The sequence below is a fragment of the Dryobates pubescens genome, chromosome Z (assembly GCF_014839835.1).
Source record: "Dryobates pubescens isolate bDryPub1 chromosome Z, bDryPub1.pri, whole genome shotgun sequence".
Classification (NCBI taxonomy): Eukaryota; Metazoa; Chordata; class Aves; order Piciformes; family Picidae; genus Dryobates; species Dryobates pubescens.
In genome coordinates, this window is record NC_071657.1 from 18,323,734 (window position 1) to 18,395,822 (window position 72,089).

At 44.3% G+C, this 72,089-nt stretch overlaps 1 protein-coding gene across 1 annotated transcript; it reads left to right on the plus strand.

Moving 5' to 3' along the window:
* Window positions 1-4,773: 4,773 nt before the first annotated feature.
* On the plus strand, window positions 4,774-23,881 carry TRIM36 (tripartite motif containing 36). The gene is made up of 9 exons (XM_009899790.2): window positions 4,774-4,987; window positions 12,382-12,707; window positions 16,184-16,330; window positions 17,484-17,579; window positions 18,464-18,717; window positions 19,320-19,444; window positions 19,963-20,256; window positions 20,597-20,894; window positions 22,678-23,881. Exons 1-9 carry the CDS (start codon window positions 4,957-4,959, stop codon window positions 23,030-23,032), a joined length of 1,926 nt encoding a protein of 641 aa, XP_009898092.2. The 5' UTR covers window positions 4,774-4,956; the 3' UTR covers window positions 23,033-23,881.
* The last annotated feature ends 48,208 nt before the right edge of the window (window positions 23,882-72,089 follow it).

Here is a 72,089-nt window from a genome sequence, read left to right on the forward strand (position 1 = left end):
TATAGGTTATTGGTTGGACTTGATGATGTCTGAAGTATTTTCCAACTTGGTTGATTCTGTGATTCTGTGTGACTGCATTTTGATTTGAGGGTCATGTATTTTGAGAAAGCTTTTCCATTATATTTCTTTCATTTACTTGGCAAGCCTTTACAATGTATGAAAGGAAACAGCAGAGTCCTCTGTATGGACTGTTGTCTACAGCGGCTCTTTGGATTCCCTTGAGACTTCTACTTTGCAGGTATCTTGGGCATGAAGCACAGTACCATACACATGCCAGTAAGTGAAAAAGTGAAGATGTACTGAGCTAACTTAGCACACTTTGATATGTGCTAGCTACAAATCCTATCCAAAGACGATTGCAATCCCAGTTTGATGAGTGTAGTCTTTATTGGCTCAGTACCTGGGTGCTTGGTGCCATGGGTTAGTTGTTTAGGTGGGTTGGATTGGTTGATGGGTTGGACGCGGTGATCTTGAAGGTCTCTTCCAGCCTGGTTTATTCTATTCTCTATTCTCTATTCACAGCAGTGGCTTGTGTGACCTTCTAAACTTGTTCAGTTCTGATGATCAGGTTATGGGACCTGCTAGGAAACTCACCCAGCCATGAGGGTTACAGGTCTGTAACACATCTCTGCAGAGCAGATAAACAGAATCAAAGGATTAGGGACTGATACTTCCACTTTTATGACAAGAGATCCTCAAGTCATCATTATTTTTGTTTTGAAACACCCAAGGTCTATATGCCTTTGCTGGTTGTTCAGGGTGATATAACTGAAGGGTAACCATCAAGAAGACAAAGATGAGCCTGTTTTCCTGAGCAAAAATAGACGTATTTATCTCAGGCAGCATAAATTTCTTCCTCATTGCTGAGTGAACAATATATCTTTCAGCTCACAATACTGAGAAAATCCTGAAGAAAATCTTCAAGGTTTAATTTCTCAGAAGCAAGTAGAGAAGCAAATTGCATCACTGACAGAGGATGGGAGGAAGGCTAAAAGCTTATTGCATCTACCCATCCTGGCAGAAAATACATATGTTACATAAGGAAAAAAGTGTCTCACTTGTAGCTCAGTTCCCAAGACAGTCACGTTAGCTTAGGAATGAATTTCACTCTTCATCCTGCATATCTCCACTGTGGATGCATTGCAAGCCTAGTGCAAGACAGGCAGAAGCAATTCAGTCAGAGGAGTGCAGACCAGCTGGAAACCGGCTAAGGTGTGAGCCATGGTTTCAAAAGGAGCACAAAACAGTAATGCAAGTGAGTGCTTGGGAGACTGCTGCACAGCAATGATTAAAAAAGCATATTGAACCTGAGGCTGGAGGGAAAATGGGATGACAATTCCCACCCACTCTCTCTTGTGCTGCTGTTCTGGGGATGCAAGGCAGGCCAGCGACACCTGGTCAGGCACTGCCTTCTGAAGGGGCAGAAGCAAATTCTGAAGGATTTGTTAAACTATCTTGTCTCTTTCCAAGTAATACTTCATGTAAAAGGAGTCCTTCCTTAGCAGAACAAGTGTCAAATTAATGCATTCATGGCTGGAAGCAAAGCAGAAGGGTGGGTCTGACTTCTGCAGCTACGCTCTTCTGATTAATCCCTTCTGTGGAGGCTAAAGACAGGAGTCTCTTCTGACAGTGGTCTGTGCTCTTACCTTTTTAACATACCAGTGATTCCTGACTGGTTTTTTAACCTCCCAGTACTTTAAAGCAAATGTGAATTTTAACATTGCAAATGCAAATTTTAACATTGCAAATGCAATGGTCTTGGCTGTGGAAGGATCAAAAGGATAGTGAAAATGTGTGAATACAGAAAAGGGGCCTTTGGCCCTTTGGAAGCATTGGAGGACTTTTTCATCCATGCAACATCTAAATGTATGTACGTTGAGGGGCAGGGATAATTAAAATCCTGCTTTAAAGTACCCTAAGCAAACCCACATACAAGCTAATATCTTAGTGAAAAAAGAGTCACTCATAAGTCTTGGAGGTAACAGTAGTTGTCACTGTAGTCCATCTGAAAGCTTTGGGAGGACAGGAGGAAAGTCTCTGCTCCAGGTTTGTCTACTCCAGCAAAAACTACTCCTGCTGGCACCTACACTTCTGGCATAAAGTATAGAATGATTTGCTTTACTGTACCATCAAAGACAATATTTCTTCATACTGTTTCAAAGTTGGCAGCAGAGCCAAAAGGTCTTTGCTCTTGTCTGCAGCTGATAGCTCATTTGGCCCCAGATCCAGCACATCTAGTGTCAACCACATCTAGTCTCAACAGTGGGTTGTGTAGACAGCTAACGTGGACAACATCCATTAAAGCCTGGAAATCTAGAGATAGTAGAAGTAGTTAAGGGTACCTGCAAATAATTACCCCAAATGGTTGAAAGGCTGACAACTCATGTCCTTACCAACTGTTCACACTTCTTCCATTAGTTAAGTGATACATTTAAGTTAGAATATACATTAATGTGCATTACTGGCATTATCAGAATAATTTCAAGCATGATACTCTGTATTTTTATGAGAGTGTTTTCCAAAGTAAATGTGAAATAACATCTTTGTAGTATTGGACAGGAAAAAAAAATCACCTCTGTCTTATTTTTTGAGTGTAGTTTTCCACTTGAATTTCATGTCCTGGCCACTGAAGTTCAGGTGTAAGTAATAACCAAACACAAACAAGATATTTCAAGCATGTTTATTTTATTGACTCATACAAAAGGAAGTTCTGAGGGGAAAAAGGAACTTCTTAGCCTGATGTTAGTCTTCTGAATAGGCAAGTAGGTCAAATTTAGGGTTTCTCAAAGCAACAGCACTTCAGCAGTCCAGGCTCCATTTGTTTCAATGAAGGAAACCTCTTTCTGTTGTGTGACACTTAGACATGCTATGCTCTCACTCTGAGTTTCCTAACTAGTGATTTTCTGCTGTGTTAACTACAGACAGCCTTGTGTCTGCAACGGTTGCACTTGCAGCCTTGCCAAAATCTGAAGAAGCTGGAGATTTAAAAGTATTTCTGTTTACTCTAGCTGGTGGTGAAAAGCGTACTTGAAGCACCTCTCCCGAAAGAAATACGCTGTTAGGGGAGGGTAGGAGGCGCAGACATGCACAACCACTTCTGCATGCCTGCTACGCCCCCAAACCGCTCCGCTCAGCGTGTCGCGATGTTGCGGTCCCCGGGGACCAGCATATACCTGTGCGGTTTCCGCTACCGCCAAGGCCAGGGCGCTGAGCGGGGCACACTGAGGGTTCTCAATTACTGGCCAGGGCGACGTTCCCAGTGCCGCATGGCAAAAGAGAATGCAACAGTAAGGGAACAAGGGAATGCAATAAGGCAACAAGGGAATGCAACAAGGGAAAGCGCCGCCGCACCTCCGCGATCTGCGCGGGGCGGTGGCTGGACAGCTCCGGCGGGACCGGCGCCGCGCTGCCCCCTGCCGGACCCGCCGCCCGCTCCACTGCGGGCGTGGCCACCCCCGTTCCGCGTCGCCGGTGCCCGGTGCCGCGCCCGCTCGCCATTTTGCGCTGGGCGCCGCGGCTGGCCCCGCCCGTAGGGCAGCACAACCCCCTCCCTTGTCCTCCCCTCCGTGCCCTGCCTGACGGCGCCCCGCCGGTCTGGAAGCCGCTGCCGCGGGGATGGATGCCGTTCGGCTGGAGAGCCCGGTGAGCCGGCGGGGAGTCGGAGGGGCACGGCCGCTGGGTCGGGGTTTCTCGTCCCCTCCGCTGTTGCGCCTTGTGCTGCTGGGGGGAAGCGGTGGGTAGTGTGTGTGTGGGGGTGTGTCCGCCCGCAGCCCTATCCCGGCAGGGGCAGGGAGCGGCACCGGCGGCATCTCCGCGGTGCTGTGGCGATGGGCAGAGCTCGTACGGGGCTCTGCAGAAGAGGTTCTGCAAACGGGTCTCGGTGCGCGCAGAGGGAAACGCTCCCGGAGGCACATAAATGAACTTGTTCCAATTTCGTGGCGTGCAGAGCGATGGAAACCCCAGAGGGAGTGAGCGGACGCTGGCCAGCCGGTGTCTGAGTGCCATGGGTACCCGGTGTCTGCGCCCTCAACTTGATGCCCGGCTGGGGTTTCACTCGCCGTGGGCTTCCACAGCAGTCACGCCGGCTCGGAGCGCAGTGCCAGATGGCTGCGGGTCACTAAGTGACTGAGGAGAACCGCGCATTCACCCTCTGTTCTTTGTGCAGCAGATAGATAAATAAATAAACACCGTTGCAGACTCGAACTGTTAGCCTCAGGAAGTCAAAGCAGTTTCAACCCGTAACTGTGAATTACAGGGCAGGAAAGTCTGTTGTTTAACTACTATGACTTTTTTAAAAATTTCTTTCTTTTTCCTTTTTTTTTTTTTTTCCCCTTCCTCCTCTCCCTCCCTCCCTCCCCCCCATTTCTTGAAAAGCGAGCGAGCATGCAGAGTCAAATGTATGGATCCCTATTGTTCAGAAGTATGGTTGCTTTCGTTTCCCTGAGCCCTTGAATGGAATTAAGACTACTCCCCTCCATCCCTCCCCTGCAATGCAGACATGACCTGAAGATGAGCTGAGTTTGCCTAGTGGCAGTCTTCACTTCAGTTGAAAGAAGTGTATTAGTGCTTTCATAAAGGTTAACTGAGATCTGTTTGCCAGTGTTAACCAGAGGAGTGCTGTGAAACAGCTAAAACTGCAACAATTATACTACAGTTCTGGGGTTTGGTGACAGACATGCAGCTGTGTGGTTAAGTCCTGGAGGCTTGCATTTTCTGTGCTCATACTTGTTTCTCCCTCTTTCTGTTATGAAGGTTACCATTAAAGGTATTGAAAGAGAGCTCATCTGCCCAGCATGCAAGGAATTATTTACTCATCCACTGATCCTTCCTTGCCAGCACAATGTCTGTCACAAATGCGTGAAAGAAATACTCTTTGCATTTGAAGACTCCTTTGCTGATGGAGGCTCTGAATCTTCTAATCAGAGTAGTCCTCGAATTAGAATCTCTGCTTCTAGCATGGACAGAATTGACAGAATTAGCAGATCAGGTATGTGTCAGAATTTCTGCATTTTCCTGAATTTTTATGTTGAACACACTTGAGCTGGATGGAATCTGTGTTGGTAAAAATGTCTTCCCTGTACTCCTGATGTGGTTGAAGAGATGACTTAGGGATAGTGCAAGTCTTCTACATTCTCTGTCAAGGCAATATTTTTAAGGGCAATGCATTTTTTTCCCTGAAAATCTTTGCAACTATTGAACCACTGTTTGTTTATTCCTGCATTTCAGTTACATTGAGTTTCAATAACATCCTGTTCAACAGTGTCAACATGTAGATTTCAGCAATTTTATTGCTTGTAGTACTATTAAGGCAGTTATCATGTGTTTTGGCCAGCCAATTAAGTAGTTCCAACTTCCTTCTGAGTCTCTTCAGAACTTGAAAATATTAGTTTTCCCCTACCTGTTTCAATATGTTTCCAATAAATAGTTTTTGATAGATGATAGTTGTTGCATGGTTGCAAAATTGAAGGACATATGACTTTAAGAAGACTGTGTCAACTGTTTCTTTCAGTGTGATCTACTCAAAGCTTTAAGGAATGCTTCACTGTAGGACTCCTTATGCTCTTTGTAAATTCACACTAGAAAGATTCTTACAGTTGTCTGTGTAATCCATGGATGAGCTGATATGCTTTTACACAGATTCATTGAAAGTACTTGGTGCATGCTATACATATTGAAAGAAATCCCATCCACCCTGTGCTCAGAGGAATCAGAGCTCCCTCAGAAACCTGACATTTAATTACTGCTAGATTTAAAGAGTTCAGATAGCAGTGGTACCATCACTGCTGACTACTTTTCTCACAACTTCTAGTGCTACTTCTTCATGATGGCCTTAAAGACAGGGATAGAATGACCTCTTTTTGGTACTCCTGCCTATCCTGAGATACATGCATCAAGTTGTTGAAGGAATTGTAATCTTTAAATCCACAGTAAGCCTCCACCCTCCCAGAAAACTGATGGGAAGTTAGGCATGTTATCTCCTCGTTTGACCTGCTAGTGCTATAAGGCTATAAGTGCTTTCCTAAAAACTTCATACCTATTTGATGAGTAAGAGAGGGTTGAGACCTGGAAATAATGGTCTGCCTCTTCTTTCCCCAAAGAGCACTGGGCAGATGCACACCTCAGGAGAATCATCATCTCAGGGAGTTCAATTTGCAAAATGAAAGGACTATGAAATGAGAGCTTTAAAGAATACATTTGGGCATTCAAGTTATGCAGTTTTCTCTTCTGATGTTACAGGCATTACAGTTTCGTGCAATGTGGGGTATGAGATTTGCTCTCAGACATCTGGTACCACTATTTATTTATAGCTTGCAACTCACATTTGTACAGTATTGGCTTTGCATCCAAAACACCTGTGCTGTGCATTACCTTGGTTAATTGTTTTGTGATCCCTAGGGGAATATGTAATAAAACAGTTTCATAAGAGAGAAAACTTGCAAGAAACCATCTTGAAGTGGGGTCTCACATGAGTAACAAACAAACAAAAGAATGCAGTAGAGTTTCTGTTTAAGTTTGTGCAAGGTATGAAAATTGAAAATGACACCTTCCACTGTGTGCTTTTTCTTTTTTTCCCCTTAAGGAATCCTGATAGCTCCATAAGAATTATCATCTATTTTAAATTATTTTGGCATTTTTTATTTTGGCATTTAGATTCTTGAGAGGCCAGAAGGAACTGATACACATTTAGTTTTTGTTGTGCACAGAGAGCTTGCATTTACAAATACAATTTATCTTACCGTAAAAGAGGCTGAAATTGGTAGAACTCTGTTTTTCAGTTGAAATGGAGTGCATGTTCTTAAAATCTAATGCACTAGTTTAAAATCCACACTGTTTATGTTCTGCATAAAGCAACTTTTTAATAAACTGTGTTGCATGTAAAATACAAGTAAAGGGTATTTCTTGTTGCTAATCTGATTTCTCTAATGTTAATGTAATTAAAATAATAAGAGTAAAGCGTGTAATGTGATTATATTGATGCTTGTGCAACACTGAGGGATGATGCAGAAATTGAATCTTTCAGCTGTCTCTCCCTGAGTCCCCTACCAAATCTCTTCTTTCTCCTTTTCTCTGTTCTGCTTAAATACTACAGTTGTTTAATATACTAAGAAAGTAAACATTTTTGCCTTTCAGCCCTGCAGTAGTTTAATAGCCACAGGAGGGAAGATAGTTGATGCTTTTCATGTGAACCATTGAAAATCAATGGTATATCTAATTTATTTTGGTTTCTAAACAGCTTTCTGTTCATTGTTCACAGCCTCACAGAGGAGGTCTTTTGGGTGGAGAGGTAGAGATACTTCACTTCTTGTATTGGCTAGAGGTAGTCTAGCATTTAGATCTTGAGTTAAATATTGTTGATTAGCTTTTTGTCAGTGGTCAAGTCCACAAAATGATTTTTTGCAGTGAGCAAAGATGCAGCAAAGGACTTCTATAAAGCAAGTTTTTCATTCTGTTTAATGCTGACTTAAAGGTCAACTGGACTGGCATTCAGTTAAGGGCTGGATTATATTTATTTTTCTTATGCATATGTATGACTGAACATACGTTGATGGGTTCATTCTGTCATCCCTTTAAAATAAAAACCAAACAATCAACCCCTCCACCCCCAACTTTGTAGTTTCTATGAGTTTACATGCTCAAGTTGTCTTACTGGTACTGAAGTGTAATTATTGGATTGATCTGTATTACAATTTGAGATCATGGTTGGCCATCACTTTTAAATGGAAAGTAATACCCATTTTTCATTGCATCTGAGCCTGCTTAATTGGATAAAGAAGCAACTGACATTTACGCCATGCTAATCTGAGTAGGCAGTTCTGGATCTGGCAGCTTTACACATGACTGTATGAAGAAAACTATTTTAAATGGATATTCTTGTAATGTTTGGCATGCTTAATGACACAGTGAGGTTGAAGTGTCTCTTTAAGTACATATTATTTCCAAAACTGAGCTAATCAGAGCATCTCAGACACTATATGGGCTTGTTAATGTAGAGCTTTTTTGTTGTTTGGTTTTTTGTTTTTTTTTTTCAAATGTGATACACTTGTCAATAATGGGGGAAAAAATTCCAGAGATCTGTGTTGCCATAATATTGACAGGCATATAAGCAATTCATAGAAATATTGTGTCAAGACAGACACAAACTGAACACAAATCTGAATTTCACACTTAGTGAAGGACAAAACCACTAATTGGAAGGAGAATTTTAAATTGCTTCAGTTGAAGACTGAAAATGTCATAAAACAAAGATACCATAGGACACCATCAGAGCTCCTGGAAAACTCTTTTTGCACACAAAAACCCCCATTTATTTGGGGAAAATTAAAGTATTGGAATATGGCATTTTGGCAACTACTGACTGCAGTGCTGTTTCCCTGTTTTCCTCTTTTACCATTCTTTCTAAAAATCGATCCAAAAGCATTATCTGAGAGTGGGGGGAAGTGACAATATACATTTTTATATATATATATATATAAAAATTTAATGAGAATCCAGTTGACTTTTAAAATCCTTATTTTTTAAAACTCTCACACATTTAAATTCCATATCTTCCATATCCACAGAATTCTGGTGATACTGTTTACTTGGAAAACATGATTTTATCTTTCAGATGTCTTATCCCTTTGCAAACCACCAGCTGAAGATTGGGGCTTTGCACAATTTTAAGTATTGTGCCTCTCCAACAGAAGGGGATATTTGAATGTCTTTAAAAGACACACTTAAGATTGCTCTGACTTGAGTCTTTGCAATCTGTATCCTGATATTTGTGACTTTGGAGTCTGAGTGTGAGCATATGTTTTGCTGGTATTTTAGTTACTGTTTAAGCTATTCACTGCAAGTAGAGCAGTCTGTTTACAGATTACAGTGGGAAGTTTCTTGTGATAACTTCTAATATTTCACAAAAGCCATACTTCTTTGTTCTAAGCCAGATTGGCAAAGTGTAGAAGAGAATATGAGGAGGACCTAAGGTTCTCTGAGCTGTGCATATAATAAGACTCCAAAATCCATGTGTTTTGCTGATGCCTCTGCATGATTTTTTTTTTTTGGGGGGTGTGTGTGTATAAGTAAAATTAATTTTTAGCAAACTGGACACAGGATCAATAGGAAATAAAATATGAGTGGAGAAATCCTGTAAGTAGAAAGCAGGCTAATTCTTACTGCTTGTTAATATTTTAGCATTTGCTATGCAAAAAGAGACTTTCCATAGCTTAGCTATTGAAGTGGCAGAGTATGGCAAGCAATCTTCCAGTGTTTAAAATGGGGAAACCCCCACAACCTTAGGCTCTTAGAGTGCTGTCAGTTGAAAGGGATGAGACATCTGAAGGTTCACAGAACTTCTTTGATACTGAATTGCTTTCTGTAAGCAATGTGTCACCAGTCTTCACAGAGCAGCCTCATGATGACAGCTGCATTTCAGTCCACCACTGGCAGAATGAAAGGCCTCCATTGGGATGCAGATCAGCTCACCTTTGAGTTAAACACTCTTTCCATACATGAGCTCCTTGGGCCAGAGTTCAGAAGCATGCTACTGGATATGAATTTCAAATCATAATTTTAAACTTGACCACTGCACCATGTTTGTTTGTTTGTTTTTTAGTTTTTCTGTCTTATTATCTTGCTCTTTTATTGCTTGCTCTCTGCTGTAGCGCATAGCTAATAAGCAGTCCATGTGTGTACAACACTATATTGTTTTCATAGTTTTAGCAAACACAAGTACACCGGGCCTTTCTGTAGCTGTTGACTGCATGGCACTGCATGTGAAATCACCTTTTTACTTTGGCTATTGTAGAAGTCTGTGTAGATGATCTCCCTTTATTCCTGTGTGCAGTGCTAGCTTGGAGCATACATTGGAGAAAAACAGTTCATGTTTCACTGCTGTTGTGCATTGCATGTGTGTGTTGCTGTGTATGCCAAGTTACAGGTACTGCAGGACATGCAGTTTGGGTAATGAATTCATGTCAAGTAAGTACTGAACAACAATAAAATCTGTGGTTCCCTTAGCCATAGTTGTGTACCAGTGCCTTGTGTCACCTGTACTGTTGTGTAAATGCAGTCCTGCAGACTAGTTGTTCTGCTCAGAACATCAAGAAAGACATTGAGACTGTCAGCTTATACACATTTGTTCATTCTCTGTTTCTTGCTTCTTAACTGCTAGTCATACATGACCACTGCAGGGCACAATTCAACATTTTTTAAATGAGCATGATCGTTATGGCAGTGTTGGTATGCTGTTATTAAGAGACTGGAATGGGCATAGTAGGAAAGGGGGTTTTGTGTTGTTGGAAGAGGCAGCCACAAGGCAGCAACACAAAGCAAATGTCTTTTAGATACTATCAAGGGACACTTCAAAAAGAAACATGCCCACACACAATTAACCAGGTTGGAAAAGATCTCAGAGATCATCAAGCCCAACTTATCACCCAACACCCTCTGATCAACTAAACCATGGCACCAAGAGCCTCATCCAGCCTCTTCTTAAACACTTCCAGGGATGGTGATCCTACCTCCCTGGGCAGCACATTCCAGTGGCAAATCTCTCTTGCTGGGAAGAATTTCTTCCTAACATCCAGCCTGAACCTCCCCTGGCACAGCTTGAGACTGTGTCCTCTTGTCTGGTGCTGGGTGCCTGGGAGAAGAGACCAACCCCCACCTGGCTACAACCTCCCTTCAGGTAGTTGTAGAGAGCAAGAAGGTCTCCCCTGACCCTCCTCTTCTCCAGGCTAAGCAACCCCAGCTCCCTCAGCCTCTCCTCACAGGGTTGTGCTCCAAATTCCTTCCCAGCTTTGTTGCCCTTCTCTGGACACCTTCCAGCATCTCAATATCTTTCTTAAACTGAGGAACCCAGAACTGGACACAGGACTCAAGGTGTGGCCTAACCAGTTTACATCCTTGACCAAACAGTGTTCAGAGATGCAACTGGGTTAACAACATAGTATGTAAAGCTCTGCAAAATAGAATAGGATAGGATAGGATAGGATAGGATAGGATAGGATTGGCTAGGATAGGATTAACCAGGTTGGAAGAGACCTTTGAGATCATCAAGTCCAACCCATCACCCAACACCATCTAATCAACTAAACCATGGCACTGAGTGCCTCCTTCAGTCTCTTCCTAAACACCTCCAGTGATAGTGACTCCGCCACCTCTCTGGGCAGCACGTTTATGATAAGAAGATCCTGACTAAATACAAATGAGAACAAAATTTCCCTTTCTGAAGAAGAACCAATTTCAACATTAAGAATTCAGTTTTAAGTCATGTCTCCATTTACAGATTTGTTTCTTATACCATTGTGTGTCCTCTCAAAGACATCATGAAACCATGCTTCAGCTAAGAGAATATTTTTTTGTTTCTTTGTAAGGGGAAGCAGAGAAGATAATGTATAAAGAGTAAACACTGCCTTAGCCTGCTTCAGAGACAGATAAAGAACTTTTTGATAGTTGTGCCCAGTGGGTGAGTGAGTAAGGTATGGGGATGCCTTCTGTGTTTGATAGCCTTGAGAGTGTTACCCTGTAAATAGCTTTTGGGTTTGTGTAAGCTATCCCCTTGAACAGGTTCCAAAGGCCCCTTCGGTTTGTGGCTTTACCTAAGCCTTTGATCACTTTATTTTGGAGAGGAGGGAAAATTTATACGTAGCTGTTTTCTACAAGTACAACTTCTCTTCTGCCCCCTCTTGAAATGAAAGGAGTCAGATGCATCCTGTATGACCACGCAGGTCTGTGGTTCCCCAATTCAGAACAGACATAACAACCATCTGGGCATCCCCTTTGGTCTGTGGTGCTTAGGAGCCCTCCTTTATCAAGGCCATTTAGCAAGGACCAAGTCAGCCTCCACTCATTTTGTCTAAATGATTTGGCTGAGATTTTGTATTGGTAACACCTAGTTGTCTTGTTTTCCTGTTTTGGTTTTTTTTGTTTGTTTTGTTTTGTTGTTGGTTTTTTTTTTGGTGTCCCCACGATGGAATGAATCAGATATGGCTGATTCAGCCAAAGCAAATTTCAGGGAGCTGGAAGCTGGCTGTATTTTTCTAGGAATATCTAGTCTCATTCTGGGAATAAGTATCTTTCAATTCAATATATTATAAAGCTGTCGCTCTGTGGTCAGTTAGGTAGCCTAAAACTCTGGTTTCCAGAAGATTTTCTGTTAATGTTGAATATCTGCAGCTTGAATGCATACAAAAATACATGAAGAAGATGGGATTGGAACAGATAAACACATCTTAGCATGGAATTAAGTTTTAAAGTAGTAGTTTTTAATGTCCCCTGGATTCAGACATTATACTACCTTGTCATAGTAAATGTATTCTCTTTGGCTTGTTTGACTTTATATGAATTGATATTGTAATGTTTATGCTCCTCCTAAATCAGGATTTGGTGTCTACACAGGCAGAAAACGCAATTCACTGACTCCTAGATCAACTCTGTTTCCTTGCCCGGGTTGCCAAAGGGATATTGATCTTGGAGAACGTGGCATCAATGGCTTATTTCGTAACTTCACTTTGGAAACCATTGTGGAAAGATACAGACAAGCAGCCAGGGCAGCCATTGCTATTATGTGTGATTTCTGCAAACCTCCACCTCAGGAGTCCACAAAGAGCTGCATGGACTGCAGTGCAAGCTTTTGCAATGAGTGTTTCAAAGTACACCATCCTTGGGGAACTGTGAAAGCCCAGCATGAATATGTAGGACCAACCAGCAACTTCAGACCCAAGGTAAGCACACTGTGTCTTACAGGAATTTGGGCTTGAGCATTCACATGCAGCTTCAGACAGATCTGTGTAACAGTAGTTGCTTTTAGGACCATTGTTGCTGTACTGACTGGTAGTGTTCCTTACTGAGTGAAGCATATGGGTTTTTTTCTGTTGCTGCTGAAGTGGCTGTTGTTGAAGAGAACCCTAAAACTTTGGGGAACAACTTTGTGTTGTTTGTGATTTAAGTGTTATCTTTTTGGAAGACTTAATAATCTTGAATATCTAGAATGGTAGTGCTTTTCTCTAATAGTTGGGTTGAGGAAGATGCCTGCGTGCAGTGAAAATCCTAGCTCCAACCCAGATAAGCTGCCACGCCTTCCCCCTGACTTAAGGAAGGTTCCCTTTGGATGTTTTGTGCCTGAACTCCTTTTTCACATGTAGCAATAGCAAAAGGTGAAGTTCAAGTCTCCTTTGTTATTACACATTGTTATTTATGTAGTTATAGAAGACAAGAAAAATGTAATTGCAAGTTTTCTACTTCAGACCTGGGAGTCCTAGTCGATAACAAGTTATCCATGGGACAGCAATATGCCCCTAGGGGCCAAGAAGGCCAATGGGATCCTGGGGTGTATTAAGAAAAGTGTGTCCAGCAGATCAAGGGAGGTTCTCCTCCCGCCTCTACTCTGCCTTGGTGAGACCTCATCTTGAGTACTGTGTTCAGTTTTGTGCTCCCCAGTTCAGGAGGGACAGGGATCTGCTGGAGAGGGTCCAGTGTGGGGCTAGAAGGATGATTAGAGGACTGGAGCATGTGCCTTATGAGGAGAAGCTGAGGGACCTGAGGCTTTTTAGGCTGGAAAAGAGAAGACTGAGAGGGGATTCAATAAATGTTTATAATTATCTGAGGTCTGGGTGTCAGGAGGGAGGGGACAGACTCTGCTCACTTGCTCCCTGTGATAGGACAAGGAGCAATGGATGTAAGCTGCAGCACAGGAGGTTCCACCTCAACACAAGGAGAAACTTCTTCACTGTAAGGGTCACAGAGCACTGGAACAAGCTCCACAGAGAGGTTGTGGAGTCTCCTTCTCTGGAGACTTTCAAGACCTATCTGGACGTGTTCTGTGTGACCTGAGCTAGATCGCATGGTCCAACTCTGGCAGGGGGTTGGACTCAATGATCTCTTTGGGTTCCTTCCAACCCCTGACATCCTGTGATTCTGTGAAGTAGATTTGATAAATCTGTAATGTATAAGAAGCACTTGACCACTGGTGTACCTTTTTTCTGAGATTATTAAAATTCAAGCCTCAGAAGTTAGTGAGCTAGCAGATACTAAATATCCAGATGCCCCCTTAGTTCCATTTTCTCTGTGTCTTAACACATTCATTCCAGTTAAGAGCAAGCATCCACTTGGTGTGCTTTAAATTGCACTGGGACACAGTGCCTTTGTGAAATGTCCCTTTATGGGATAAGCAAGTAAGATAAAAGTTTGCATGCTGTGTTCCATTGCTTGATCTAAATTGCTGTACAGCTCCCTGAAACTCTCACTGCTGCAACACTGCTACTTAAAAGTAGTAAAAGCATCTTGTGATCCTTGTATTCTCTTAGGAGTACCATATATTGTTATAGTACATACACCCTGAATTTGTTGAAGCAGAAGAAAAAAGGGAAAAGTGGTTTGCATCATCCTCACCTTGACATGTGGGGGATTTAACATTTTAAAATTACATGCATGAAGACTGTTCAAAAAAGAAAGCAAAACCAAGCAAAACAAAACAAGCCAAAACCAAAAGAAAAAGCAAAGAGAAGACCAGAGTTTAGTTAAGTCAGCTATAGATACATCTGCTTTGTAGAAATACTTTCCAACAACAATAAACTGCTCTTTATAGTGCCTCAAAAGAGGACTCTTTGGGCTTAGTATGAAGGAAGAAAAGAGCATTTTTCATTCCACTGTAGTGAACTGAATGCGTGAAGTGCTTGCTGGTCCCCTAAGAAGTATTGCCAGTCACCAGTTTACAACCAGACTGCAGAACACTTTGTAATGTGTGTGATGGGCATGAGAGAAGCCCATACTGCTCTGATTGCTCTCAAATTGTGAGAGCTAGACAAGGCAATCTGCTGACCTCTTCTGTCTCTAGTTTGCAGGATGTAATTCTTGCTTATACAAGGAGATGAATAAAAATATGTGGTTTCTGTTAGGTGTGACAATACACTGCTATGGAAAAATTACTTCCACAGACTACCTGCATGAAGACATTTTTTTTGAGCTATCTTCCTGCACAGGTGGATTTCCAGAAAAATTATTCTGTGGCATCCTTTTTGTTGTTGTTGTTGTTGTTAAATAAAAATTATAGGTGTCAGGGAGAGTTAGATAGCTCATTGTATATTCTGCTTAATGACAGCCTTATTTACCAACGTGCTGGTACAACTGGTATCTGTGCTTTTCACCACAGTCTAAGATAATATTTAAGGATTGAGAGCTGGTTTCAGTTTCAGTTTAGTGTGTCTATGCTACTCACAATTTTCTATTTTTGTGCCTTTTCCTGATGCTTGTTTTGTACATTGTGTATTAAAAGATGATATTTTTAAAGCCCAGCTGTTGGTGCTTCTGTCTTGTTTTCTCCTTGATGTGAAACTGAGATGCTTTCTTGAGCTCTTTGGTAACATGGAGTAGACAGACCCAAATGTTGTCTGGAATGCTGTGGAAAAGGCAAAACTTTAACACCTCGTCCTCCATTTAGATGACTTTATTTTTTTGCTTGAGTTTTGAGCTGAGCATGACTTTTTTTGTCCTCTTTGAGTAGTTATTTCAGCATGTTCAGTTTTTGAAAGATGTTTTGAAAATGCCAACTTTTTTGCACTGCTAAGACAATACCAGAATTAGTGCTTAGTGGGAGCAATTTGCAATTGGAGTCAGACAGAAAAATGGAAACACTGGAGCCTTTTGTCTTTAAAATGACTGTGACTAGTGATGGTGGCTACATTTCATTTGTTGCTCTGAAAGCAGTGGTTATGCAGCTCATGAAAGTCTGCCTTAGACTTAATCATTATAGTATTATGTCAAATATTGCTTTAAGAAGTTGTTGATAGCTGTTTCGCAGCTGGTGGGGACACAGTTAAATTTGACAAGGTGTGTCTCTTGTATAGTATGTTTACAGCTCTGAGCAGGAGTGTAGGCATCTTGCGTCATGCAAACAACTTCAGGAATTAGCAAAATGGTTGATTGCAGTATGGAGGCTATGAGATGACTACACAGACATTGATGCGTGTTTACTCACTATAAACCTTGTGAAAGAGTGTGTGTTCTTCTGCTGGCTTTCATTGGCATGGACAAATATAAAAGATGGAAGACAAATTGAATATAAAAAGTCCATTGATTAAACCAGACACTGTTGTGGGATGAGCAAGTGTTATAATGGTTTGTTGAGCTGTTCAGTTTTTGGAAATACACCTGCATTTGTTCTGCTGTCCCTTGTTTTTTTTGTCTTTTTTCCCCACCCCAGATTTTGATGTGTCCAGAACATGAAATGGAGAGGGTAAACATGTACTGTGAAATCTGCAGAAGGCCAGTTTGTCATCTTTGTAAGCTGGGTGGATGTCATGCAAACCACAGAGTAACAACGATGAGCACTGCCTATAAAACCCTTAAGGTACTAAGCAAATACTGTTGGGCATGTCCTTAAGAAGGGGAAGAGTGCTGAGCTACTGGTATAAGGGTAAACTCCCTCTGGCAGGAAGCCAGGACATGTGTTTAGAGGACACTGTAATTAGTCATGAGGCATGCTGTTGTGCAACATCTGTTAATATATATATATTAGTGTGACGTGGTGCATGTCTGAGCAACTGAACTATATATTCTGTGAGGCTTGGAACATAACCCCTGAAAAGTGCTTCCACTTTATTTTAGCCTGCTGTACAGCAGTATTGAACAGTAGAGAAGGATTAAGCAGTTAATACTTTACAATCTAGCTTTTTAGAGACAGCTGTCTGTGTGTCTTTGGCTAGCTGATACTTCACAAGGTATCCTGAAAAACTTGGATCTCAGATGTCCTAGAGAGTTTGTGGAGACTGTCTCTGGAGACATTAAAAACCTGCCTGAATGTATTCCTATGAGATTTATTCCAGGTGATCCTGCTCTAGCAGAGGGTTGGTACTTGAGGATCTTCAGAGGTCTATTCCAAACCTCTACCATTCTGTGCTTCTGCGCTCTGTTGGGACCTTGTGTGTTTCTGAAATTGCATTGCTGTTAATTCTCTAAGCACAGTACCACGGGGAAGACTTGAAAGCACTATGGTGTTATTAAAAAATGATTGCTGCTACCTCTTCTTCCTTTTCTTCTTCTCTTGCTCACAGAAAAGAAAAAGGAATTTAAAAAAAAAACAACCAGCCTGCCTTGTGCTATTTGGCCCTTTGGCCTCCTTGCCTGTTTGCAAGGCTTTTGTGCAGACACTAGTAAATTCATAGTTTGAACCACTCATTTTTAATTTTTTTTTTTTTTAAATCAAATTATACTACAAATGAGTTAATAACTAACAAGGTTTTCCTTTCAGTTTTACTACCACCCTGAATCATTGTGTATCTATCCTAAGAGAAGGTGATTTCTTGAGTGGGGAAGAATAAGCCAGGTGAAGCTGTCAGCTCTGGTCCTTAGAGGCTGTGCCTGTAGTCATGCTTACAGCAGTGGCCCGATGCCCCTGTGCAGTTGTTGCAGGTCACTGGCTATTTTCCACAGGGCTGCTGCTCATAACTGTTGTCCTTTTAACTAGATGAACTGAATGCCAACTTAATGTTTTGTTTTAACAGGAGAAACTTTCAAAAGATATTGAGTACCTCATCAGTAAGGAGAGCCAGGTGAAAGCTCACATCACACAGCTGAATCTGCTGCTGAAAGAAACAGAGGTGAGAGGCCTGTGGGTTGTCTGGGGATGGAGGAACACAGAATGGACTTGAACTGTTTTCAGTTAAGTGTTGGTTTTGGTGGTTTGTTTTTTGTTTGTTTTTTTTAGTTAACCAGTAAAACAGTTTCTGAACAGTTTGTCTTAGTCTTAAACCACACATAGTTAAGTCCTAATGCAGACAGTGTAGAAAATTTGGGCAACATACAGAGGGAAGTAATTTTGTGTGCTGCTGTAAATTTAATTGAAGTAAGACTTATTGGATACTTTAACCAAAGATAGGTGGGCTAGATTTGCAGCTCTTGTGTATTAGTAGTGCAGCACAATTCAGTGAATTCACTGTCTGCTTAATGTAAGGATGTTGCAGTGAAGTCAGTATTAAGGGCAAAATCTTCTTGCGGAAGAGTCAGCTGTAAGTTCATATACAAGATGAAAAATATAATACCAGAAATTTGCAGCAGCTGCCAGCCTTGCCTGTACCTTGACATGGACTATCTCTGTGCTTTGTAGTTCCTTTTATCCCATGGCACTATAGTTCTGAAGGCTTATATGAGAAGCTGGGCTGAACCCCCAGTTCAGGGTGATTGGGGAAGGTGGAAGAGCACCTTGGGTATGAAGACTTCAGAGACTGAACAGCTTTTACAGTACTTTTCCGAGAGCTGTTCAGACAGATGCTGTGCATAACTTCAGACTTAATCAGAGAACTACTTTCCTGGTCAGTTGGGTGCAGTACTGATCAGATTTTCAGTGCTGAAGAGCACAATGAAGCTCAGATCTTTCAAATGGATGACTGGAATGCTGTGATATCTTGAGCAACCTTTAGTATGTTTCTGTACTCAAGTCACAGTGTTGTGGAAGCTGTCCAAAATGTCTTTTGTTCCCTCCTAGTGCAACAGTGAAAGAGCTAAAGAAGAAGCATCTCAGAGTTTTGAGAAATTATTTCATGTCCTGGAAGAGAAGAAATCTGCATCTCTTAGAGCAATTGAAGCTTCTAAGAATTTAAGAATGGAAAAATTGCAGTCACAAGCAGAAGAATATCAAGGGCTCCTGGAAAATAATGGCCTTGTGGGATATGCTCAAGAAGTGCTTAAAGAGACAGATCCATCTTGCTTTGTTCAAACAGCAAAGCAACTTCACGTCAGGTACCTTAATTATCTTCTGTTTAACATATAGATAGTGTGCCAAGATGTCCAGCCAGTCACATTCTTTTTACATTTATTAGCAAAGTGCTGAAGATGCTACTTTGTATTGCAGAGTCTTGGGAGGTGGTGCTGGACGGTTCAGTAGAAATTACTATGTTGCAGAGAGGAGGGGCTCTGTCCTGTGACAATGCTTAGCCTTGGCTGCTGTGGAAGGGTAGCCTGTCCGATGCACTGAGCATCTCTTTATTCAGAGATTGTATTGGGTGTTTGCGAGTTAATCTTACAGCGCTCTCTCTCTCTCTCTGTCTTGAAACTCTTTGATGTTAATAGTTGCTCTCCGTTAGCACTTCACACCTTTTTTTGCTCTTTGAACATAATTCCCCAAATTGTTAATCTGTCAACTGAAAGATTGCCTGTTTGTTATCTTTACATGGCCTTTAAACTTTGAAATCTGTCTAGAAAGACAGACATTTCTGGGAGACATCAGTAACTACATAAAAAGCAACTTTTTAAAAAGCAGAACTAATGTTTTTATTTAAGGAATACACATGTGTGAATTCCCTTTTCTCTCTTCTGCCATCTCTCTACCTCTGTGCTTTCAGAGTCCAAAAAGCTACAGAATCTTTAAAGAGCTTCAGGCCAGCAGCTGAAACTACTTTTGAAGACTTTGTGGTGGACATAACCAAACAAGAAGAGATCCTTAGTGACTTGTCCTTCCATTCCAATGGTAAATTACAAGAGCACCAGGTCTTTCTTGGCTTATGGTTGTAAGTGCTTCTTGGGAAAGAAGCAAAGTTTATGCAGGACTGCAAATGCAGAACTCAGTCTTGTGACTTGCATTGTCCTTTCTGTCTCCATGATCTGCAAGACATTTCCTTGCAGCAATGATAAAGAAGCTAAGATGCCATTGCATTCAGTACACTGGCTTACAAAATATTGTAGTTAAGCAATACTAGGTCTTCCTGGAAGCTTTTAGTGCATGACAGAAAAAATAGGTTTTTATATTAATTATTTTTTTTTCAGCTGCAAGCAAAAATAAAAGCAGAAAATAATGGATTTAAGTGTACAAACAAACCCATTCTCATCTGCACTCTTTAACTCAGTCTGATTTTACATGCACTCACACTCTCTCACACACATATGCACAGTGCCATAGCCACTCATCAAAAGGTTTGCATGGTTAATTCCAAAACAACATTCATCTAAATTTGAACTTTTTTCTTTCCTAAACTTCTGGCATTCTAGGTGTAGAAATACCAGAAATCAATGAAGAGCAGAGCAGAATGTACAACAAAGCTCTGATCAGTTGGGAATGCCCTGGGAAGAGAGACTCAGCTGATATCTATATTCTTGAGTATCATAAGCTTAATAGAGAGGAAGAAAATGTGACATGGCAGGAGATTGAAGTTTGCAGCAAAAGTAAAGTAATACCTGATCTCGATGATGACAGCACCTATGCCTTTAGAGTTCGAGCATATAAAGGGTCTACCTGTAGCCCTTGGAGCCGAGAAGTTATTTTGCGTACACCCCCAGCTCCAGGTATTGGCTTTTCTTATGTCTATAAAGGGCTGAAATTGTGTCTGTTAACAGTAAAAGCTGGGGGCAGTTTCCAGTAGCTCCCAGACTTCTACTGTGCTGTTACTGGTTGCATAAATGTTCAGAAGCACTGTTAACAAACAGGTTAAGTAGGCAGCATACTGAGACTGTGTTAGCTTGTGTGATATTTCTGGTAGCCTTTAAATGTGAGAAATTCTAATGTCAGTATGACTTGAAATGTAGTTTATAAGCACATAAAGCCAAATACTCAACTAAGAAGATTTTGTTTTGGTTTTGATTTTTTGTGGTTTTTGTTTTTTTTTTTTTTTTTTTTTTTTTGCAGTTTTCAGTTTTCTTTTTGATGACAAATGTGGATACAACAGTGAACATCTCTTGCTGAATCCAAGAAGAACCTCTGTGGAAAGTAGGGCTGGATTTCCTCTGCTGCTGGGATCGGATCGTATGCAGGTTGGATGCTACACAACCCTGGATTACATCATTGGTGATGCTGGGATTGCCAAAGGGAAGCACTTCTGGGCTTTTCATGTGGAAGCTTATTCATACCTGGTGAAAGTGGGAGTAGTGTCTAGCAACAAGATACAGAAATTGTTCCATAATACCCATGATGTGGCCAGCCCAAGGTAAATTGCAGACTCTTGTTCAAAACATGTTTTATGCAAGGAGATGACTTAAAAAAAAATAAATTAAGAACAAGTCTGTTAGTGCACAAGGTGAACCTAACCTGCAGACAGTAGCTTGAAAGATCAAGTGTAAGCAGGTTGTCCTGTTCATCCTGTAGTAGAAAGATGTTCTAAGTTTTCAGAATCCTGTTTTCTTTCTTTTTGGGAAAGAAATCACGTTTCTATAGATTCTAAGATATGTCAATTAAAGCAAGAAAGAAAGGAGAGAAAAAACCCCACCACATTAGCTGCAGTATTGAAGCAATCTTTGATTGTCAGTAGTGAGCATATCTTAATTCCCTTGGCATACTAGGTTTGGCAGCTGTTCAGAAGTGCAATGTTCAGTGTACTTACCAGTGTATCTTTGCTGAGGCTTGTGTCACAGTGAATTTCAAGTCGCTGGCTTATTACAGGCTGTATGCTCCTATATAGTAGTAGAGTGCTACTAAACACAAGCCAAAGTACAGGGGACATGACAGCAAAAAGCTTTCCAGCTCTGAATTACAGTTGTATACAAGTAAGGGTGAATGGTTGAGGAAATGCAGGCTGAGAGGCTATCTCTTGGTGACGAGTGTCAAGAGGGAGGGGACAGGCTCTTCTCCATTGCACCCTGTGATAGGACAAGGGGCAATGGATATAAACTACAGCACAGGAGGTTCCACCTCAACATGAGGAGGAACTTCTTCACTGTGGGGGTCACAGAGCACTGTAACAGACTGTCCAGAGAGGTTGTGGAGTCTCCTTCTCTGGAGACTTTCAAGACCCAACTAGATGTGTTCCTGTGTGACCTGTGTAAATTCTATGGTACTGCTCTGGCAGGGGAGCTGGACTTGATGATATTTGAAGGTCCCTTTCAACCCCTAACATTCTGTGATCCTGTGACAGCTTTGTCAGGAATCTAACACATGTTTTGGCTTTTTCCTGTATAACATATTGAAAAGTATAAAAATGCCAGAGCTGCATAAAGGCAGATGGAGCCTTTCTATAAAGTGAGAAATTAGATGCCCATTTCCTTATTTCTTCTTCCTACCACATGAATAACTTGAAGACTTTAGCTGACATGTATCCAAACTCACTTTGAACACCCCAAAACCACAAACCTAGCTAGGAATTGTCTGCACAGAATAACCTGTGTTTCTCCAGTCTGTTATCATCTGGCGACAGAAGTAGGGGGAAAAGCATGTAGACTGAACAAATCTGGCTACAGACTTTCCTCAGTAACCAGCTGTGAAACAAGGGTTCAGGGAAGCCTCCAGGCAGAGTGCTTTTGAACAAAACAAAATAAAACCAACCTCCAAAAACTTAAATCACTGCTTTTTTATGTTGTGAATTTTAAACACAAAATAATACAGCAGAGACATGGAAAAGTCATAGGACAGCAGTAAAGTTAAATGTATTTAATGGTGTTTAATATGTAAATAAAGTTAAATGCATCTTGTCTGTAATGATTAGTCATATTCACTTCTGAATACTTCTGAAGTTACCTAATATAATAATATACCTGCATGTTCATTAATGACTGTCTAGCATGAGTATTTCTGTGGTCTCATCCTCATTAGTGTTCAGTGTTTATTAATTGTTTGAAATGGCCCAAGTGAGTGTTCTCCACCTACTAAATGCATCTTCCCTCCTGGTTTAGTTGTATTTTTACCCCACCAGGTTTTGCATCTTACAAAAATGCAGTACACATCACTGATCCCACTTCAGAATTTGACAAAAGCAAATGGTTGTTTTTCTGTTCTAGATATGAGCAAGACAGTGGTCATGACAGTGGAAGTGAAGATGCCTTTTTTGACTCATCACAGCCTCTCACTCTGGTCACTTTAGGCATGAAGAAGTTCTTTATGCCCACAACACCTGCTGCCCCCAAGGACCCCGCGAGCAGAATCCTTCCCCTTCCATCATGTGTGGGCATCTGCCTTGACTGTGACAAAGGCAGGGTGGGGTTTTATGATGCAGGCTGTATGAAATGCCTTTATGAGTGTGAGGTGGACTGCTCTGGTATAATGTACCCAGCATTTGCCTTAATGGGTGGTGCAGCAGTTCATCTTGAGGAGGCTGTCACAGCTAAGTATGAAGAGTACCATGATGATATCTAGTGCAGTAATCTCTTCCTGTTGCTGTTTTGAGATGTAAAATGAGAGCAGAAGAATTCTACTTTAGTTTTAAGTTCTGATTAATCACATTCTACCTTCATGTTGTTCACAAACTACTGGCCCATGCTTTTTGTAAACAAATGGTCCAGATAACTCCTACACCAGTGAGAAATGTTCTTCCAGAAACTCTCCTGCCTTTCTTGTCATGCTGTTCTCCACAGACTTTTTTCCCAGGGTGAAGAAGGGAAGAAGTTTGACTAGCAACCAAAATTACTCTTCAGGGGTAGACATCTGCCTTTTATTGTAACTTAAATGCTTACATTGTTAGTTTTGCATTTAGTGAAGTCAAATATGACAGCATGTGATTGCCATTCTCATCGAGTCATAGAACAGCTTAGGTTGGAGAGATGTCAGACATCATCTACTCCAACACCCCTGCCATGGACAGGGACAACTTTCAACTAGACTTGGACACCTCTCAATTTTCCTTTCAAGAAATCTACCTGAATGTCTTTGAGCACCACGGGTTGGGCTTTTCAGCACAAAGTAACATTTACAAATGCAAAATATAAATCAGAGGGAAGTCAGAACTGCAGCTGAATATTTAAGTTGTATTTGGAAAGAAGGTAAATTAGAACCTGATTGCATGTCATGTACCTTTAATGTGACCATAAGCTAAATCATTAATTCTGACACCTGGTGCCATGTAATTGGTGGCTTAACAGTATATTTCTTTACTTCCAGGTGTTTACTATAGGCTATATAAAATAAACGAAGTGCAATTCTACCTTAAGCATCAGACTTTAGAGTCCAAAATCAGAAGTGTTTGCATGTCTGAGTAATAGTAGCTGGTATTGTAGGCAAAAGCAAAGAAATTATTGACATGAATAATACGTGAGGTTTAAAATAACAGAAATTTCAGGTATTTCTTTTAATACTTGTTTCTTAAGTTAATTTTTAAATCTTCTAGTAGCTTGGTGTTTTAGTGAGAATGTTAAAAATGCACTGATTATGTTTGAGACCCAATTTCTGCCTTAAAGGATGTCTCTCCTCTCATGGTAAAAACTATGTATCACATAGCAGCTTTTAATATAATCATAGAACCACAGAATGATTTGTATAGGAAGGGACCTTTAAAGATCACCTAGCCCAACAACCCTGCCGTGAACAGGGACATCTTCTCATAGACCAGGTTGCTTGACGTTCTGGCCAACCTGTCCTTGAACACTTGCAGGAATGGGACATCTACAGTTTGTCTTGGCAACCTGTTCCAGGGCCTCACCATCCTCATTATTAGAAATTTCTTCATTGTATCTAGTCTAAATCTACCCTCTTTCAGTTTAAAACTGTTGCCCTTCTTCCTGTTACCACAGGTGCTGGTAAAAAGTGTCTCTCCATCTTTATTTAAGCTCTCTATATACTGGAACATGACAATAAAGTCTCCCTGGAGCTTTCTCTTTTTCAGGCTGAACAACCTCCACTCTCAGACTTTGTTCACTGGAAAGGTGTTCCAGCCATTTTTGTTGGTTTTTGTGGCCCTCTTCTGGATCTGCCCCGTGCTGGGACCCCCAGAGCTGGACACTGGGGGCTTGGGAGAGCAGAGTGGAAAAATCAACTGCCTTGCCACGCTGGCCATCCATCAGCCCAGGATAAAATTGGCTTTCTGGACTTCAAGTACACACTGCTCATTCATGTCCAATTTTCCATCCATCACAATCCCCAGGTCCTTCTCCCTGGGAGTGCCCTCCATCTCCCACCCTTTATTGATTTTGCAGATTACCCAGACCCAGGTGCAGGACCTTGTGCTTGGTCTTGGCAAACTTCATGAAGTTCATGTGAGCCCAGTCCTCAAGCCCATTGAGGTCCCTCTGCACCAACATCCTGTCACTCAAGCAAATGAATTGCTCAACTTGGTTTCGTGTGCAGATTTGCTGAGGATGTATTCAGTCTTACTATCTATGTTGTTAATGAAGATGTTAAATAATATTAATGCCAGTACAGACTCTTGAGGGACCCTGCTTGTTACTGGTTTCCACATGGACATGTTGCTGTTGACTATGACACTTTGGACATGGCCATCCAGCCAAATGCTTACCCATTGAACATTCCATCTGTCAAACCTGTATCTCTCAAATGTAGAGGTAAGAGTATTGTGGGGAAGTGTATCAAAGGCCTTACGTAAGTCCAGGTATATGACACCTATAGTTCTTCCCTTGTCCACTGATGAAATCACTCCATCAGAGAAGACCACTAGATGAATCAGGTATAATTTACCCTTGGTGAATCCATGATGGCTGTCTCAAATCACCTCTTTGCCTTCCATATCTTTCAACATACCTTCCAGGAGGATGTTACACGATGTTACTGAGCATGGAGGTGGACTGCATCTCTTTATAGAAATCTATGTAAAAGAAACATTTGGTACTTGCACTGCTAACTTGTGTTGTGGAAAAATAAGAGTCTAAAGTGAAGGATTGTTCTAATACATACTTGGTGCTTTCTAATTTGGGGATATGCTTTCTAATTTGGGGATAGTGTTGCATCTTGATGAATGTGTGTGAAATATTCTTATTAAGTACGTGTATGCAGCTGTAGAGCTATGAAATGGGACCTGAAAGTCACAATACACTTAAATGAATGTAGGTTGTAATGCAAAACCTTTGTAGGCTTTGCTGTCTGAACTGTCACTCTGATTAGATGTAGAGTCCACCTCTCCCAGTATCCTGTTTCCTAAGCCTTTTGTCAGGTGGCCACTGCTAGAAGAAATCTGCAGAAATGGTAATTGTGAGAAATGTCATCTTCACCAGGGGGAGCATGACAGCCCTTTCAGGGCTAGAAATACCCAGCAAGGTCAGCTTATTGTTTGGGTCTCGCCTGCCATTGTTTCTGCCTTAGTAAGTTTGTGTGGAAATATATTCCACAGTTCATTGTGTACTTGTGTGAGGAACATTTTGATGTACCAGGCAGCAGGTATGATAGAAGCTGAAAACTTCAGGAAATTTGTCTTGCAGAGGGAATGGCAAATTGTCCCTCACTAGTTACCCTTTAGGTAATTTCTTTTTGTAATAGCCTTTCTTATTATGGCCTCCTCTTCAGGATTTCTATCACTGGATGGAAACCATTCTGTACTGGTAAGCATCCCACAGCTTCTCTTTTCTCTTCTGAGGCTGACTGAAGGAGTCCTCCATACAAATGCTCTGTTGCAATGAAGGAGGACAAAATTTGGGATTTCTTCTCCTGAAACCATATTTGCCTTTTTTTGGTCAGTACTGATTATTAAGATGATGTTTTAAAAGTTCTTCTGCAGTCTTTTTCACACAACAAGCTTATGAACAAGCTGTGCACATACAGGTTTTCTCCACCTTGTGTGTATTTTGCATTTCTTGATGTTGAGTTTCATCATATCGTTTACCTGGTCACGTAGTCCTGATGGCCTCCTGCAGCTTTTGAGCTACTTCTGGCCTTGAGTTTCTCTGAATAGCTTCATAGGTAACACAAAACCAGTAATTTTTTTCTTTGCAGATTTTTCTGGATCTTGGAGCAATTCAAGTTGTAGTGTGACACAGCAAATCTTTTTCTGCTGTTAAAATGTATTAATATTTCTGCCTCTTTTTTTTTTTTTTTTTTTTCCCCTTTCTTTTTTGTTAATCATTTGTTAAATCATGGTTTCAAGCACTGGAAACTTTTGCATGTTAGTACACTTTGTTGTTTAGGTGAAACATATTCTCGTGTGTGTGCATCCAGTGGTCACAAAGACCCAGCAGACAGGATTTTCTTCCGTAGCTGTGACTTCTTCCATTACATAATCACTATTCATCTATCCATTAATCTATCAAACCTTATAGTTTCTATAAGCTTCTATCTTAAAACTATAGACTATAGGATTGAACTTTCTGATTTGTTGCCCCCAGACCATATCTTCTTCCACAAACAAATGTATCATTTTTCATTCCTCTGTTTTGGAAAGTGGTCTTAATTAGAGGCATTATGTTATGGCTAGCTCTCCACAATTCCATACTAGGATTCTTTAGAAGCATCTGAACCAATATCACCAAGAACTGGCCTTACTTTATGGAAATGTTCATAAACTGAGCACTCAGATATGAAGACAGTCTCTTGGATTAATTTATTTTTTAAAAAAATATTACTGTTTACTGATTTGAGAATATAGAACTAAGAAATAAAAAAAACCCAACTTTTTTTCTTCTACTATAGCTTTATCTTACATTCATTTAAAATGTGCTCTGCTATGCAATTACTTATTCTACTGGACAGATATTGACACCACTTTAAACATTAATTTACCTTATCTGTTTGTATTTATCTCATCCCGAGTTTGAAAACTGATTTGGCTTTTGGTGTTACTTGAATATTTAAGATGATTCATTACAGTACTCTATGGTGCTTATACCAACTTATTAAATAACCCACACTGCTAATAACCCACACTGTCTGAGGCACTGACAAAACACTGTCAGATTTTTTCCACTACAAAGGAAGTGTCACCTTTAAAAAAATACAGTTCAGCAGTACTTGCCTATCCAGATACTTATTTTTTCCAGAACAAGTTTCTTCCTATGAAACAGCACTTTACAGCATAGATTAAGCTAAAAATGGTATGGTATTGTTTGGATCTTTGTGCAATATAGTTGTTTGGTGACTACTGTGTGATTTGCAAAGCTCCATGCAGGTGTGAATCATGTAGACACTTTTTAGATATCTAAAGCTTTAACAAAAAAGGCCTTGTTTAAAATTATTCTGAAATGTAAATGTGATGTCTTCTTCTTTCCCCTTTTTTTTTTTCTTAATAAAATCTGAAAATACAGTTGCATTGGCTATACACATCATTCCCAGCTCTGAACTACCCTGGCTGGAATAATATTTCTCAAAATAGATGACAACAGGTGACTTATGGGGAGAAAGTACGATTGGTTCTCAAGTCTGCAAATATGCCAACGTCTCTAATTTTAGGAGGACTAAACAGTTGAGTTTGGACTAACTGTCACATCATGTTTTTATTTAAGAAGTTGACGTTTGGAACTTGGCTGCCCAAGGCTCGACAGGATCGGATGTAGGAACCTGCAAACTCCAGGCCAGTCAGCCTGACCTCAGTGCCAGGGAAAGTGATGGAACAGATTATCCTGGCGGCAATAACTGCGCACCCGAAGGAGGGCCAAGGGCTCAGGTCCAGCCAAGATGGATTTAGGAAGGGCAGGTCCTGCCTCTCCAACCTGATCTCCTTCTGTGATCAGGTGACCCATCTGGTGGATGTGGGAAGGCCTGTGGATGTGGTGTACCTGGACTTCAGCAAGGCCTTTGACACCGTCCCCCACAGTAAACTGCTGGCTACGCTGTCAGCTCGTGGTTTGGACAGCAACACTCTGTGCTGGGTTAGGAACTGGCTGGAGGGCCGAGCCCAGAGAGTGGTGGTGAATGGTGCCACATCCAGCTGGCAGCCAGTCACCAGTGGTGTGCCCCAGGGATCAGTGCTGGGCCCCATCCTCTTTAACGTCTTCATTGATGATCTGGATGAGGGGGTTGAGTCAGTCATCAGCAAGTTTACAGATGACACCAAGTTAGGAGCAGATGTTGGTCAGTTGGAGGGTAGGAAGGCTCTGCAGAGGGACCTCAACGGACTGGACAGATGGGCAGAGTCCAATGGGATGGCATTTAACAAGTCCAAGTGCCAGGTGCTGCACTTTGGCCACAGCAACCCCATGCAGAGCTACAGGCTGGGGTCAGAGTGGCTGGAGAGCTGCCAAACAGAGCGGGACCTGGGGGTACTGATTGACAGCCGCCTAAACATGAGCCAGCAGTGTGCCCAGGTGGCAAAGAGGGCCAATGGCATCCTGGCCTATATTTGGAATAGTGTGGCCAGCAGGAGCAGGGAGGTCATTGTGCCCCTGTATTCAGCATTGGTTAGGCCACACCTTGAGTCCTGTGTCCGGTTCTGGGTCCCTCAGTTTAAGAAGGACATTGAGACACTTGAATGTGTCCAGAGAAGGGCAACAAGGCTGGTGAGAGGCCTTGAGCACAAGCCCTATGAGGAGAGGCTGAGGGAGCTGGGATTGTTTAGCCTGGAGAAGAGGAGGCTCAGGGGTGACCTCATTGCCCTCTACAACTACCTGAAAGGTGGTTGTAGCCAGGAAGGGGTTGGTCTCTTCTCCCAGGCAACCAGCACCAGAACAAGGGGACACAGTCTCAAGCTGCGCCAGGAGAGGTTTAGACTCGAGGTGAGGAGAAAGTTCTTCACTGAGCGAGTCATTCATCATTGGAATGGGCTGCCCAGGGAGGTGGTGGACTCACCGTCCCTGGAGGTGTTCGAGATGGGATTGGACATGGCACTTGGTGCCATGGTCTAGTCGTGAGGTCTGTTGGGACAGGTTGGACTTGATGATCCTTGGGGTCTCTACCAACCTTAGTGATACTGTGATACTGTGACACTGTGATACTGTGATACTGTGAAATGAAAAGCAGGCTCCCTCTCCAGTCAGGGGAGGAAAATATGTGTCCAGAAGGATCTGTTTGGCACGTTGTCAAAGAAACCTTCCCACTCCCTAACAGAGGAAGCAGATTGTGCTTAGCTCTCCAACCTGAGCGCCCAGCTAAGAGGCCTAAGTTAGGCTGCATGGACCTGCCTTGCTTTACAATTCTGAAAACTGGTGCCTTTGCTTAAGTGTGCATCTGTCTTTACATTTGTCAACACTGCTGCTTTCAGGAAGCTTTAAACTCCAGTTTCAGATGGTTGCTATTTTCAGGCCTGTTGTCTGTGTACGCCTGCAGAGACTGAGGCTGTATTCAAAGCAGAAGTCCTATGAGCTGTGCTAGTGTGGTTAAACCAGTCCCACATGTCCCACGTGTGGTTAAACCAGTCAATACATGTATGTGTGTATACTTGAAGAGAGAAGGGCTGACACTCCTGTGAAAGCAAGGCATGCTTAAATCCAAGAGCAGTGTTTTACTGAACTTTCTCTACTTTCTGATTTGATTGCCATACTCAAGTATTTTGCTCAAATATGTGAATGACACACATCACTTTATCACTCCCACCTGGGAGTGGAGGAGAAAGGCACTGAAGGTTGTTTGCAAAATATTGGCTTAATCTAGAAGCAGTTGGGTGTGGAGAAAATTGCACTAACTTCCCAGCACCAATAAAACATTCAGCCAAGGTCTGGACTTTCAGGGTGCTTGAGGAAGCTTTTTCCAGAGGGTGAAATCAGCAACCTTCTGAAATGTGGTTTTTGGAGAGGAGGGGAAAGAAAATAAACCCAAACACTCCTTACTCCATAAAAGCCCCAAACTGAAAGCTTTTATCTTTTTTTTTTCTTTTTTTCTTTTTTTTTTTTTACCAAAGACGAGGAAAAGGCTGAGGTCCTGAACACCTTCTTTGCCTTGATGTTTAACAGCAAGGTAGGAGTCCAGCATGAGTGGCCTCCTGAGCTGGGTAATAGGGTCGGGGAGCACTGTAATGCCCTGGAAATCCATGAGGAATTAGTTCGGGACCTGCTGAGCCACTTGGACACTCACAAGTCCATGGGACCGGATGGGATCCATCCTAGGGTGCTGAGAGAGCTGGCAGATGAGCTGGCCAAGCCACTCTCCATCATTTTCCTCCAGTCCTGGCTCACCAGAGAGGTCCCAGATGACTGGAAACTGGCCAATGTGGTCCCCATCCACAAGAAGGGCCAGATGGAGGAACCCGGAAACTCCAGGCCAGTCAGCCTGACCTCAGTGCCAGGGAAAGTGATGGAGCAGATTATCCTGGCAGCAATAACTGCGCACCTGAAGGAGGGCCAAGGGCTCAGGTCCAGCCAACATGGATTTAGGAAGGGCAGGTCCTGCCTCTCCAACCTGATTTCCTTCTATGATCAGGTGACCTGTCTGGTGGACGTGGGGAGGACTGAGGATGTGATCTACCTGGACTTCAGCAAGGCCTTTGACACCGTCCCCCACAGCAAACTGCTGTCTAAGCTGTCAGCTCATGGCTTGGACAGCAACACTCTGTGCTGGGTTAGGAACTGGCTGGAGGGCCGAGCCCAGAGAGTAGTGGTGAATGGTGCCAATTCCAGCTGGCAGCCAGTCACCAGTGGCATCCCCCAGGGATCAGTGCTGGGCCCCATCCTCTTTAACATCTTCACTGATGATCTGGATGAGGGGGTTGAGTCAGTCATCAGCAAGTTTGCAGATGACACCAAGTTAGGAACAGATGTTGATCAGTTAGAGGGTAGAAAGGCTCTGCAGAGGGACCTCGACTGACTGGACAGATGGGCAGAGTCCAATGGGATGGCATTTAACAAGTCCGAGTGCCGGGTGCTGCACTTTGGCCACGGCAACCCCATGCAGAGCTACAGGCTGGGGTCAGAGTGGCTGGAGAGCTGCCAAACAGAGTGGGACCTGGGGGTGCTGATTGACACCCGCCTAAACATGAGCCAGCAGTGTGCCCAGGTGGCCAAGAGGGCCAATGGCATCCTGGCCTGTATTAGGAATAGTGTGGCCAGCAGGAGCAGGGAGGTCATTGTGCCCCTGTACTCTGCATTGGTTAGGCTGCACCTTGAGTCCTGTGTCCAGTTCTGGGCCCCTCAGTTTAAGAAGGACATTGAGACACTTGAACGTGTCCAGAGAAGGGCAACAAGGCTGGTGAGAGGCCTTGAGCACAAGCCCTATGAGGAGAGGCTGAGGGAGCTGGGATTGTTTAGCCTGGAGAAGAGAAGGCTCAGGGGTGACCTCATTGCCCTCTACAACTACCTGAAAGGTGGCTGTAGACAGGAGGGGGTTGGTCTCTTCTCCCAGGCAACCAGCACAAGGGGACACAGTCTCAAGCTGCGCCAGGGGAGGTTTAGACTCGAGGTGAGGAGAAAGTTCTTCACTGAGTGAGTCATTCGTCATTGGAATGGGCTGCCCAGGGAGGTGGTGGCGTCACCGTCCCTGGAGGTGTGCAAGAGGAGACTGGACGTGGCTCTTGGTGCCATGGTCTAGTCGTGAGGTCTGTGGAAACAGGTTGGACTTGATGATCCTTGAGGTCTCTTCCAACCTTAGTTATACAGTGATACTGTGATACTTCAAGTTGAGTAAAAGTAACACTGTCGTTTTACTGTGGCTGAGGAAGCTCTTGAAAAAGGTTTTGACTGAAAAAATATTCTTGGTACCATGTCAGCAAATGAATGCAGAGCAGACTGTCACTTCCCGAGGTGCTTGCCATCGGGGAAAGACTGAGATGGTGCCTAGTCTTTGGCTGAGCTCCTGTTCAGTAACAACCTTCTGAAAGCTTATTTTGAGGTTCAGAAAAACAAATTATATACCTGTAAGAGACAACTTCAGCTTGCACTGGAGTCTCAGATTAGAAAGAAGCAGCTTTGACTTGGCCTGAAGGATATTTCCAGCTCCTTGAAAAAATAATAAGGCTTTTTGTGTATTTATTGCCAAACTATAAACATAGCGCTGGGCAAATCCAGCTTAGCATGAAAGAATCCATTTGTTTTAGCTAGTCTGCCTGGTTTGACAGATGTAGTCCCTGCTCTTAACCCTTTTATTCATTCTGCTTCCTATCCCAAATAAACACTATAAAAATGTTTCTCTCAAAAATGTACCTTTTCTTGCCTGTTTTATTAAATTCTGCCTCTCTTTTGCTCCATTGCACTCATATCAGCTGAGCTTTGGTGCAGTTATTTGATTTCCTGCTTTTTTCTCAGCAGTGTATAGCAGCAGTATCCTGTGCTTCTGCATGCAATGTAACTGATACAACAAGGAGTTTAAAAACCCATGGACCTTAAATCTGTAAGAAGGAGATGGAGAGAAATTGTCCTAGGTAACTAGAAAACTGACTGTGGAAAACCGTAGTTTCAGTGGAGAGGAAAAATAACCTCAAGTCCCATTAGTGCTACTAAACATGAACAAGCCCCAACACAACTTGGCATGATGCCTAGAAATGGCACATTCTGGGGTTGGTAACCCACTGTGAACTGGTGGGTGAAAATGTTGAAGTTCACTGCACTCCCAGTTTCATCCTATATGGCAGTAATGTGCGCATTACTTTATTTCTGCTTGAGCTTAAGTAAAAAGGTTATATTTGGCCTTGATCTGTGTCGATTCAAAAGCTGTCTATCTCCAGCAAAAATCTTCTCTGAATATCTGTTCATTCTTTTGTAAAAACAGAACTGCTGTATGGCTTCTAAGAGTAGAATTTATATTAGTGAAGTTTAAATGAATGATTCATTCTTAGTTGTATTGCATGCTATAAAAACACAGTAACTTATCAAGAGCACTGAAAAAAAATTCATTTAAGAAATAATTTCATAAATACTTCTTCAAAACCTAGTTAAGCTATGAATGAAGATTAAAAATTAAGAATGCACTTGAAAAATCATTCTGTAGTAGAATAGCAGAGATCTGAACTAACTACTTGGCTATAGCCAAGCTGTTGAAACAGTGCTTCAATTTCATTGATCATTAATCTACATAGACACGTGGGTATATGCATTTATTTAGAGGACACAGTCTCAAGCTGTGCTGGGGGAAGTTTAGGCTTGAGGTGAGGAGAAAGTTCTTCACAGAGAGAGTTGTTAGCTGTTGGAATGGGCTGCCCAGGGAGGTGGTGGATTCACCATCCCTGGAGGTGTTCAAGAGGGAACTGGACATGGCACTTGGTGCCATGGTTTAGTAGTCATGAGGTCTGTGGAGACAGGTTGGACTTGATGATCTTTGAGGTCTTTTCCAACCTTATTGATTCTATGCTATTTGTGCTTAGGTACATGTCTCTTTTTTCTAGAAAGTTGCCAGACTAGTGTGGCAGTTTGGGCTTGGTGACTCCTGCTGCTGCCACACAGGGTGCACCTCTGGTGCCCTGGATGTCCAGCCCAGTGGGTGGACACAGGAAATAGTGTATTTCATACCCATAATGTTCTGCTCCCCAGATACCTCCCAGCACTCATCTTCTCCCTACCTCAGGGTACATCCAAAACCCCCAGGGCTCTTTCTTCCCCCGCTTCCACTTTTAGGCTAATCTCAGCTGGCCAGATCTGAGATTGCCATTTCCCCTTCTCCTACTGGCATCCTCCAGATCATCAATAAAGATTTTAAAGAGCACAGGGCCCAGCACTGATCCCTGGGGCACACCACTAGTGACTGGCCACCAGCTGGATGTGGCAACATTCACCACCACTCTCTGGGCTCAGCCTTCCAGCCAGTTCCTAACCCAATGCAGTGTGCTCCCATCCAAGCCATGGGCTGACAGCTTGGCCAGGAGTTTGCTGTGGGGGACAGTGTCAAAGGCCTTGCTGAGGTCCAGATAGACTATATCCACAGGCCTCCCCACATCCACCAGTCGGGTTACCCAATCATAGAAGGAGATCAGGTTGGTGAGGCAGGACCTGCCCTTCCTAAATCCATGCTGGCTGGGCCTGATCCCTTGGCCATCCTGGAAGTGCTGTGTGGTTGCACTCAAGATGACCTGTTCCATAATCTTGCCTGGCACTGAGGTCAGGCTGAGAGGCCTATAATTCCCACGCCCAAAACATATCATCAAATTAGAAATCTTCAGATGACATGTCTGGCAAAGTCCAAATCTTCATCTGGGTGTCCTTCAAACAGTCTCTCATTCAGGCTCAAGTAACAGTCCATTCCAGTTCTTCTCCCTCACCTGATGGAGCCTCCCAGTGATGCAGGAATCACAGAATCAGAATCACCAAGGTTGGAAGAGACCTCAAATATCATCAAGTCCAATCTGTCACCACAGACCCCATGACTAAACCATGGCACCAAGTGCCACGTCCAATCTCCTCTTGAATACCTCCAGGGATGGTGACTCCACCACCTCCCTGGGCAGCACATTCCAATGACGAATGACTCGCTCAGTGAAAAACTTTCTCCTCACCTCGAGTCTAAACCTCCCCTGGCACAGCTTGAGACTGTGTCCCCTTGTTCTGGTGCTGGTTGCCTGGGAGAAGAGACGAACCCCCTCCTGGCTACAGCCACCCTTCAGATAGTTGTAGAGAGCAATAAGGTGTCCTCTGAGCCTTCTGTTCTCTAGGCTAAACAATCCCAGCTCCCTCAGCCTCTCCTTGTAGGGCTTGTGCTCAAGGCCTCTCACCAGCCATGTTGCCCTTCTTTGGACACATTCAAGTGTCTCGATGTCCTTCTTAAACTGAGGGGCCCAGAACTGGACACAGGACTCTAGGTGTGGCCTAACCAGTGCTGAATACAGGGGCACAATGACTTCCCTGCTCCTGCTGGCCACATTATTCTTGATGCAGGCCAGGATGCCGTTGTACTGCTTGGCCACCTGGGCACACTGCTGGCTCATGTTCAGCAGGCTGTCAATCAGCACCCCCAGGTCCCTTTCTGTCTGGCAGCTCTCCGGCCACTTCGACCCCAGCCTGTAGCTCTGCATGGGGTTGTTGTGGCCAAAGTGCAGCACCTGGCACTTGGACTTGTTGAATGCCATCCCATTGGACTCTGCCCATCTGTCCAGTCGGTCGAGGTCCCTCTGCAGAACCCTTCTACCCTCAACATCTGCTCCCAACTTGGTGTCATCTGCAAATTTGCTGATGACTGACTCAATTCCCTCATCCAGATCATCAATGAAGATATTGAACAGGATGGGGCCCAGCACTGATCCCTGGGGCACACCACTAGTGACTGGCCTTCAGCTAGATGTGCTACCATTCACCACCACTCTCTGGGCTCGGCCTTCCAGCCAGTTCCTAACCCAGCACAGAATGTTGCTTTCCAAGCCAGGAGCTGACAGCTTAGCCAGCAGTTTACTGTGGGGGATGGTGTCAAAGGCCTTGCTGAGGTCCAGGTAGACTACATCCACAGCCTTCCCCACATCCACCAGGCGGGTCACCTGATCATAGAAGGAGATCAGGTTGGAGAGGCAGGACCTGCCCTTCCTAAATCCATGTTGGCTGGACCTGATCACAGCCATTCTTCAGGTGCGCAGTTATTGCCACCAAGATGATCTGCTCCATAATTTTCTCTGGCACTGAGGTCAGGCTCACTGGCCTGGAGTTTGCAGGTTCCTCCATCCGGCCCTTCCTGTGGATGGGGATCGCATTGGCCAGTTTTCAGTTCTCTGGGACCTCTCTGGTGAGCCAGGACTGGTGGAAAATGATGGAGAGTGGCTTGGCCAGCTCATCTGCCAGCTCTCTCAGCACCCTAGGATGGATCCCATCCGGTCCCATGGACTTGTGAGTGTCCAAGTGGCTCAGCAGGTCCCAAAATAATTCCTCATGGATTTCTAGGGCAACACACTGCTCCCTGACCCCATCACCCAGCTCAGGAGGCCACTTGTCCTGAACTCCTGCTGCCTTACTGTTGAAAATTGAGGCAAAGAAGGTATTTAGAACCTCAGCCTTTTCCTCATCTTTAGTTACAGTGTTGCCAATAAGGTCCAATAAGGAGTGGAGGTTCTTCTTAGCCCTCTTTTTAGCATTAATATATTTATAAAAATGCTTTTCATTATCTTTCACAGAGGTGGCCAGCTTAAGTTCTAACTGGGCTTTTGCCTCTCTAATTTTTCTCCTGCATAATCTAACAACATCCTTAAATGTGTCATGAGAAGCCTCCCCCTCCTTCCAAAGGCGATACATCCTCTTTTTCCCCCTTAATTCTTTCAGAAGCCTCTTTCTCATCCAGGCTGGTCACCTTCCCTGGCAGCTCATCTTTTGGCACATGGGAACTGCTATTTCCTGTGCCTTCAAGAGCTCCTGTTTGAAGTAGGTCCAACCATCCTGGACCCCTTGGTTCTTAAGGGCTGCAGCCAGGGTACTTTTCTTATAAGTTTCTTAAACAGGCTGAAGTTTGCCCTCCGGAAGTCCAAAGTGAGGGTTCTGTTAGTGCTCCTCCCTATCTCCCTGAATCATGGGATAAGGGACTCTGTGTGCTTTGGGATCTCTTTTTGTCACTGTGCTTATAGCTTTTGTAAAACACTCACTGCTTTTGCACTTAAACTTTCCATCACTACCGCAATCCGTTTGTGTGAGTCTCAACATTTTCCTGCTCCCGGTGGGAGGCAAGGGAGGATCTGCCTCAACCTGGGATAACTCGTCATGAAATTGGTAAGAAGGTCAGAAAACACCAAGATTCATATTTATTCAAATAATACTGATAATTGTTTCTATTTGGTATTTTGCATATTGCTGAGCCAAGTGTGCTCACTGCATCCAGGTATTTAGACTATGCAAAGTGAGAGAGTATGGTCTTTTTTCTGTGCACCTGGAGGTGTGTGGGGTGAAGGGACTGTAAGGCAGAAGGACCCAGGCCAGTACTACTGGTACATGTCCTGTACATGTGAATGCTAAACCACTAGAAGCTGCCAGACCCCAGTGGAGCTAATGGGACAATTTTACTTCAGCTTTCCTTCACAAATCTGGAGACACTGCAGACACTTGTTACCACCTTCCCTGCTGTTGCTTGAGACTAAGAATGGAGTTGAGAATGATTCGAGGTGGAGGGGCACTTTTATAACCTGATTCTTCCATCTCTGATCTGGCAAAAATACTTTGTTGTCACATACACTGCACACCCACAAGAAGTATGGACACTCACACTATCTGTCTTTAGGGAAGAAGCCTATGATGACCACCCAGGAGGTAATTGGAAAACTAAGACAGTTTTGCATAGTCATTCCAGACTTCAGCTGAATTTGTTACTTCCCTTATTTAAATGCAGCTAAGCATCAGGCACCCCTCAATTCTTGAGGGTATTTATGCAGGTGTGAATTAATTAATGTGGGTTTTATTAAAACTTTTCCCGCTTCACGTGGGAAGAGGCAAATCTTTACACAAAGTAAATCCAGCTCAATATGCTAATTGACTGATTTAATAGGGTCCATTTTACAGAACTATTGAGACAAAAGAATAAGGATGAAGAAGGACAAGACTAGGTCTCACTATGAGAAAAATAGTTCATACTATTTTAGTTTTATTTCAGAGCACTTTGTATTTTCCACACATAAAAATTATCAAAAAAGCCTTTTCAAGTCTCTAGAGAGGAAAGCATGTACTGGCAGCATTTCTCTTAGCAAATCCTATGTCTTCTTGAAATATCTTAATTAATTTACTAATTCACAGATCTATTTATTTTTAAAAACCTTATACAGCTTTTATTTTGTCAGGCTCCACAAGGCAGGCTGGCATCACAGTTCCATCCAGTTCCCCATGCACCAGCCAGCAGATGGCAGTCACAGCACATAGACTGGTATATTACTGCTGCTGTCAAAGGCCAGTAACACAGGTCGTGCACATTTGCAGTGTAAATACATTCAAAAATATTAAACATGAGCTTATTTTCCATCACAACTTTTTTACTTGCCATGAGAGTAGCCAGTACAAAAGAACATAGAGGCCTGGGGGTCCTTTCCTCAGGGCCCTGCAATTGTTTTATATTGGGTGCTGATTTTGGTGCTGGGGAAGCAGACCCAAGAATAGGGGGCCTAACTTTAATTGACTTTCTAATGTTTCCCCCTTTATTTAGATTATCCTTCTCCTCAGGTCCTCCTATCTATCTGCCTATCAGATTTCTAGAGCTAATGCAGGCAGAAATTTTTTTTTTAAGGGCAAAGAACATGCCCTTGGAGACTACATAATATCTTTTAAAGTTATTATTATATACAGTAAGAAGAAAATACTAATATTCACATGTTTACAGTATTTGCATACAGCTTCTTTGGTGTTTCATTATTTACAAAGATTTTTAAAAAAGACTTAAATGTGCATGAGCTTGCTGATGCTTTACTTTTTTGTTTGTTTGTTTGTTTGTTTGTTTAAGGAAGACCTATCACTGATTTCTTAATTGTGATTCTGTGGTTCTGGTCCAACCATTAACTATCCTCATTTTCAAAGAGGGGGCAAGAGCAACCAGCATTAGTACCATCTCTCAGCTCAAACTCCTCCTGCAGTGTTGCGCCTCCCAAGTCACCTCTAGGGAGATCCTTCCTCACAGAAACTCTAACTCTGTGTTCATCCCAATAAGGCCAATTGCATGTGTTGGTGAGAATGCAGCACATAGCAGAGTGAAAAGGAGGAAATGCTGAAATATTTTAGAGAATGCATAATCAAAGCATATTGCCTGATAAGTAGAAAGCAAAATAGTTAGGAGACATGATCTGTGTGGTTCCGCAGCAGCCACTGGCAGTATTTTCTGGCACACAGGCTGAGCCTGCTTTGTTCAGCTCATGTATATTCAATGTCTGCTTTGCTGTATGCAACCTGAAGTCTCACAAATACCCATTTACTTTTCAAGGGAGAGATGCTAGATTTGATATTCTGTGAAGTGCTTTTTGACCAGCCCAGGCTTTAATGTATTTTCCACTGCAGCTGGTAGTACTGAGATGTTCTCCACAGAACATTTAAGAAATTAAAAGGTATATGGGCTGGCTTCATTGAAGTAAGTCTGTGCAATACTGCTTCTAATTTGAAATGCAAACCTGATGGAGAAGCCACTGGACCAGTGAATGACTTTTACTTTGATATGGCACATAAATGCAAATGAATGTTAGACAGTGATGATCAAAATGCTTTGAAAAGCAAAGGACCCAAGAAAACATACTATTTTCCACATCTGTTAAGCTAAGCAATACTTAGCCTGTTGAAATAGAATTCAACAAGTAGGTTTTGAAAGACCAACTTGTTGGAAATGTTAATTAAAAATTTGCACCTCCCCTGTGTGATTTATACTGTGTTTCACTGTTGAGATCAATATTGCTCACATTCACGATGTGTTTGTAATGAGAAATTCAAGTTTGGCTTTGCCAACTTCACACATACTATTGAGAAATCTGCTGAAAGTTTTTAAGACGTCATTGGGTTGTTGTCATTCTGATTTAAGAATGTTCTTTATCAGTATGAGAAAGATTTCTTATTCACTAATTGACATTTGTACCCGTTGTGGATTTAGCAAAATGGGAATTTCCTACACTTAGGGAGTTATTTTTAAAATAAATCTAAGGATCTAATATTTGTAAAAGAAGTCTAAAGAGTGACAAAAATATTCAATGAGTTGTATCTTCCTGAACTGAGGTATAACTAAAAAAAATAGATGTCTGGTGCAGGCATAATTACGTGTTATTTTTAGTGCAGACAGGTGTCATAGTAGGGCCAAACAAGCCCCAGCACAAAGCCAGACAAACCCTGATGTGTCTAGAGATGTTCCCCCTCTCCCTCTCTCCTTCCTGCAGAAGTCAGGGTAGCAAAGGAAGAGGAACAAAAGAGAGGCCCCAACGTGACTGGGTAAACAAGCCTACTTATGGGGTAAGAGCATATGTACTGACCACGGCTCCCTGACCAGGCCTACGTTTTTGCCTTTTATGGCCACAGCCTGGCAGAACCCCTTTTCATTGGGTAACTATGTACTGGCTTCAATTGCCCTATTGGCACAATTAAATCTTGGGAAAGGTATATATACAGGCTGATTTCTAGTTGCCTTGCCTTGCTTGAATCTGCTTTGCCTTGGACCTTGCCTTGCTTGAAGCTGGCTTGAGTTGTCTCTCCTCAAGTTGCCCAGTCCAGAGCCTAGGATAAGAGCCACGAGCCTACTCACTGCAAGCTAGAAGCCATGACCCTTGGAGCCAGAGCCAAGCCATGCTTTCCCTTGCAACTAGGATTTTGCCGTGCCTCAGTTTGCCCAGGAAAGCCAAAATTCCTTTGCAATACCATTGCAAAACTGCCCACCATCCTGCTGAAGCCAGACCAGCCCTGAGACCACATGGCATTTTCTGCTGGCAACCAGCTGAGCTTGGCGCACAAGAGTGCCCCAAAAGCCTCAGGAGCTAATACACAGCAGCAGCACTCCCCATGAGGAATTAATTCCTTGCCTCTTTTGCTTAACAGTTCTTGCCAAGTATCCTCCCATTCCCCACTGTGGTTGAGCACCATTCACTACCGGGGATTCTCTCTTTCCCTGTTATTCCTGCTGGTTTGCAGAAAATGTTTAAAAATTGTTATGTTTGCCTAAATACTGTACATTCCCACTGTAAACATATATTCTAACCATACATTGAACCTATTTGATAAGTTTTGGCTTTTTTTTTTCATGTTTATAAAAAGTTCTCAATATTTTTATTAATATCCATTTGCCATATCCTAATTATCCTAATTCAAATAAATTCAATAACAACAGGATTTTCAGCATGTTCTTTAACCCAGCATAGATATGGTCTGGATTTATCCAGTTTATGCAATGCAAACTTAGGTTTCATCCACACCTGTTTACATCATGTGTGAATAAGCTAAAATATGTTTGGCCCAATCTTGGGGGAAGTTGCAAAGTGGCTTTATTCCAGGCTTGCTGAAGCAAATAAGAAATCAGAGGAAAACACTGTAAATCAAGATATTGGAAGAGAAAAAAGGGCATGATCATGAATTTGATGGAAAATTTAGGAAGTATCATACCCTTCTCATACAGTGGCCTGCCAATTATTACTTCTCTGCTCCTTAACTGAATTACTGACCAGAACATTAAAATCTATTCTGTCCTTCCCCTTTTTATGGTAGGCTTACTCTAAATGTTTATAAAATATTGTATGTTGACATCAGCACTGGCAGAAATATTTATCAGACAGTTAATATGAGGTTGTTTAGTATAACAGCTGGGGCTATTTCCAAAGTGGTGAGACCACAATATTGCAAATTATCAAACTATTTGTTGAAGACAAAGAAATGTCCTGTTCCACCCCATCATTAACAAGCTCTGATTTGATCCTTGAGTAGTTATTATTTACACAGTTAATATTAACAATCTTCAGATTATTTTTTTTGGCCAAGTTTTGCACATTTAACTATTATAACCTATTGCTGGATTCAACAGAAGAGAGAAAATATGTGTTGTGCCTCAGGCAGAGAATATCAGATAATCTTTCTCATTTTGAAACATAGCTGATCCACTCTGGGAAAGCTCAGCTCTCCTATATTTAAGAAAGCATACTTTACTGACAAAACACCAGCTGGTAATTTATGTTCACAAAACATTTTCAATACACAGAGTTGTCAAAGACAAAGCCAAGCAAATGCAACAAAGTTAACGCTGAGAATGTAATTGACACTTGTCTTTCTTAGCTTGATGACATCATAACTGCATTTCAGTAGCTGCAAAGAATTTCAGAACAGTCCCCAAGAGAAGCCAAGAACATCACATTTCCTTCAATCAAAACTCAACTTTCTGCTGGAGTGACCTGGGTGTCTGCTCACATGGGTCTTACAGAATGATGAAGAACTTTACTTAACAGGAGCCATGATCTACAGCAAATTACAACGAAACAAAACCAACAACAACCAACCACCCCCTCCCCAAAAACAACACCACAACACCACCACAAACAAACCCCCCAAAAATACACACCTAAACCCCTATAAAGAAATTATCTTAGACTCCTTTGTCTTCCAGAAATCTCTGTTTCCCTCCTCACTCATCTACACAGTCTCAAGGACACAGTCTCAAGCTGCACCAGGAGAGGTTCAGGCTGGATGTTAGGAAGAAGTTCTTCATAGAAAGAGTGATAGCCCATTGGAATGGGCTGCCCAGGGAGGTGGTGGAGTCACCATCACTGGAGGTGTTTAGGAAGAGACTTGATGGGGTGCTTGGTGCCAAGGTTGATTAGATAGTGTTGGATGATATGTTGGACTTGATGATCTCGAAGGTCTTTTCCAACCTGGTTAGTTCTATTCTATTCTATTCTATTCTATTCTATTCTATTCTATTCTATTCTATTCTATTCTATTCTATTCTATTCTATTCTATTCTATATGTTTTACTTCTTATTTCATTACCATTTTTACACACACTGATGTCAGGTGGCTGGGCTTCTAACCTTGAGTGGCTTTAGGCAATTAGCATCATCATCCCTGCTTCTACTTAAACACTCAGAATCAGTTTGAAATAGGTTGGGTGGGGTTTTTTTTTGTTTCTTTTCATATGAAAAGCCGGATTTCTGTGGCACTGTGCAGTCTGCAAACTTCTAGCTCTGATAACTAAGGTAATTAAGTCATACACTCAGTTCCATCAAGTTGCTGTCATCAAACCATGCAGCTGGCAGTCAGAACACCTGCTGTGAGTACAGGACGGTCAAAACTCTTCTTAAACAGAATGTCTAGTGAAGCAAACCATTCTGTCCCTTGTTCATTAAATATGGGAAAGCAACAGGTAGAAGCTGTAAATGTTTTGCTATTTCTCTATTTTTGTGAGAAGCAAGCAACAGAGTGTTACAGGAAGGCCACTGTAAGAATGAAACATGTAAACTAAGCACCAGAGGCCATTTTCTGGGACACTGACAGTGTTCTTGCTCATTGGTTGTTGCACACAACAGCCTTTCACCTAGTTCGGTTTTGCTAGGACTTTAAATACCAGTCTGAAGGTTAGCAGTGGGCAGTGCTGGCCAGACAAGCCTGGCATTGGGGATTACAATGCATGTCTTCACAGAGTGATTATGAGGCAGATGCCTGGGGGAAAATTATTAGGGGAAGATTAGATGAGACCACGCAGGGGTTTGTTTCACAAGATTACTGCTGTGCCCTGCCTGCATCCTGGCTTTGGAATGGCTGGCTGGCAGCTGAGGGGCAGCTGCTGCTGCTGCCTCATTGCAGGTCACCCAAAGTCCTCATCCCCCTGCCTGGGGCCATGTGGTGATCCAGAAGTTTGTGGATTCACATTGACAAGCAACTGAGGTTTGGATTTGACTCCTTTTTGTCTGATCTGACTACAGACCATAATGCCATAAAGAAAAATCTGATTATATCATGTAAAACACGCATTTCTACTTGGGGTGCTGTGGTAGTCAAAAGAGCTGGAATACAAAAAGGGAAAGTCAGAAGCAGGACGATTGTTTAGATTTAAAACCTGCAACTAAAAGCAACATATTGTACTATTCAAAGTCATTTAATGATTTGCTGCAGGTGATAGAGGCACAGATGTATTAATTTGTGATGCATACATCACAAACTCTCTGTTATAAGCTGTATTTCAGTGCAAGCAAATATCTAATTTCTACTGCAAAGGCAAGTGAGGGAAAGAAATAAACACATACCTAGAAGACTGAAGGCTAGCAATATCTGAATAGTCTGGTCTGAAGAGTACCTGGTCTCAAGTACACACAGTGCCAATCATTTAAAAACTCAGTGGCTTCAAATTTAAACACCACTGCAGTGTGTCTGACTGTCCATTTGCAATAGGTAGGGTTTTCTTAGGAATGTGACCCTCCCACCGACTTTGAAAGGAGACATGTGAATGAAGCTTGGGCAATAACGTGTCCCAAAATGGCTTTTGCTGAGGAATACTCAAAATGACAGCCAGCTATTCTGAAATTGTGATTAAAGGGAATAGGCTAGCTGTGTGTGTCAGGAGCAGCAAGGTGAAGCAACCCTTTAAAAAATATCGACCTTCAAAAACTAATATCGACCTTTGAAAAGTAAATGAACAACCAGCCTCAACATTAAAAAAAATGTCCCGCAGTTCCTTGCCTCGTCTTCCTGCCTGGTCTCAAAACAGCCAGCCAGGCCTCCTCTCGTCTGTGTCTTGATGCGCTCTGCCGCCCTGCTGCCGTCAGAGGGCAGCGCTACACCGTCCTACAGGTCCCATCCCCCTTCCCCCTCACCCCCCACCCCCAGTCTCCCGTCCAGCCTGGCTGCGCTCCGCTTTGCCCCGCGTTCCGCTCTGGCATATGTAGACCAGCTCAGCTCCACCTTGAGCTACAAGAGAGGACAGTCGGTGACCTTCCTGGGCTGTGGGCATGGCGGCAGTACTGGGCAGCTGCCAAAAGGAACCTCACGTGTCTCGTTGTGGGAACAAAGAGGGGCCCCATAACACTGAACTCTGCGGTCACTGTAAAATAATTGTAAAACAGAAGAACTTGGAGTAGACGACACTACCATTTCTTAAACTGATAATGAACACGTAGGTGGAAAAGCAACACAACACCCGTTTGCTCAGAATCAGAATCACAGAACCACAGAATGGTAGGAGCTGGAAGAGATCTCTGGGGATCATCTAGTCCAATCCCCCTGCAGGTTTGCATAGAGAAGGTTGCACAAGAACATGTGCAGGCAGATCTTAAAAATTTCCAGAGAAGGAGACTCCACAAATTCTCAGTGCTCCGTTACCCTCAAAGTAGACACATTTTCCCTTATTTTTAGGTGGAACTTCCTGTGGCTTATTTTCTTATCCCCGCTTAGGAGCATCATGAGTCTACCCTACAATTAGCACAGAAGTTGTTGTAGTCATCTCTTCCTCTCTGACACATGCATGCTCATTTCTCTGAAGAGTCTGTTTGTTATTTCAGGACTATGCTGTCAGCACTGTGACATGATTAAAAGAAGAAGGGATCTGTTTCAGGTCAAGGCTGCTAAGTCACATTTTCTGTAAAGAATATTGATGTAAATCAGTCTTACAGTTTTCAGCAGTAGAGCTGATTTAAGATGTTTATGGCTGCATTAGGCAGCAGGTGCTCCTTCCTCATGACCCAGCTTATTCTTTTTAAAGGGCTGGTGACTGATACTCCATGAATGAGAATGAGCAGCCATGAGCAACATGGAAAGGGGTAACCTCTTTGGCGATGGAACTACATTATGAAAACGTAACACACTAGTACTAGGTACTACTGCTAGGTACTTTGTAACCAACAGTATGGTAGAAACATACAGTGATTTCTTCTTTCTCCTTTCTTTTTTATTGTATGTCTTATTTCAATCCTGTTCTCTTCTGGTAAGCACTGATTATAACCAATGTTGCCAGGTTTGTAGCATTCTGTCCTTTATTATGCATAATTGAACTCAATAAGCAATTTTGTAATAACCATACTAAGCAGCCTACTGGGAGCAGAGTCCCCAGTAGTCTGAAAGCCTAGCATTTTATTAAAAATAGGCATTTATATATTGTATAATAGAACAGGAATTGATTTTGCTCTCCAATCTGTCTCAATAAGTGTTTTAAAAGCTTCTTCTGGCATTGATGTTTAACATGGTGTTATTTATTCTTCTGATCTGCTGATGCTAACTCACCAAGTAGCAGAGAATTTTATTACATTCTATATCTGTTACTGAATCAGAGTTCAGCAGAAGATTTCCTCCACAGATGGTTGAGTAGTTATTTTATGGGAGGAAGTATAAGATAATCCTAATGGGATGGCAGGAGACCACATAGGCTCCTGCAGGCTTCTTCCCAAGGAGTCCTGTCTGTCCACGTGTATCAGGATACGCTGAGACAGCTGACTCCCTGGAGCAGCGGTGGCACCTTGTGGGTTCTGGCTGACCAAGGGTGGATACAGGAGGCCATCCAATCTGGGAGCACTGCCTTGGGCACAAGGGAGTGACAGACATGGAAAAGAGCTCTGGGGAACCTTGTGGTACAATGTCATACAGCAGACATTTTTCACCCTCCATGGATGGGAAAGTTCATCTAGTATGTATGTAATGGAGTAGCAAACAACACAATATTTTAGTAAGCTTGACCTACAACTCAGTCTGGGACTGTGCACAGAAACATGGGGTTAGTTTTTCAGGACAGTTCTGAGAGATAACCTCCTACATGCATGAATCATAAGTGGGAACTTACAGCCAGACAATAGCAGGCAAAACCAAAATATTTGCCTGGTTCCAGCTTTGCCTGCCCACTTGCATAGTTGCATTACATATGTAAATGTAAGCGTTTAATGTGGTGTATATCTGTTGAGAATAAGGTAAGAAGAATAAGGTAAGAATAACAATAAGGTAAGAATAAGGTAAGAAGAACAAGGTAAGAAGAAGGTAAGAATAAGGTAAGAAGAACAAAAATAGATATAATTTTTTAAAAAATTGTGTCATGTTACTTTGGTCTTTGTTTTGGATTGTAATGAAGTGTCCCAACATCAGTCTATGTTGTACTGCTTCTACAAAGGAAAATGTTATGAAGAAGCTATATTTTCAAAGGATAAATACTGTTTCAAATCAGTTTCTTCATGAGTATATACATAGACCAAATAGAAGATACTGCATTTCAAACTGCACAAATACTTGGTTACAGGGCTATGATCAAATACCTGTCTACCTGTGCTCAGAAATGGTTTGCTGCAGTGTTTCTCAGTCACATAGTGCTTTACTGACAAACTCAGCAAGGTATCTATTGTGGCCTTTTTAACAAGACAAATATTTTTTTGATAGAGCAAGTTGTGTGGGATGGTGACAATTGGTTTGCTGAGATGCCTTTAAAGTATTTAGTGCCTTGAAATGATTTTTCACTCTTATGAAAAATGCTGTGGAGGCTGGTACTTTCTCATCATACTCCACCTTCAGCTTGCATAGTGATTATGTAAGCTTCCTTGTTAATCCTCCTGGCCCTAACTAATGCATTCTGCACAGAGGAAGGACAGAATATTTTTTTGTCCTTACACACTCGTGCTTGTAATAGAATAGAATAAACCAGGTTGGAAGAGACCTTCAAGGTCATCATGTCCAACCCATCGAACAATCCAACCCACCTAAACAACTAAACCATGGCACCAAGCACCCCATCAAGTCTCCTCCTGAAAACCTCCAATGATGGCGATTCCACCACCTCCCCAGGCAGCCCATTCCAATGGGCAATCACTCTCTCTGTATAGAACTTCTTCCTCACATCCAACCTAAACCTCCCCTGGTGCAGCCTGAGACTGTGTCCTCTTGTTCTGGTGCTGGCTGCCTGGGAGAGGAGACCATCATCCATCTGTCTACAACCTCCCTTCAGGTAGTTGTAGAGAGTGATAAGGTCACCCCTGAGTCTCCTTCTCTCCAGGCTAAGCAATCCCAGCTCCCTCAATCTCTCCTCATAGGGCTTGTGTTCCAAACTCCTCACCAACTTCATTACCCTTCTCTGGACATGTTCCAGCAAGTCAACATCCTTCCTAAACTGCAGGGCCTATAACTGGACACAGTACTCAAGGTATGGCCTAACCAGTGCAGTGTACAGGGGCAGAATGACCTCCCTGCCCCTGCTGGCCACACTGTTCTTGATGCAGGCCGGGATGCCATTTGCCCTCTTGGCTGCCTGGGCACACAGCTGGCTCATGTTCAGCTTACCATTGACCGTTAGCCCCAGGTCTCTCTCCACCTGGTTGCTCTCCAGCCACTCTGACCCCAGCCTGTAGCTCTGCATGGGGTTGCTGTGGCCAATGTGCAGAACCCGGCACTTGGATATGTTAAATCTCATGCAGTTGGACTCTGCCCATCTGTCCAGCCTATCAAGGTCCCTCTGCAGAGCCTCTCTACCCTCCAGCAGATCAACTCCTGCCCCCAGCTTGGTGTCGTCAGCAAATTTACTGATGATGGACTCAATGCCTTCATCCAGATCATCAATAAAGATGTTAAAGAGCATGGGGCCCAGCACTGATCCCTGGGGCACACCACTAGTGACTGGCCACCAGCTGGATGTGGCAACATTCACCACCACTCTCTGGGCTCGGCCCTCCAGCCAGTTCCTAACCCATCACAGTGTGCTCCCGTCCAAGCCATCGGCTGACATCTTGGCCAGGAGTTTGCTCTGGGGGATGGTGTCAAAGGCCTTGCTGAGGTCCAGGTAGACCACATCTACCAGGCGGGTCACCTGATCATAGAAGGAGATCAGGTTGGTGAGGCAGGACCTGCCCTTCCTAAATCCATGCTGGCTGGGCCTGATCCCTTGGCCATCCTGGAAGTGCTGTGTGATTGCACTCAAGATGACCTGTTCCATAATCTTGCCTGGCACTGAGGTCAGGCTGACAGGCCTATAATTCCCTGGCTCATTCAACTGGCCCTTCTTTTGGATGGGCACAATGTTGGCCAGCTTCCAGTCTTCTGGGACCTCTCCAGTGAGCCAGGACTGCTGGAAAATGATGGATAGTGGCTTGGCCAGCTCTCTCAGCACCCTAGGATGGATCCCATCTGGTCCCATGGACTTGTGGGGATCCAAGCTGCTGAGGAGAGTTCCAATCACCTGCTCATGGAACATAGGGAAACTGTGTAGCTCCCTGGCTCCTTCTGCCAGCTCTGCAGGCCAGCTATCTGGAAGACATTCTGTCCTGCTAGTAAAAATGGAGGCAAAGAAGGTGTTAAGTACCTCTGCCTTTTCCTCATCCTTTGATACAACATTTCCCTCCATGTCAACCAAGGAGTGGAGGTTGTCCTTGCCCTTTCTCTTGCTATTAATATATTTATAGCAGGACTTGTTGTTGTCCTTCACAGCAGAAGCCAGGCTAAGCTCCAAATGTGCTTTTGCCTCCCTAATTTTCTTTCTACAAGACCTAGCAACATCCTTAAACATTCTATGGGTTGCCTCACCTTTCTTCCAAAGATCATGCACCCTCTTTTTTTTTTCCCCTTAGTTCTATTAGAAGTTCATTACCCAACCAGGCTGGCCATCTGCCCTGGCGGCTCATCTTCCGGCATATTGGCACCGCCTGTTCCTGCGCCTTCAACAATTCTTCCTTGAAACAGGTCCAGCCCTCCTGGACCTCAGTTTCCACAACTTGGAGAATCCTGTGATACCATCCCATAGTAAGCTTTCCCTGTCACTTAAGGTATGTAAAGTCTCTCTTCTTTGTTGCTAGTATTTATCTTATTCTATTAATGTACTGCCTGTTTGGGTCTTTTTTCCAACTATATTGAGGACATCTGCAGATCTAAGAAACATCTACAAAATTTACAAAGTGCCTAGAATTCAATACCTTCCCAGCTGCCCTGGCAAAACAAATATGGGACACTGGAAGCTGAGGGTGAGGCAAATGAGAAGACAGAAGAGACACCATCTGGGGGATTGTCTAAAGCAAATCAGCCCCACCTTGCATCAGGACTTGTTCCCATAAAAAGAGGAGGAGGGTAATTTTTGTTGGTAATTCCCTTCTGGGGGCAACAGAGTGTCCCATATGTCAGCCAGATCCTTCCCACAGGGAAGTCTGGTGCCTCTCTGGGGCCTGGGTCAGAGATATTACCAGAAGGCTGCATAGTCTGGTACAGACCTCTGATTACTGTCCCTTGAAAATTATGCAGGTGGGGAGTGATGAGGTTAAAACCAGAAGTCCAAAAGCAATCAAAAGGGACTTCAAGGCATTGGGAAACTGGTTGAGGGGTTGGGGGCAGAGGTAATTATTTTTGTTAATACCCTTAGTTGCAGGAAGGAATACTGAAAGGAACAGGAAAATGGTATGATTAACAAGTGGCTAAGAGGCTGGTGCCACCAACAGAATTTTGGGGGTTTTGATCTTGGGGAATTTTATATGGCACTGGGACTGATAGCAACAGATGGAGTACATCTGTCTCAGTGGGGTAGAAAGATCCTGGCACACGAGTTGGCAGGGCTTGTTGAAAGGGCCTTGAAGTGGCTTGAAGGGGGAGGAGATTAAAAACACATGCACTAGGGAGGAGCCTAAGGATAACCTTCAGTCTGTTATTTCACTTGAGGTGGGAGATGGTGACAATATCAAAATTGTCTATGACAAGTGACAGGAAGGCACATCAGGGTAATGTGGTGAAGGCACATTATGTCCAGATATTGAATCTTGTCCCAGCATGTGGACAAGTTCCCCCTCTTTCATGAGGGAAAGAAAGGCCAAGGCATTAGCCAGGCTGGCACGGATCACTGCATGCACCCATGGCATGGGATGCTTGTGCTAATACCAAGAATGGGCGTAATTTTAGCTTCACACTTCCTATAGGCTGAAGCCAGTTGTTTGCAAGAGTGCTCATTGGTCAAATGCAGCCTTGAGAAACCTATAACTATCACCCCAGTTGGTAAATATGTTGCCCCCTCTTTCACTTTGTTCTCTCTCCTTGCTTAGGATGACAAACCTTGTGCCATAGTGTCTCGGTCCGGAGAGGGAAGGAGACTCAGTTCTTTTGAATATTCCCGTGTTGTGAAATTAGTGGCACAAATGAGGCCAAAATATCAACAGCTAGAGTATTTATTACATAAATAAAATGGAAATAAGAAGGGGAGAGGGAGAAGATAGAGAGGGAGAGAGAGAAGAGAGAGAGAAAAGGAAAGGAATTATATTACCACACCCCTCACCCCCACCCCCCACCCCCCCCCAAGACAGTTTGAGTCTGTGGAAGAAAGGTGCTGCAGGAGGTGCTGGGTTTGTAGAGAAAGGCTGCTGAGGCTTTGGCTGGAGAAGAGATGAGGTCCACTAGGCAGCCTGGGTCAGCTCCATGAGTTGCAGTAGATAGGACACAGGGAGAGGGTTCAGTCTGCTTCCTTCCTTCTCAGCGGCATGGTCCTTCTTCTGCGTTTTTCCTCTACTAAGCCAGTAGTGGTCAAGTCTTTTATACAGTTTTTAGTCCTTGGGTATGTGTCCAAGCATTGTCCCTCAGGAATTCAGGAGCCAGAAAATCCTCCTTAGGTAAATATCCAGGTATCGTTCCCCAGGAAATCTTTCTGTGTATTCGTGTGTTTTTAGGCACGGGTCTAGATAGAGGCGGGGAGGGCCTCCACCTTCCCCTTCTCCATCTAACCTGCCCACACACCCATCTTGCCATCCTCCCTTCCTGGGGGTATCTGATAGCTGGAAATGATCTTGTCTTGAAGGCATGATGGCTGGGTCTTTGGGCCATTGTTGTAGGCCAGCTGCAGTCAGCATTATCACGATGCAATCGCAGGGTGATTTGCATCCAGGATTGGTCTTTGCACTTTTTTTCCAGTGACTCTGCCCAACAACATATTGTCGGGGCAAGCAGCAAGTGATTTTATCTTTGTTGAGTCACACCAGGAGTTTAGACTCTTACACATAGCCTCTGCCATTGAGCTCATTGCTATTAAGTCTCTCTCATATACGCAAGCAAGCTAGCAGCCTCTGCATGACAAAGAGAAGCCAGCATCCAGGCAGGCCCATTGAGCCTTAGCCCTGAGAGTATCTCCAGAGGAGGGACCTTCACTGAGCCTGAGAAGCTCCAGTGTCTCACTGCCAGTCTTACCAACTGGAAGAGCCCACCATGTCTCAAGAGGACTGGACCCCTGAGTGTAACATCTGCCCAACTGTCAGGGAAGGGACTTAGCTGAGCCCGGCAGTTCACACATCTGCGTTAGCCTTAAGCAGCAGACTGATGAGTGGATGTGACCCTGTGTGCCAGATCAGAAAGCAGGATCTCATGCCTGTGTAACCCTGCCATCGCAGGAGAGGAGCCACCACTTCTGCCACTCTGTGCCCTGTAAACCTCAGGGAAATCCAGAACACTGTCTGTGCCTGTGCTCCAAAGCCAGGACCACTCTGATAGGGTCCTGCTGCTCCTTTGAACCAAGCAAAAGGAAAGCTGCCAATATGTGCAGCCACTCTTTTTCTCCAGGGTTGTCCATGCCAGCCCTGCCATGCAAGCTGACTCCATGAGGGTCGACCCTATCCCAGGACCATCCTTACTGGCCCTGCTGGGCTGACCTTACAGGACTGAGGGGAGCTGCCTGAGTCCTGCAAAGGGAACCTGCCTACCAGCTAACCTAGGTTCCATCTCCTCTCTGCTGCTACAGGGAGAGGTTTGCCACCCACCATCACGGTCTGGACCAGCCAAGGAATCAGCCTGGTGACAGGAGTCTGCCAGAACCTTCCCTCACTACAAACAAAGGACACAGTGTATCTTCCATGTGCTTTCCACTCACTAACATTCAGTTCAAAGCACCCCTGTCTACCAGCATAATCTTTCCAGTCCAATCCTCAGATACACATTGTAACATTTCTCTACCGAGTTAAGCAGCCACCAGAGTCCCGTCAATTTACCATCTGGTGGATAAGCAGTGGAATTGCACCCTTTGGCATATAAATAGAAAGTAATTCTGTAAATATTCCATTAGAGTGATGTATTTCACAATTGTGCACTAGAACATGTATCTAAAATAATGATTCACTGGTTATTAATAATTTCAATACTAATAAAAATAGTATTTATATAATTCATATTTCATATTAATAAACCAAGAACCTCTTCATCACAGGTAGGAAGGATGGGGTATTAGTAAAGGCCTCTAAACTGCAGCACTGAAGCATGCTGTGAACACTGCAGCAAGGTCTTACAGTGCTGAACTAAGGGCATCCGAGGTAATAGGAGACAGGAGGGTAGCTGCCACGAAGCACCTTGGGGGAACAGTGGAGTGCTGCTCTAATAAGGTGACGTGACAAGCAGACTGGCTGAAGTGTCTCTACACCAATGTGTGTAGTATGGGCAACGAACAAGAGGAGTTGAAATTTGTCCTGCTACAGGAAAGCTATGACATGGTGGCAATTACAGAAACTTGTTGGGATGAATCCTATGACTGGAGTGTAGCTAATGGCTACAAGATGTTCAGAAGGGACAGGAGAGGAAGAAGGGGTGGAGGAATTGCCTTCTATGTAAAGAAGTGGATAGAGAGTGAAGAACTGTGTGGTGAAGGCACATTATGCACAGAATTATGTCCAGATATTGAAACTTGTCCCAGCATGTGAACAAGTTCCCCTGCCTTTCATGAGGGGAATAAAGGCCAGGGTGGTACAGACCACTGCAAGCACCCATCATATGGGATACTTGTGTTAATACCAAGTATGGGCATAATTCTAGCTTCATGCCTCCCATAAGCCGAAGCTGGTGTGTTTATGAGAGTGCCCACTGGCCAAATCTAGCCTCAAGAAACATGCAAGTATTACCCCAATTTGTAAATACGTTGCCCTCTTTCACTTCGTTCTCTCTCCTTGCCTGAGCTTAAGCTTGTGCCATAGCCTCTGCCACTGAGCTCATTGCTATTAAGTCTTCTCTCTCATATATGCAAGCAAACTAGTAGCCTGTGCATGACGAGGAGAAGCCAGCATCCGGGCAGGCCTGTTGAGCCTCAGCCCTGAGAGTATCTTCAGAGAAGGAACATTTGCTGAGCCTGAGAAGCTACAACGTTGTATTGCCAGTCTCACCAGTCAGAAGAACCTGACGTGTCTTCAAGAGGACTGGACCCCCGAGGGTAAGATCTGCCCAGTTGCCGGTGAGGGACTTAGCTGAGTCTGGCAGTCCACACGTCTGTGTCAGCCTTAAGCAGCAGACTGACGAGTGGTACAACCCTGTGTGTGTGAGATCAGAGAGCAGGAACAGTGTCCGCCGCATGCCTGTATAACCCCGCAATTGCAGGAGAGGAGTTGCTACTTCCACCGCTCCGTGCCCTGTGAACTTAGGGAAATCCAGAGCACCGTCTGTGCCTGTGCTTCAAAGCTGGGACCACTCTGAGATGTTCCCGACACTCCTTCAAGCCAAGCAAAGGGGAAGCCGCCACTCCACGCAGCTGTGCTTCTTCCCTGGGGCTGTCCATCCTGGCTCCAAAGCCCATTGCTGCAGGGCCGACCCTGCTAGGTCCAGCCCCTTCTGCTACTGTGCCAGATCGGAAACCTCCGAGCCCGCCTACCAGGAACCATCACCCTGCCCTGCCCTGCAGGCTGACTCTGTGAGGGCCGGCCCTGTACCAGGACCAGCCCTACCGGCCCTGCTGGGCCTATCCTGCAGGACTGCTCCCTGTCATCTGGAGGGAACTGCCCAAGTCCTGCAAAGGGAACCTGCCTACCAGCTAGCCTAAGGTCCATTCCCTCTCCACTGCCACGGAAGGGAGAAGTTTGCCACCCACTGTTATCGTCCAGACCAGGTATGAGCCAGCCTGGCAACAGCAGTCTGTTGGACAACTAGCAGAATTGCACCCATTGTTATATAAATGGAAAGTAATTCTGTAAATATTCCAATTGAGTCCTAATTATAAATACTAAACCACTTATGGGATGTATTTCACAATAACGCACTAGAATATGTATATAAAATAGTGATTAATTGGTTACTAATTATTATAATAACAACATTAATATTTATATAGTTCATATTTCATATTCATAAATTAATAACTTTTTCATCACGGCCGTCACTTAAGAATAGCCATGAGCAGGGTGAAAGTTTATGGGTAGGTGTTAGGGATCAGGACAACAAGGGGAGTCTTGTGGTAGGAGTCTACTACAGGCTGCCTGACCAAGTGGAACCTTCTTACTCTAGCTTGAGGAGAGATTGGAATCATAGGGTCTCATCCTGCTGGAGGCTTTTAACCACCCTGACATCTGTTAGAAAAGCAATGTGGCTAGCTGCAGGCAATCCAGGAGGCTTCTGGAGTGCCTCTCATCTTATGATGAGAAATTAACAGCCCTACTTAAGGAGATACACTCTTGGACCTGTTGGTCACAAATGTGAGTGAAGTCATCAGGGATGTCAAAGTCAAAGGCAGCCTGAGCTGCAGTGATCATGTGCTAGTGCAGTTCACTGTCTTAAGGAGTATGAAGCCCATAAGAAGTGCAGTTAGGACTCTAAATTTTGGGAAAGCAAACTTTCAACTTTTCAAGGGGTTAGTAAATAGGACCCATGGGAAATGGCCCTCAGGGACAAATGAGTGGAACAGAGCTGGCAGATCTTTAAGGATGCTCTATATAGAGCACAAAAGATGTCAATCCCCACATATAAGAAATTGGGCAAGGAGGGCAAGAGACCAACATGGTTGAGCCATTATCTGGTGGTCAAACTAAAGGGCAAGTTGGATCTACATAGGAAATGGAAGGAGGGACAGGCATCCTGGGAAGAGTATAGGGACTTTGCCTGGCTGTGTAGGAACAAGGTCAGGAAGGCTAAGGCACAGCTGGAACTGGACTTGGCAAGGGATGTAAAAAAAAAAAAATCAAGAAAGGCCTCTACAGGGGCATTAACCAGAAAAGGAGGATTAAAGAAAGTGTCCCCCCTTTGATGAGCAATAGTGGGGAACTTGCATCAATGGACAAGGAGAAGGTTGAGATTCTTAACAACTTTTTTTGCCTGGCAACCTTTCTTCTCATTGTTTGCATGTTGACAGACCACGAGTTTGAGACCAAGGTAATGTGGTTTCTCCCACTGTAAGCAAAGACAAGGTGTGTGATCAGATAAGGAAGCTGAAGATACACAGGTCCATGGGACCTGATGAAATGCATCCCAGATTCCTGAAGGAATTGGCTGATGTGGTTGCTGAGCCACTCTCCATGATATTTGAGAAGTCCTGGTAGTCAGGTGAGGTTGCTGGGGACTAGAAAAAAGGAAACATCGCACCCATTTTTAAAAAGGGTAGAAAGGAGGACCCAGGGATATACCGACCTGTCAGCTTCACCTCTGTGCCTGGGAAGATCATGGAACAGATCCTCCCAGATGCTATGCTGAGGCACATGGAGGACAGGGAGGTGATTAAAGACAGCCAGCATGGCTTTACTAGGAGCAGGTCCTGCCTGACGAACCTTGTGGCTTTCTATGACAAAGTGACTATTTCAGTCAGTAAGGGACAACTCATGGATGTGATCTATCTGGACTTCTGCAAGGCCTTTGACATGGTCCCACACAATATCCTGCTTGCCAAATTGGAGGGATATGGATTGATGGGTGGACTGTTCAGCGGATAAGGAATTGTCTGGATGGTTGCATCCAGAGAGTGGTGCTTAATGGCTTGAAGTCCAGATGGACAACAGTGACAAGGGGTGTCCATCAGGGGTCTGTACTGGGACCTATTCTGTTTAATGTTTTTATCAATGACATAAACAGTGAGATTGAATGCACCATCGGCAGGTTTGCAGGCAACACCAAGCTGTGTGGTGTTGTTGATACACCAGAAAGATGGGATGTCATCCAGAGGGACCTGGACAAGCTGGAGAGGTGGGCCCTGGGGAACCTCATGAAGTTCAACAAGAGCAAGAGGCAGGCTCTGCACCTGGGCTGGGACAATCCTCACTATCAATACAAACTAAGGGATGAGGTGATAGAAAGCAGCCCTGTGGAAAAGGACTTGGGGGTACTGATGGACAAGAAGCTGGACATGAGCAGGCAGTCTGAGCTTGTGGCTCAGAAGGCCAGTCATATCCTGAGCAGCATCAAAAGATGTGCTGCCAGCAGATCCAGAGAAGTGACTGCAAGCTGCAAGGCAACTGCATTGGCACTGGCTAGCTCTGTGCTGTGCCAAGATCTTTAGAAGAGAAAAGAGGGCTCCTTGAGACAGGGACACCGAGAGTAAAAGAAAGATGGGGAGAGGTGACCTGACCTGACTTGGAGGCTCTTGCAAGGGTACCTGAGAGGGTGGCATGGGTGGTGGTGTTCCTGGAGAAGCTGCGGGAAATTTAAACCCAGTGACACCAGCAGAGGATCTCAGACTGTGAACTGCGAGGCAACATTCTTCTTGCTAGTTGCAACCTAGTGGGGTGTGAGAGGGAGGGGGCTTGGTCAGACAGCTGGGAGTGCCTGGCCATTGGTCCAGGCAGGCTAACAGGCACAGGGAGTGCAAATAGTGACTGAGTGTGTCCCAGGGACTCCTTTTGAATCAACACAGTAATTGGCATGAGCAGGGTATGTGGGCAGGACACAAGGCATAATGGTGGCTACTCAGAGGAGGAAGACTGAGCTCACTGCACCTACCAAAGTGGATATTGGCACACAGATTGTGAGGAATGTCACAGCCTTTTACAGGCAACAGGGGGCAATAGTGACTGTGGATGTGTGAGGTGTGAGCAGGTTTTTACCTGCTTAGCCGGCTAGCACAGTTCCAGGATGAAGTGATGGAGCTCAGGGAAGAGGTGAGTAGGTTAAGAAGCATCAGAAGATAACTTTCACAAACAGATCTTTACAAATACAGATGTGACAGTTTAGGCTGTGCCTTTAAGAAAAGATGCCTGCAAAATTCTCTAGCTGAACAGTCAGGTGTAAAAAGGAAAACGTAATTCTAAATGCATTTCATTGGTCAGATGTGAGATGTACCATAGCAATATCTCTCACATTCCTTTATCTCAGTTTGTCTCAGTTTTTTTCTGCTGGCATGTCTGCTTTGCAAGGGAGTTATCAGCAAACTCAAGATAAGCTAAACTAACTTCTTAACAACACTTTGAGCTAATTGAAATTCTCCTAACATTTCCCCTTTTCTCTTTTCTTCTAATTAACAGAGGTAAAAGGGACGGGAGAGGTTGCGGGGAAGCAAGGTGGAATCCCAAGGAGGAATTCTGTGTTGATTTTTTCCCCCTCCCTTTGTAAATTCTTGTATAATATTGTGAATAGCAATAAGGCTGGTGAGAGGCCTTGAGCACAAGCCCTTTGAGGAGAGGCTGAGGGAGCTGGGATTGTTTAGCCTGGAGAAGAGAAGGATCAGGGGTGTCCTCATTGCCCTCTACAACTACCTGAAAGGTGGTTGTAGCCAGGAAGAGGTTGGTCTCTTCTCCCAGGCAACCAGCACCAGAACAAGGGGACACAGTCTCAAGCTGTGCCAGGGGAGGTTTAGACTTGAAGTGAGGAGAAAGTTCTTCACTGAGCGAGTTGTGCATCATTGGAATGGGCTGCCCAGGGAGGTGGTGGAGTCACCGTCCCTGGAGGTGTTCAAGAGGAGATTGGATGTGGCAGTTGGTGCCATGGTCTAGTCATGAGGTCTGTGGAGACAGGTTGGACTCGATGATCCTTGGGGTCTCTTGCAACCTTAGTTATACTGTGATACTGTGATACTGTGATTTTATATATATAGAATAGAATAGAATAGAATAGAATAGAATAGAATAGAATAGAATAGAATAGAATGGAATGGAATGGAATAGAATAGAATAGCATAGACCAGGTTGGAAGAGACCTTCAAGATCATCGCGTCCAACCTATCAACCAATCCAACCCACCTAAACAACTAACCCATGGCACCAAGCACCCCATCAAGTCTCCTCCTGAACACCTCCAATGATGGTGACTCCACCACTGTGACCGTTTGACGCTGTGCCTTTAAGGAAGGGGCACACTGGCTAAATGTTTATAAAATATTTTGGTATTCTAAACGAATTTCATTGGCCAAGCAAGGTGGGAGGTGAGGTTGGGCCCGGTGCAGCCGGGACTTTCTCTCAGTCTTCCTTTCTTTGCTGTCCCTTTTGGCTGGATCTGCTTCTGGGCTTCTTGCCAAGAGATAAGAAACTAACTCCCTGTGCATAGGCCTCTGTCTGCTGTACTAACTCCCCTTTTTTCTCTTCTTATACCTCTTTGGGGGAGAAGGGAGGTAGGGGGGTGAAGGGGGCACAGGAGGAAGCCCCCTCTGTTGGGGGTCTGGTTTCCGGTTGAGTTTATTTGCTGTATATTCCTGTATATATTGTAAAATACCTGTATTTGTTGTGTTACATATAATCTGTTTCCTTGTAAAATATACTCATTTCTCCTACTGAGTTTTAGCCGTGGTTTCTTTCTCAGTGGGGGAGGGAAAGCAGAGCCTTTCCTCTCAACCCACCACAACCACCTCCCCAGGCAGCCCATTCCAATGGGCAATCACTCTCTCTGTATAGAACTTCTTCCTAACATCCAGCCTAAACCTCCCCTGGTACAGCCTGAGACTGTGCCCTCTTGTTCTGGTGCTGGCTGCCTGGGAGAAGAGACCAACCTCTGCCTGTCTACAACCCCCCTTCAGGTACTTGTAGAGAGCAATAAGATCACCCCTGAGTCTCCTTCTCTCCAGGCTAAGCAACCCCAGCTCCCTCAGTCTCTCCTCATAGGGCTTGTGTTCCAAAACCCTCACAAACTTGTTGCCCTTCTCTGGACATGTTCCAGCAAGTCAACATCCTTCCTAAACTGCAGGGCCCATAACTGGACACAGTACTCTGGGTGCGGCCTAACCAGTGTAGTGTACAGGGGCAGAATGACCTCCCTGCTCCTGCTGGCCACACTGTTCCTGATGTAGGCCAGGATGCCATTGGCCCTCCTGGGTGCCTGAGCTCACTCTCCACCTGGTTGCTCTCCAGCCACTCTGACCCCAGCCTGTAGCTCTGCATGGGGTTGCTGTGGCCAAAGTGCAGAACCTGGCACGTGGATGTCTTAAATCTCATACCGCTGGATTCTGTCCACCTGTTGTGGTAGGTTGAGAGAGGGCTTAGCTTTCCCTCCTCCACAGAGTAAGAAACCACAGCTAACCCAGTCGAAGAGCAAGCTATATATTTACAAGCATATATGGAAAGCAGGTTATATATAACACAATATATACAGGTATTTACAATATATACACAGAAATACACAGCAAAGAGAAATAACACAACAAAAATCCCTCCCCAAGGGAGGGATCCCCTCCTTGGAACCCCCTCTCTCCCTCCCTACCTCCCTTTTTCCCCAAAAAGGGGTTAGAGAGAAAGAAAGGCAAGTTACTAAGGAAAAGAATTGTCAGTAAGCTTCAAAAGCCCATGCAGGATTAGTTTTTGCTTATCTGAAGGCCAACTCCAGCAGTTTGCAGAGAGAGCAAGCAGGGAGAACAGGCTGAAAACCAAACTCCCCCAACTCCCAAATGAAACTGAACTGAGAAAAAAAAAAAAATTCCAACTGCTCCACAATCGAAAGTTGCATTTTGTCTATCCACCAATGAAATTCGTTTAGAATATCAGAATGTTTTGGTTCTAGTACCGAAAACATTTAGCCAGTGTGTTCCAGCAGTGTTTGTTCTTAAAGGCGCAGTGTCAAACGGTCACACCTGTGCAGCCTGTCGAGGTCCCTCTGCAAAGCCTCTCTACCCTCCAGCAGATCAACTCCTGCCCCCAGCTTGGTGTCGTCCGCAAATTTACTGATGATCAACTCAATGCCTTCATCCAGATCATCAATAAAGATGTTAAAGAGCACAGGGCCCAGCACTGATCCTTGGGGCACACCACTAGTGACTGGCTTCCAGCTGGATGTGGCACCATTCACCACCACTCTCTGGGCTTGGCCCTCCAGCCAGCTCCTAACCCATCACAGTGTGCTCCTGTCCAAGACATGGGCTGACAGCTTGGCCAGGAGTTTGCTGTGGGTGACGGTGTCAAAGGCCTTGCTGAAGTCCAGGTAGACTACATCCACAGACCTCCCCACATCCACCAGGCAGGTCACCTGATCATAGAAGGAGATCAGGTTGGTCAGGCAGGACCTGCCCTTCCTAAATCCATGCTGGCTGGGCCTGATCCCTTGGCCATCCTGTAAGTGCTGTGTGATTGCACTCAAGTCCACCAGGGTGACTATTGGTCCACCAGGGTGACTATGATGTAGTCGCTATCTCAGAAATATGGTAGGATAACACGCACGATTGGAGTGCTGCACTGGGGAGTTACAGGCTCTTTAGGAGAGACAGGCGAGGGAGAAGAGGAGGAAGGGTGGCTCTGTATATTAGGGAGTCACTCACTGCAACAGAACTTGAGGTGAAGAAAGAAGGGATTGAGAGCCTGTGGGTTAAAATCAGAGGGTAGCCTAACAAATCTGACATCCTGGTTGGAGTCTGTTATAGACCACCCAACAGGATGAGGAGGCTGACGAATTATTCTACAAGCAATTAGAGGCTGTCTCAAGATCATCAGATCTTGTCCTTGTGGGCGACTTCAACCTGCCAGATATCTGCTGGAAACTTAATTCAGCAGAGAGGAGGCAGTCCAGAAGATTCCTGGAGTTCATGGAGGACTGCTTCCTGATGCAGCTATTAAGTGAGCCCACCAGGGGTCAGGCTCTGCTTGACCTGCTGTTTTCCAATAGAGAAGGGCTGGTGGGAGATGTGACCGTGGGAGGCTGCCTAGGGTGCAGTGACCACGAGACAGTGAAGTTTTCAATATGCAGGGAGATAGGGAGGAGCACCAACAGAACCTTCACCTTGGACTTCTAGAGGGCTAACTTCAGCCTGTTTAAGAAACTTATTTGTAAAGTTCCCTGGGTATCAGCCCTCAAGAACCGAGGGGTCCAGAACAGTTGGGCCTACTTCAAACAGGAGCTCTTGAAGGCACAGGAACTGGCAGTTCCCATGTGCTGAAAGATGAGCTGGCGGGGAAGGCGACTGGCCTGGATGAGCAAGCAGCTCCTGGAGGATTTAAGGGGAAAAAAGAGGCTGTATCACCTTTGGAAGAAGAGGAAGGCTTCTCAAGGTATGTTTAAGGAAGTTGTTAGATTATGTAGGAAAAAAATCAGAGAGGCAAAGGCTCAGCTGGAACTGAAGCTGGCCACCTCTGTCAAAGACAATAAAAAGCATTTTTACAAATATATTAACACTAAAAAGAAGGGCAAGAAGAACCTGCACTCCTTATTGGACCTGGAAGGGAACACTGTGACTGTAGACGAGGAACAGGCTGAGATCCTGAACACCTACTTTGCCTCAATTTTTAACAGCAAGGCAGGAGTTGAGGACGAGTGGCCTCCTGAGCTGGGCGATGGGGTCAGGGAGCAGTGTAATGCCCCGGAAATCCATAAGGAATTAGTTGGGGACCTGCTGAGCCACTTGGACACTCACAAGTCCATGGGACCGGATGGGATCCATCCTAGGGTGCTGAGAGAGCTGGCAGATGAGCTGGCCAAGCCTCTCTCCATCATTTTCCACCAGTCCTGGCTCACCAGAGAGGTCCCAGATGACTGGAAACTGGCCAATGTGGTCCCCATCCACAAGAAGGGTCAGATGGAAGAACCTGGAAATTACAGGCCAGTCAGCCTGACCTCAGTGCCAGGGAAAGTAATGGAGCAGATTAACCTGGCGGCAATAACTGCGCACCTGAATGATGGCCAAGGGCTCAGGTCCAGCCAACATGGATTTAGGAAGGGCAGGTCCTGCCTCTCCAACCTGATCTCCTTCTATGATCAGGTGACCCGTCTGGTGGATGTGGGAAGGCCTGTGGATGTGGTCTACTTGGACTTCAGCAAGGCCTTTGACACCGTCCCCCACAGCAGACTGCTGGCTAAGCTGTCAGCTTGTGGCTTGGACCACAACACTCTGTGGTGGCTTAGGAAGTGGCTGGAGGGCTGAGCCCAGAGAGTGGTGGTGAATGGTGCCACATCCAGCTGGCGGCCAGTCACCAGTGGCATCCCCCAGGGATCAGTGCTGGGCCCTGTGCTCTTTAACATCTTCATTGATGATCTGGATGAGGGGGTTGAGTCAGTCATCAGCAAATTTGCAGATGACACCAAGTTAGGAGCAGATGTTGGTCAGTTAGAGGGTAGAAAGGCTCTGCAGAGGGACCTCGACCAACTGGACAAATGGGCGGAGTCTAATGGCATGGCATTTAACAAGTCCAAGTGCCGGGTGCTGCACTTTGGCCACAGCAACCCTATGCAGAGCTACAGGCTGGGGTCAGAGTGGCTGGAGAGCTGCCAAACAGAGAGGGACCTGGGGGTGCTGATTGACAGCCACCTAAATATGAGCCAGCAGTGTGCCCAGGTGGCCAAGAAGGCCAATGGCATCCTGGCCTGCATTAGGAATAGTGTGGCCAGCAGGAGCAGGGAAGTCATTGTGCCCCTGTACTCAGCACTGGCTAGGCCACGCCTTGAGTCCTGTGTCCAGTTCTGGGCCCCTCAGTTTAAGAAGGACATTGAGACACTTGAACGTGTCCAGAGAAGGACAACAAGGCTGGTGAGAGGCCTTGAGCACAAGCCCTATGAGGAGAGGCTGAGGGAGCTGGGATTGTTTAGCCTGGAGAAGAGGAGGCTCAGGGGTGACCTCATTGCCCTCTACATCTACCTGAAAGGTGGTGGTAGCCTGGAAGGGGTTGGTCTCTTCTGCCAGGCAACTAGCACCAGAACAAGGGGACACAGTCTCAAGCTGTGCCAGGGGAAGTTTAGGCTCGAGGTGAGGAGAAAGTTCTTCATCAAGAGTGTCATTAGTCATTGGAATGGGCTGCCAGGGGAGGTGGTGGAGTCACCGTCCCTGGAGGTGTTCAAGAGGGGATTGGATGTGGCACTTGGTGCCATGGTCTAGTCATGAGATCTGTGGGGGCAGGTTGGACTCGATGATCCTCGAGGTCTCTTCCAACCTTGGCGATACTGTGATACTGTGATACTGTGTAACCTTAGGCTGTTTAGCCTTAGGCTGCTTTGCCTTAGGCTGTTTAACCTTAGGCTGTTTAGCCTCAGGGAAAACCCCAGATGGTGTGTCTTCCAGCATCAGAATCACCTCACCCTCTATCTCCAGTGCCTCTATCTGTTCTCCAAGTGCAGCGGGGAAGGTGAGGGCAGGCAAGGAAGTTTTATTTTGTGTCTTTTGAGAGGAACCTGCATGCATTCCCCTTTGCTTTTTGGATAACCAGCCTCTGCTGGGGGAGCCTGCAGAGCCTGCTTACTCTGGTTCATCTCTTTCCTCCACTGGTTCATCTCTTTCCTCCTCTGGTTCATCTCTTTCCTCCTCTTGCTCATCTCTTTTCTACATTCCCTTACATCTCTAAGTCTAGCAACCTCATCCTTCAGTCTGGCTACCAGGTTAAGCAGACAGTCGATCTGCTCACACCTAATGCTAGAGTTGCCCCCACTACCCTGCATTTCAAGAGCCAGGCTCCAGCACTCTCTGCAGCCAGATACCTGGACAGCTACCTACTTGTGTTCCACCTCAGTCTGCATCAACACTGACTTTTTTTAAGGAGTTTTTGCTGCAAGTTTCAACCATGCCTGTCCCTGGCCACAGCACCAGCTGGACAAAAAAATTAGAAAAAGTGTGGTGGTGCATGCGGCTGGCTGCCACTGACTGAGAGCACAAGAGAATATGAGAGATGGCAGGCTTATTAATTGCATTCCATTATTGCTTGAAAATACAGCTTCATTCACTTCTCTGACTGGGCTCAGCTGAGCTTTTGCTAATGTGGGTGGGTTAAAGCATCACACTACAACAAAATAGTTGGCACCCAATTTGGGGCTTGAAATAATTGCCTTCCAGATGCAGGGCAAGATTTGCTTGATTTATTTCTGCTGAGATAAGGGTAGTGAACATGAAGATGTTGTGGATTCTTAGACATCTGATCTTTTCTGCTTTAAGTGTTGTGGCATACAAGTATTCTGTCAGATTCCTTTGTGACAAGTTAGGGAGATATCTGATGTATAAATTATACCTTTGGTTTAAGTATAAAATTCAGCTTCTCTATGATCAATTTTTGGGGTTCTTTTGGCTTAAGAGATAGGGGAATGTGACAACACCGCCTATCGAAATGCATGAGTTCAAAATCCCAGTAGGTAAGAGGGTATTCTAAGTGATGGCTGGGATCCAAAAAGAGATTTATTTGGTGTGTGTAATCCTGCTGTTGGTAATAATTGTGTTCTTGTTAGTAGCTCAGCTATGCAAAACAAGGGTATCTAAGACCTGTTTCATTTTTAAATGCAGACCTAGGTAGAGGAGGAACAGTTCTAACTTGAATCCAGAGATTTCTAGTGATGAGGAGATAGGGGAAACACTTAGACCTAAACAGGCTATCAGTAAGGTGGCTTTGAATGGGGCCATTGGTGATTCTGGCAATCAGCCAGGAGCAGCGGCATCTCCTAGGATGGCAGCTGCAATGTCCTTGGCAGCCATTAGAGAGGCAAAATCATTTCCTTCTTCATCGGCAGGACTGGAAGTGTCCTCTGCAGCAGCTGTTTTGTCTCAAAACCTGCCGGCTTCTGTTAAGCCTGCTTTGAATTCAAATGCAGCTCCAATTAAGCAAGTAGCAGCTTTGCATAAGAGAGGAAGATGCAAAGATGATACCGGAACTGATGGGGGGGAGCAGCAAGATTCTGATGCTGGTGAGGGACCTTCTGTTAAAAACGATTTTGCTGAGGGGGAAGAGAAGGTTTGTCTTAAAGATATAGCTGAGTTATTGAGACTATCACTGGATACTGAAGATGCAGGACAGAATGTGGAGGACTTTTTGGCAGAACGTGGACACCGATATGAGTTATGAACAATCCACACTATCAGGCCTGTGAAGAAGTGTAGGAGCTGAGGCAGCGGGCAACTCACCCTTGGAGCAGCTTTGAAGGCTGAGAAAAGGAAACTTGGAAGCTGATGAGAAAGCTGCCTGACCTTGGAAAGAAAGAGTTGCTAACTGCAGAAATTAGCTATGTAAAGCACTGTGTAAACAAGCTTGACCTTAGAGATCTATAAAAGCAAGAGATATCCAAATAAAGTTGAGCTATGCTTTAACCATATTGGTGTTTGTCATAGTCTCCATTGCGCTCTTCCCAACAAATGGTGCCTTGCGAACAGGGACAAAACTGAAGTGCTGCTGGTTGCTTTGAGTGACGATTCTTCTTACATGCAGTTGGGAAACAGATGGGGTTGGCACCACCAGGCAATTGCAGTGGGAAGCTGGAAGTGAGGTCGCGACTCACCCCCATAAGGTAGGCACTGCAAACCTATGGAAATGGAAACTGAGGCGGCAGTGCAGTTACTAGGGAGTATTCTCTCTAAGAGAGGTGAGCCCTGTAACTTGAAGAAGGTCCATGAGTTAATATGTTGGGCCCGAGATAAGGGATTCATGCAAGAAATCCAGCTTTTATTTAGTGCACAAGCATGGCGAGAGGTTGGAGATAAACTCTGGGGTAGAACGATAGCAGGAAAAAAAGATGTTGCAAAAACTGCTAAAGAATTAGGAGTCACCTAGAGGGTGATTATTAACAGCCTGAAGGAAATGTAGGTAGAACAGTGTGTTGCTATGGCTGCCACCCAATCATTAGTTGCAGCTCCAGCCATTATGGCAAAGGAATCACCTACTGGTAGCATTAAAGAATCGTCTTCCGCTAGCATTAAGGAGCCTTCTCATATCAAGATGTTTGACTTGGGCTCCTGAACTTTAGGTGCAGTAAAATGAATATCTGCTCCAATTGCTAAAACAATAGCAGACATTAAGGTAGATAAGGACTCTAACGCTGAGGTGGAACAACCGGTGGTGGCACAGATGGAGGAAGAAGGAAGTGGAATTGCTAAACAAAGCGACAAAACATGGGGCAGATAAAAGTGCTTGCCCTGACAGGAATACCGACAATGCCCAGAAATAGAGAGACGCTCCTCTGGAGACAATTCTCCTTTCCAGTGTTCACACCAATCTAAATGTGTGAGTGGTCATAATAGCAGCACAAATGCACCCAGATCTGTGGAGGGTCCTCAGGTAAATAAAATGCTGGAAGAAGTCTTGAAAAAAATAGAGACTCTTGAGACAACAGTTGCAACAAATGCGACAAAGATAGATGATCCGCAGCCACAGTGAGTGTTGTCTTCGGCTACCAAAGTTTTACAGAAGGAAGGGCAAAAGGTGAATGCAGAGGCTGACACTCATATTCGACCAGACACTTCATCGGCAAAGATTCAGCGGTGGTCTGGAATTGTTAAGGATGCTCTTATAGAGGGTCAATGGCAGACAGCATCAATGATAGCATGTCTGGTGACTGTGGACACCCAGATGGGTACTGGGTGGGAAATTCAAGATTGGAAAATTCTGCAACAGGCTAGGTGCATGGTATTGGACTATGGAATTCTGAGCCTTCACAACGAATGTTGGGATGGATTTTCCAAGCAGATATAAACTGTGCTTTTGATTGTAAAAACTTGGCGAGACTATTATTAAGACCATCACAATATATGTTGTGGGAACAGGACTGGCATAGGAGAGCTATGCTAGAAGCCCAAAGGCAAAGTGGGACTAATGATCCATTATGGAGTAACCGCTTAAATGCTAACAGGGTGGGGGCCATATGAGTCAGTCAATGCTCAATTGCAGTTCCCTGCAGCTATTCATCATTAAATGTCTCAATTAGCCCAAGATTCCTTTTATACCATCCCAGGAGAGAGTAAAGAGCCTGCCTTCACCAGTATTAAATGAGGGGTCACCAAACCTTATGAACACTTTATTGATCAATTGATTTGGGCTCTGCAGAGTAATCCAGATCTGGATGAGGGAGGGCAGGATCAAATGCTAAAATTATTAGCCTTTGAAAATGCAAATCCTTCAACAAAATGGTTATTGGCCCCCCTCCCAAAAGGGGAATAGATTGAGGAGATGCTGACTAGAGCCTCTTGTGCTCAGCTGTCAGCTTTTATAGCTGAAGCGGTCCAAGGTGCTGTAGAGGGTCAGACCCAGGTTCTTGCTGCAGTTTTACATCCAGGGCAAAAAACCTGGATGGGCAGCAATGGGAATATTGGCTTGTTATAAAAGTGGTCAAATTTGGCATATTAGAAGTAAGTATAAATCTACTGTTTGGTGTGATAACTGTCAAAATGGTTCTCATTCTACTGCTGCTTGTTGCCGGTCAGGAAACGGGGCTTGGAGAGTGAGCGGCCGTGCTGAGACAACAGTAGCCACCAAGGGTTCCTGGATTGCAACCCCTCCGTAGTTCAAGCAGCAGCAAGCAATGGTTCCCGTAACTTTCATTGCCAAGAAACGAATGAGAAAGTACTGTTGGAGCAAAGCCTTTAACCATATTGGTGCTTGTCATACCATGCTCTTTAACATCTATTGATGATCTGGATGAGGGCATCGAGTCCATCATCAGTAAATTTGCTGATGACACCAAGCTGGGGGCAGGAGTTGATCTGCTGGAGGGTAGAGAGGCTCTGTAGAGGGACCTCGACAGGCTGGGCAGATGGGCAGAGTCCAACGGCATGAGATTTAACACATCCAAGTGCCTGGTTCTGCACATTGGCCACAGCAACCCCATGCAGAGCTACAGGCTGGGGTCAGAGTGGCTGGAGAGCAGTCAGGCTGAGAGAGACCTGGGGGTGCTGGTTGACGGTAGACTGAACATGAGCCTGCAGTGCACCCAGGCAGCCAGGAGGGCCAATGGCATCCTGGCCTGCATCAGGAACAGTGTGGCCAGCAGGAGCAGGGAGGTCATTCTGCCCCTGTACACTGCACTGGTTAGGCCGCACCTTGAGTACTGTGTCCAGTTCTGGGCCCCTCAGTTTAGGAAGGATGTTGACTTGCTGGAACGAGTCCAGAAAAGGGCAACAAGGTTGGTGAGGGGCTTGGAACACAAGCCCTATGAGGAGAGACTGAGGGAGCTGGGTTTGCTTAGTCTGGAGAAGAGGAGACTCAGGGGTGACCTTATTGCTCTCTACAACTACCTGAAGGGGGGTTGTAGTGAGGCGGAGGTTGGTCTCTTCTCCCAGGCAACCAATACCAGAACAAGAGGACACAGTCTCAGGCTGCATCAAGGGAGGTTTAGGCTGGAGGTTAGGAGGAAGTTTTACACAGAGAGAGTGATTGCCCACTGGAATGGGCTGCCTGAGGAGGTGGTGGGGTCGCCGTCGCTGGGGGTGTTCAGGGTGAGGCTTGACAGGATGCTTGGTTGTATGGTTTAGTTGATTGGGTAGTGTTGGATGATAGGTTGGACATGATGATCTCGAAGGTCTCTTCCAACCTGGTTAATTCTATTCTATTCTATTCTATTCTATTCTATTCTATTCTATTCTATTCTATTCTATTCTATTCTATTCTATTCTATTCTATTCTATTCTATTCTATTCTATTCTATTCTTCCCAACAACAGAATACAGATTCTGGTAAGACAGCAACTAATGGAGGTGCTTCTGAGCTTAAAGAGATCCTTAGGAGAGCATCAGCAGAAGCATGGGGATCGTTACTTCAGGAAGATGACACAGACAACCAAGAGGATGATATTCAGAACACTAGTGCCCCCAGTCAAGAGATAAGGCATGTGAGGAAGGATTACATCACAGTAGAAAATGAGTCAATTCTAACTTGGCTTGGCAGATGTTTCAGTACAGGTGCGCCAGCTCTAATAGAGGGAGACAAGTCAGCATCTCAGCTAAGAACTCTCTCAAAGGATAGTGGAATAGATAGACATCTAGGCAGGTGTCTTGGTAAGGTTATTCTGTGGACCTGCCTTTTACTGGCAGCTCTTATGAGATACCCATCCCAAGATGACCTTCCATGGAATCCTAAACCCTGGAATAACATGAATGAGGGAATCAAGCATCAGAGAGAGTTTGCTGTGAGAGAAGTGCTCTGTGGTGATCATGGCACTCTTAATCCTGATGAAATTTCAGTGGGAACTGGTCTTGCTAAAAAGCTCATAAAACTTGCCCCTCCTAATTATGCTACTATTTTGGCAAGCAGAATTGTGGCAAGAAATTATGGTGGAGTTCCTCATACGGTTGGCCATTTCACTAATCAAATGAGACAAATGGAGGATAGTCTCACATGTGTTTTTTTGGTGTCAGGCATTGAAACTCTGCCGGGAGAGATAAAGAATTGCATGAAAGATCTGAAGGAGGAATTTAAAATTTCCATATCCCAATTGGCACAAAGAGATAATTCCAATTCTTCCTCCAGATGGATACAAGTTTCAGCTGTGAGGAATAGACGTCCTCCAAGGAGGCCATTCCAAAACAGATCAAACCAAAACAGACCACAGAGGCAAGCATGTGGGAGTATGTGGATAACACTTCATGATCAGTTTGGTGAGAACATGAACAGGTGGGATGGTCAACCAACTTCTAATCTTTTCAGGAGACTAAGGAAGCTGCAGAGTGGCAGACTCAAGGTAGCAATATCAGAAGGGTAGCTGTTACTTTCACAGTTTCCCAGAACAACTATAATAGCTCCAACAGTGGCTCCAATTCTAACACTGGACACTGTGCTAACTGCACATGTGGATGTATTCACCATAATTAGGGGTGCCCTGCTTCCTGCCAGGGGAAGGAGAGGGATAATGGAGATAACAGAATCTATTGGGATGTGTACATCCAGTGGCCTGGCACTTCAAAATTTCAGAAGCACAGGGCCTTGGTTGACACAGGAGCTCAGTGCCATCAAATTATCAGAGAACAGAGCCTAGAACTATTCTGGGAGTCACTGGTGGATCACAGAAGTTAACTAAGGTAGAACTTGATATAAGTTTAACTGGTAAACAGTGGAAGAAGCATACTGTTGTGACAGGACCTGATGCACCTTGTATTTTGAAAATTGATTTTCTGAGAGAAGGGCATTTCAAAGACCCTAAGGGCTACAAATGGGCTTTTGGAGTAGCATCTGTAGAAATTGATGGACAAAAATTGAAGCTGTCTGTTAGACCTGAGCTTTCTGATGAATCTGCAGTTGTGGGACAACATGAGATAGAGGACACAAAGGTGCCGGCTGCTTCTCAGACTGTTCATCACAGACAATACAGAACCAACTGTGACTCCTTTTTGCCCATTTAGAGTCTGATTTGTCAGTTGGAGAGTCTGAAAGTGGTCAGCAAAACTCATTCACCTTTCAACAGTCCAATGTGGCCTGTGTGAAAGCAGAATGGAGAATGGCGTCTGACAGTCGGCTTCTGAGCCCTGAATGAAGTAACTCCACTTATGAGTGCAGCAGTATCAGACATGATGAAACTCCAGTATGAACTGGAATCCAAAGAGACCAAATGGTATGCTACCATAGACATTGCTAATGCATTCTTCTCTATTCCCATAGCAGAGGAATGCAGGCCTCAGTTTGCTTTCACCTGGAGAGGAGTCCAGTACACTTTCAACAGACTACCGATGGGCTGGATCCACAGCTCCAGCATCTGTCATGCAGTGATCTGTGATCCAGAACATATCCAGTTCATCAATGATATTGTTGTCGGAGGTAAAATTGCTGAAGAAGTCTTTGAGAAAGGTAACAAAATCATTGACATTCTCCTGAAAGCAGGTTTCAACATTAAGCGAGACAAGGTGAAAGGACATGCCAGAGACATCCAGGTCCTGGGAGTGCAGTGGCAGAATGGACACTGTCACATTCCAGTGGATGTGGCAAACAGAGTCTCTACCATGGCAAATCCCACGAACAAGCAAGAAACTCTACGTTTCTTGGGGATAGTGGGATTTTGGAGACTACACATTCCCGGATACAGTCAGATTGTGAAACCTCTGTATGATGTGACTCGAAAGAGGAACAGTTTCCAGTGGAGACCTGAACAACAAGCAGCCTTTGACCAGATAAAGCAAGAGGTAGTTCAAGGAATGGGTCTGGGACCTGTCCAAGATGGTCCAGACATTAAGAACATTTTGTACCTGGCTGCTAGGTGACAATGGCGCAACCTGGTGCTTGTGGCAAAGAGCTACAGGTGAGACATGAGGACGTCTTCTTAGTTTCTGGAGTCTAGGTTACAGAGGTTCAGAAGCAAATTATATTCCAACAGAGAAAGAGATTCTAGCTGCCTATGAAGGAATAAAAGCTGCTTCTGAAGTAATTGGAACTGAGTTACAACTTCTCTTAGCTCCCAGACTACCAGTTTTGAATTGGATGTTCAAAGGCAAAGGTTCCACACCACATCATGCTACAGATTGCACCTGGTCTAAGTGGATGGCTCTGATAATGCAGAGAGCTCAAATGGGAAATCTCAAAAGGCCTGGTCTGGTGGAGGTGGCCTGAAGGCACCAACTGTATTAAACTTCC

Bases quoted from the DNA above. Each gene is read 5' to 3' on its own strand.
- TRIM36 (XM_009899790.2), top strand. From the start codon at position 4,957: ATGGACAGAATTGACAGAATTAGCAGATCAG. The intron at 16,331-17,483 runs GTACTAAGCAAA...TTGTTTTAACAG, and splicing joins CTGCCTATAAAACCCTTAAG to GAGAAACTTTCAAAAGATAT. The intron at 19,445-19,962 runs GTAAATTACAAG...CTGGCATTCTAG, and splicing joins CTTGTCCTTCCATTCCAATG to GTGTAGAAATACCAGAAATC.